The sequence below is a fragment of the Silurus meridionalis genome, chromosome 13 (genome assembly GCF_014805685.1).
Source record: "Silurus meridionalis isolate SWU-2019-XX chromosome 13, ASM1480568v1, whole genome shotgun sequence".
In the NCBI taxonomy this organism is placed as follows: domain Eukaryota; kingdom Metazoa; phylum Chordata; class Actinopteri; order Siluriformes; family Siluridae; genus Silurus; species Silurus meridionalis.
In genome coordinates, this window is record NC_060896.1 from 13616795 (window position 1) to 13688883 (window position 72089).

The 72089-nt window shown below is 38.2% G+C and overlaps 4 protein-coding genes across 15 annotated transcripts in view; all 4 read right to left on the reverse strand.

Moving 5' to 3' along the window:
• Positions 1-33855: 33855 nt before the first annotated feature.
• Positions 33856-42780, reverse strand: kif23 (kinesin family member 23). Of its 6 annotated transcripts, none has more exons than XM_046865183.1 (24): positions 42658-42780; positions 42133-42199; positions 41903-42031; positions 39863-39968; positions 39620-39756; positions 39401-39513; positions 39142-39312; positions 38849-38893; positions 38455-38567; positions 38246-38367; positions 38032-38134; positions 37853-37932; positions 37646-37765; positions 37388-37547; positions 37145-37306; positions 36902-37068; positions 36639-36812; positions 36166-36354; positions 35676-35942; positions 35019-35252; positions 34857-34945; positions 34679-34751; positions 34510-34580; positions 33856-34426 (listed from the first exon to the last, which is right to left on the reverse strand). In XM_046865183.1, exons 1-24 carry the CDS (start codon positions 42672-42674, stop codon positions 34411-34413), a joined length of 2925 nt encoding a protein of 974 aa, XP_046721139.1. In that variant the 5' UTR covers positions 42675-42780; the 3' UTR covers positions 33856-34410. The 6 variants fall into 6 exon arrangements, with proteins under 6 accessions (XP_046721139.1, XP_046721138.1, XP_046721140.1 ...); XM_046865182.1 differs by having other exon boundaries at positions 34670-34751; XM_046865184.1 differs by lacking the exon at positions 38849-38893 and having other exon boundaries at positions 34670-34751.
• Positions 42781-45355: 2575 nt separating this feature from the next.
• On the reverse strand, positions 45356-50406 carry paqr5a (progestin and adipoQ receptor family member Va). Of its 4 annotated transcripts, none has more exons than XM_046863760.1 (9): positions 50283-50406; positions 48621-48818; positions 48247-48374; positions 47150-47352; positions 46844-46970; positions 46505-46549; positions 46333-46429; positions 46099-46243; positions 45356-45942 (listed from the first exon to the last, which is right to left on the reverse strand). In XM_046863760.1, exons 2-9 carry the CDS (start codon positions 48672-48674, stop codon positions 45680-45682), a joined length of 1062 nt encoding a protein of 353 aa, XP_046719716.1. In that variant the 5' UTR covers positions 48675-48818; positions 50283-50406; the 3' UTR covers positions 45356-45679. The 4 variants fall into 4 exon arrangements, with proteins under 4 accessions (XP_046719716.1, XP_046719715.1, XP_046719718.1 ...); XM_046863759.1 differs by having other exon boundaries at positions 50202-50350; XM_046863762.1 differs by lacking the exon at positions 50283-50406 and adding an exon at positions 49649-50148.
• An 862-nt stretch (positions 50407-51268) lies between these two features.
• On the reverse strand, positions 51269-62258 carry LOC124395740. 3 transcript variants are annotated; one of them, XM_046864536.1, is made up of 9 exons: positions 62111-62258; positions 61976-62017; positions 60352-60403; positions 56978-57053; positions 56717-56867; positions 56008-56238; positions 55576-55635; positions 55279-55309; positions 51272-52254 (listed from the first exon to the last, which is right to left on the reverse strand). In XM_046864536.1, exons 1-7 carry the CDS (start codon positions 62114-62116, stop codon positions 55579-55581), a joined length of 615 nt encoding a protein of 204 aa, XP_046720492.1. In that variant the 5' UTR covers positions 62117-62258; the 3' UTR covers positions 51272-52254; positions 55279-55309; positions 55576-55578. The 3 variants fall into 3 exon arrangements, with proteins under 3 accessions (XP_046720493.1, XP_046720492.1, XP_046720491.1); XM_046864537.1 differs by lacking the exon at positions 55279-55309 and having other exon boundaries at positions 51269-52254; XM_046864535.1 differs by lacking the exon at positions 51272-52254 and having other exon boundaries at positions 55197-55309.
• Positions 62259-65375: 3117 nt separating this feature from the next.
• Positions 65376-72089, reverse strand: part of LOC124395741 (protein FAM180A) — a 14028-nt gene continuing 7314 nt past the window's right edge. For both annotated transcript variants that reach the window (XM_046864540.1, XM_046864539.1), the window contains exons 2-3: positions 67270-67352; positions 65376-66923 (exon numbers count right to left, since the gene is read on the reverse strand). In XM_046864540.1, coding sequence (XP_046720496.1) covers positions 66597-66923; positions 67270-67352 — 410 coding nt within the window. In that variant the 3' untranslated portion in view covers positions 65376-66596. The remainder of the gene's footprint in view (positions 66924-67269; positions 67353-72089) is intronic.

The following is a 72089-nucleotide window of genomic DNA, read 5'->3' on the forward strand; positions in this document are numbered from 1 at the left end:
AAAAGTCTAAAAACAGAGGCAGAGTTTACCACAGTGTTACATCACCTTTTTAAGGAGTTGGAAGCAGAATATACACAATTTTGAAATTTTATGAAAGTAGAGTTGTTTTTTTATACAAGACTTCAGCTGCTCAACAGTCCAACAGCAACAGTGGTTGCTGCAGTGCCTTTACCTTTCCTGTGCACCATACATTTTCAATAGGACATCTGTGTGAAGGCCAGGTATTCACACACACTCTGTGAATAGGAAGCCATGCTGGATCTGAAATGGCATTGTCTTACAGAATCAATTATGGACTTCCCAGACAAAACCATCGTCTTAATGGCAGGGTATGCCTCTTTAAAATCCATACCCATACCTTGGGCACTGATAACGCACTGATGCAACCCTAGTCCTTGACAGATGTTGGCTTTTGAATGTTTTACTGCTGAGAGCAGTATAAGGGGTTCGTTTTGTGCAAGTTGCAGACACCAATAATACCAATGAGTAAATATAAGTAACTGCGTGTTTGTTTTGTTACTCACAAAAAAAGGCATTACAGTGTCTTCCATATAGGCTGCTTGGTATTACATCAAAAATCCTGGCAGGTATTGATCAGAAAAAAAGGCCATATTTGAAGTAAGTTTGCTAAACCACACGGCACCAAGACAATTACATATTTTTGAAACCTTACTTATTTTTTATGATAATAATGAGTATGATATTCTTATAATATCAAGTTATATCAAGAATATCAAGAATATATTCTTAGCATAATTATGAACTGAATGTTATTTAATGACTATTAAATAATACAAACATTTCATATTCAAAAATTCTGTTTATAGTTTAGATCAAATCCTATTTTAAATGATTTGCACTGCACTTAAAACATTTCTGATCCCTAAAAAATATTTCCAAGCTCCTTTTCTACAGACAAAAAGAGGACAGACCTTGTGTTCTGTAAAATCAAATAAAAAAGTCTGTGCCGGTGTTAGAACACATCATAGTCATCCTCCCACTTTCTTGAATTGCCAGGCTGCCTCTCGGTGCGGCTGTGACATTTCTCATGGCCATCAAAGCAGAGTGCCAGAGAAGGCCACCAGTCAGAAATAAAATAACAGGACGATTTTTCTTCCAATCCCATTCGTATTCTTCAGATTTATCACTTTCCAACCTTGACAAGTCATGTCTGAATCGTTCAAATGGCAGAGAACCATTGAGCAGGCAAATGCTTTTCGTGTTTTCTCAATCCCTCTCAGGTCCTTTGATACTTCTGAGTAAGGCAATATCTTTTATGTTAGTAAATTAGATTCGAAGGTCACAGCGCTTCATGTCGCTGTCAAAAAAATTATGTGGAATGTTGTGAACCTTTTCTTTCCATCATTCATTCTCTACCCTGTCTTTTTCCTCTGTCACCTTGCCCTCTCTAGACTCTCTGATTTTTGTATGTGCCTCAGGCAAGCGTATGTATTAACACATGAGGATGAATGTAAAGTCTTTGTAAATGCAAATATTGTGACTGTAGCTCATATAAACCTATAATAACTTACCTACTTTTTCAATAGACAATAGATTTCAATATTATGAAAGTTCAGAGTGGACTGATCTTATGGTCTTCTCTTTCGAGCGCTTTGTGTAACGATTTTAATTTTATTGGATTATTCCAAATATTTTAATAATTTCACCAGCTTTTTTCACATTAAAATTTTTTGTTGTAATGTCTGTCCTTTACAATTCTAGTCAGAAAGATAACTTGAGCTATTTATTAATTGACCCAATATGATAAAAGATAACATTTAGAAATAGTTCATGGAACCGTGAAAGACTCTCCAGAGAGTCTGAATTATAGACAGATTTGCAATGAAAGCTGCAATTTGTGCTACTGTTGCTCATTTGTGGGATCTAACAAGGCAGACTAACCTCTGCTTCTCACATACATCAATAAATCTTGGGCACTCAAGACTCAAGCCGGTTCACCAAAGGTCCTTCCGGTTCCTTTTGGTAGGTACCAACTACTGCATACTGAGAATATTCCAAAAAACTCACAAGACAAGATCCAAATGCACTGACCCAATTTTCCAGAAATTTGGCCCTTATGAAAGTTGCTCAGGTCCTTAAGCTTGTCCATTTTTCCTGCTCCCAATACAACAACTTCAATATGTTCCATTTTTGCAATAAAAGCAAATCTAAAAATAAGAATTGTTTTTGCTGATATTTCTTTATTATCTTTATTATTTTATTTACATTATAATCTCTTCTATTGGTGTTTAATATATATATACACATAAATGCTTACAATACAAGATCATGACAATATATATACAATAAATTACATCAAATGTCTAAAATATTTAGATATTATGTTTGATATTCATATAATTATTATTATTCGTATAATATTCAGAGAGGGCAAAAGTACACAATTCAATTCAATTCAATTCATTTTTATTTGTATAGCGCTTTTAACAATGAACATTGTCTCAAAGCAGCTTTACACAGATAATGTGGTGATTAAACGTAAATATGTTCTTTGTAAGTATGTTTGTCCCTGATGAGCAACTGTGGCAAGGAAAAACTCCCCGAGATGCCATAAGGAAGAAACCTTAAAGAGGAACCAGACTCAAGAGGGAACCCATCCTCATCTGGGTTGCACCAAATGTCCATTTGAAGCAGATATACAATGTTGCGGGGTACAGTGATGATAATCAGAAGCAAACTGTATTCCTGAGTCAGTGTAGCAGACTGTTGACATTAACTACAGTCCAATCCATCCTCAAAGCACCCGTTCTTACTCCGGAATTACATGGAACCACCCAAGGTGTTGATGAGAGATCGTCCCAAGCTGCACAGAAGTGTGAAGATCCACGGAGGGGAGAGGGGCAGGAACAGTGGTCACTGGAGCCTCAGGAGCATGTTTAACTCGACCGAGAGAGAGAGAGAGAGAGAGAGAGAGAGAGAGAGAGAGAGAGAGAAGAGGGTGACAGGAAGAGAAGGATATGGATTATTAAGTGTCCCTATTGGTGTATGAAAGTTAATGTCACTGTGCAGTTTGGACTCCGGCAAGACTCGCTATGGCAGCATAACTAAAAGGGAGAACCAGAAGGTAACACAGACATGAGGGATCTCTGGGATGAGGCGACCCACCACACCACCATCAACAAACCCGGTGAGCGTGTGAATGTGAGGGGCGACAGCATACAAATATACCAGTTCACCAAACACTCTATATCCATGCTCCTCAGATCTGAGCCTTTACCTAAGAAAAATCTACTGATAAAAGGCTTGACTAAATAAATAAGTTTTCAACCTCGACTTGAACACTGAGACTGTGTCTGAGTCCCGAACACTGGTTGGAAGGCTGTTCCATAACTGTGGGGCTTTATAAGAGAAAGATCTGCCCCCTGCTGTAGTCTTCATTATTTGAGGAACCAACAGATAGCCAGCACCTTTTGATCTAAGTAGGCGTGGAGGATTATACTGGTACAGGAGTTCACTCAGATACTGCGGTGCGAGACCGTTAAGTGCTTTATCGTCAGTAGTAGTATTTTATAATCAATGCAAGATTTAATTGGGAGCCAGTGTAGACTGATTAAAACAGGGGTGATGTGGTCATATTTCCTAGATCTAGTGAGGACTCTTGCTGATGCATTCTGAACTAACTGAAGCTTATTTATGCACTTACTCGCACACCCAGACAGTAAAGCGTTACAGTAGTCTAATCTAGAAGTAACAAAAGCATGAACTAGTTTTTCTGCATCCTGTAACGACATCATATTTCTAATTTTAGCAATATTTTTAAGGTGAAAGAAGGCGATCCTGGTGATATTATTCACGTGAGACTCAAAGGAAAGACTCGGGTCAATAATCACACCAAGGTCTTTGACAGCCGTACACGCTGAAACAGAAACACCATCCAGAGATGCTACGTAATCGGAAAGTTTACTTCTAGCTGCATGTGGTCCTAGAAAAAGTACTTCCGTCTTATCTGAGTTGAGCAGAAGAAAGTTATTAAGCATCCACTGTCTAATGTACTTTACACACTTCTCAACATTGTTAAGCTGATCTCGCTCATCTGGCTTTGCTGAAATATACAGCTGTGTGTCATCAGCATAGCAATGGAAGCGAATCCCATGTTTATGAATGATTTCACCAAGAGGCAGCATATATAAAGAGAAAAGCAGTGGGCCTAAGACAGATCCTTGAGGAACACCAAACTTTACCTCATAGAGTGTGGAGAACTCACCATTTACATCAACAAACTGATAGCGATCAGTCAAATAAGACCTGAGCCAAGACACACATTCTTTACTTAAGTAGAAGTACAGATACTTATGTTTTAAAATACTCTGGTAAAAGTTGAAGTACTGGCTATACTTTTTTACTCAAGTTAAAGTAAATAATCTTGGGCTCTGACATGTACTTAGGTAAAAAGTAGCCATCAGCTTCTACCTGTTTTAGTGTCACGCTGGAAACTGGACGTCACGTCATATTATTATTAAGGCTGTCAATGGTTTAAAATATTTAATCGCGATTAATGGCATGATTGTCATTAGTTAACTAACATTAAATGTAACTTACTCATACGTTCTTATCTGTTATAAATGTACCTTAAATTAATACTTTTCAAACGTTTTTAATACTCTAAACACCAAAGACATGGACAAATATTGATTCTTTATCCAAATGTATGTTTATTATAAGTGAAACCATACTCAATGTAGAACATAAAGACAAAATTTTCTTGCTAAATTTTGAAAGAAGTTATGGTGTTTTAAATTACGTAAATCATCAGGACACCAAGCGGAACCTTTGCTATGTTTCCACACAAACGGTTAAAGAGGTGATACCGGAACAACTGTACAACTTCTCACTATCATACGGATTACATAATCAAATCATTTGTTTATTTAAAAGTAGACATTTCAAGGTTTTTAATAATATATTTATTATGTCTGTAAGGCAAGTATTTACTGAGATTCAGGTTGTTTTATTTATGTGTGTGAAAAGAGATGACAGAGAAGAGAGTGCATCCTGCCTGTTTTCTTTATTTTACAAAAGCACAGAGTTTAGTTGTTATTATGAGTGTATACAAATAAAACTAGATGCTGTATTGTATCGAGTCGAATGATGTATTGCTCATATTTGTTCGATAAAAAAAGACAGAGTAATTTAAGTTAGTTTCGGCATTATGAGGAAAAAAATTCACAAAACTGTAAACAGTTAATTGTGTGCATCATGGCGGATTTGGGTGCTGATTTAAGACTTGGTGCATCATTAAAACAAATATTTACCGATTAAAAATTTATTTCGGTGGGGTTTATTTATTTATTTTTGTATATCTGAATAAAGAAAGGACGTCGTGAATAAACGTATATTTTATATAAATGTATATTTTTAATAAAAATGCTCAAACAGAAATGGGCTCATTAATAAAATGAATGCCGTTTAAATTAATTTATGTAAACGCATTAATTTTGACAGCCCTAATTAATATATTAATTCCAAACAAATTTCAAATGTTGTTATCTAATGAATGAATCCAGGCTGAACATCCACCACATAGAACACAAGCAGAGAAAAGATGATGATGATCAGGTGATCAGGAATGTCTCTGTCTCATCCACGTTACCCCCAGGCTTCTTGTTGCCTGTTCTGACTGCTCATTGTTAGCTTCGGAAACTAGTCTACATCTGTGGTGTGTGAGAACCAGAAAATGATACACCAGTGGTAGATTGAAAAAGCCATGCAATGACAAGAAACAGGTTGATTGGCTGAAAACGGCGTGCAGTGAGAAGAAGAAATAGTGACATTTCACCAAATAGATTCCAAAATTTATATTTGTGAGAATTCTCAAGAATTTCACTGTCAACATTCTCTGCTTACAAAACTCTGTGTGTGTGTGTGTGTGTGTGTGTGTGTGTGTGTGTGTGTGTGTGTGTGTGTGTGTGTGTTGTGTGTGTGGCTTTTGTTTTTTGTCAAAATATAGACTAAGACCAAGTCAAACTGATTAGATGCAGCACACCCTTGGAAAACCCGTTCTGTTTACAGAGGAAGTCATTGATTTACTTTAGCAGAGCCAATTCACTTGTAAAAGGCATTTTATTCGCCTCTTCTATGTTGGAGCAGGAACTCCACTTTGTAATTTTTACAGCGAATAAAGTGTAGCACAGAGAAACAAGACACAATCACACTTCATAACACACTCATGTGGATGCTAGAAATGGCCTAGCACACCAGAAGAATTATAAAAAGCTCCACCTCAGCAGAAAAACAGATTACATATTTTCTCAGAGTTTGAATATTTGAGTGGAGACACAGCCACCGAGTGAAGTGCTTATTATAATCCAGGCTATTATTGTTTGGAATGATGGAAAGTTTAAACTAGCTATGGCCAGCAGCTGTTTGACTGAAAACTTGAAAGTGAAAAATACGAGTGTCATGGTTTTTGTCAGCTTTGCAACCTGAACAACAGACAACAAATTGTGTGTGTGTCTGTGTGTGAAAGACACAGTGACAGAGGTAGAAAGAGAGGAGAAGAGTTAGCTATAGTGACAACACTGGATAGATTACCTAATATGGACTGAGCATGTGATTAGACTCCAGGGTCGCTGGCTAAGTCACTCCGAGTTCAGTGTCTGGCCTTTCAATTATTCATCAAGGTATTGCTTGGGATGTAACCTCATTTGGAGCGGGCTTTGGGGCCAGGCCATGTGTTGTTAACACTACGCTATGATCAGATTAACCACAGGGAGGACTGCCAAGGGGAAGCCACACTGTGATGCCTGGCACAGGGCTGGGAGCCACTGACTGGATTGCATTTAGCACAGCTACAACTGGCCTTCTGACGCCCATTTCATGCTGCGTTGGCCTGGGTAGAGTCGGTCTGGTTAACGCTTGTCACATTTCAGCTCCTGTCAACAGTCTGAGCTGAGCACTGAGATTTAAAAGAGAGACCAAAAGGAATGAAAGGACATGTGGCTGAGGAGCTTTGGAAGGAGAAAGTGCACCAGCTGAGCTCATTAATGAGTTTAGAAGAGAGAGAGAGAGAGAGAGAGAGAGAGCTTTCAGTTTGTACCTGTAATGTGCATGTTGGCCCTACTATCACACTTCTCTCATACCACTGAGATGATGGCAGGACACATCAGGTTAGTTTTCAGTGAACCACATCTAGAATCTGCACTGAACAGAATGCAGTGCAAGACAATGACATCTTAGTGATTGAATATATGGTAGCCTGAATATAGTCATATTTATGTCAAATTGATTTATGTAAATTTCCTATTATAACATTAAATATACCAAATATAAGATTTTTAAGTTTATTATATGCAATTGATGCTCAATTTAAGCTTGTTCTATTCAAAAGCTTTTCTTTTATTTCTAAAGAAAAGCAAAGTATCTCCCAGTAGAATCGCTACAACACTACAAACATAAATTATTAAATATATTTAATCATTTCCAGAAATAGGTTTAATGATCATGTATTTGGTTTATCCGGTTGTATATTTGATTTATTTGCTTTAGTGTAAGATATTGTAAAATGATATTTTTGCCGCATGCAGCACATATTTTGTGCCACACACTAGATAGTAAATATTAAAGCATAGCCATTACAGCTTTTTCTTTTATCTGTGTCATATGCTGCTGGCAGACTGGCTTGGTATGCAAGTGGACTGATTAAAACTGAGTTATTCTAACTTGACACCAACAGAAGGTGCCTTGGCAGAAGGAACTGCCTCCAATGTGAACATTTGCTAAACCTGTTGTCTTATAAAAAAGGTTTCTTGCTGAACATGCACCAGTATCCATAACCCAAATACCTACCCCTTACCAAATCCTTAGAGAACCTTTTGCACAGAAACCAAAAAACAGATCTCAGGTTATTTCACTAAAACTGGATGGTGTCCAGACAAGATTAATGCTTCAGTCATAGTGTGAGGACACCATAGTGAGATACTGTAGAGCCAATTCGCTGCATGAAGGAAGTGTTCCAGATCCCCAACACAGGATGTTTACATTTCAGTTCCTCCTGCGTGTGTTTGTTTGTGTGTCTGTGTTAGAGTCTTCACGCTGTAATCTAATGAAATGCTAAAAACCCATCCTGCCTTGTTTTCATGGGCTCTGAATCATTTTCCTGCCATATGTGGACTAAACCAATATGGAGAGGCGTAACAAATGTCACCCTTATTTATCTACCTGCCCCTACACCTTCCTACAAGTTATGAAAAGCCATTTCTCTGACTCATACGCCGACTCTAGGGAATATGTCTTACAGATTCATTAGATGCTATTTAAATGTTCACACCCGTCTCTTCCCATCAGTCTGAAATGGTTTGTGCGATGAAACACAGGCGCTCTCTTGCGCAAATTACTTTCCCATCAACCTCTCTGTCATGCAGATTCAGGTAATGCTAATGAACGGCGCTGCCATGGTAATGTGTGATGAATGGCACTTCCACGCCGCTTTAGATCTGTGACTCGGCCGTGTCATTTCCTGTTGTCTGAGCCGCTCGGCCCTCAAAGCCTGACATTGATCTCCACCATCTGCTCCTAAACAGGGGGACAAATTGCACATAGAGCCGTTCAATTTCCCCCACTGCCATTAAACACAACTGATTCAATAGACAGAGAGAGCAGGAGAGCGATACACAGAGCAGACATGTGGGACCAATCTAAAAAGCACTACAGGAAAAGACTTCCCCCCGCCATATAATTGATATGTGCTAACTCTTCCCAGAGTGACCAAAGGTGCTGGTTTGAGATTTGAGTTATTTTCAACAATGTGTTCTTCCTGGTTGCCAATTACACATATTTAGGTCACACTGATCCTGGAATCAGCCCTCTCAACTCACGAATATGAGTCTCAATACAAAGATATGATGAGAGAGAATCCCACTGCTAAACAAGAGGTAAAACATACAAACGATTACCAGCCGTCACAGCATTGTATAGAACACTTTATCGTTCGCTCACCATATGGAACAGGAGATAAACATGTGAGCCTGATGACTAAAGCAGAAGTCCTTCTGAGCTCCGGTAGAGGCTCAATATTACACCCAGGAGTCCTACACAGATGTCTTGAAGAAGTGTAAGCAGATCCAGAGATCACATCCTGAAAAGGTCCTTAGACAGGAAGCATAAGCAGATGGAGCATCCTGTGTCATAAATAGTAGCCATGTTGTGAGCACACTGAAAGGACATTTTGCTTTATTGACAGTGATAGTTGATTTGTGAGATGTTTGTATATCACTCTGGATCATTTACAAACATTTTGTTTGTTTGTAGAAATTGTGTTTATGACCGAAATTGCCAAAGAAATGCTTGAAATGAGCGGGACAGACAGAAACAAGTAACAGATTCTTTCCTGCGACACCAAGAGCAGCACAACATAAGTAGCGCACGTAATAAATAGGGAAAGTTGAGTGTTGTTAAAAAAATGGTATGTGTAGGCCATGTTATATTTTTGCATGCATTACTTTACTTTTGGTTATGTGCTCGGCTCCAGTGCACATTTAGCCCAATGCTTTTCATTGTTAATCTCAAAGAGAATTAAGTGTGGTTTATCAGTTTGGCAGAGCCATGTGCTATGCGCTGGTTAGCTCAGAGGCTTTTCCAAACAAAACCAATTCAGCGCACGCTCGGTCAGCTGTATTTTATACAGTATATTATACATTATTAATATTGAAACCAACTTTTCTCTCCATCTGCACCATCATCATCATCATCTTCATCCAGACCCAATGATTTTTAATTGTTTAACATTTGCCTATATCTTTTGCATTAATCTATCACTGGGTTTTGTATGTGTAGACAGTTTATTAAATTTATTTTACTATGTATACATGACGATTTTATTTTGATCTTTGTTAGATAAAACCAGTGTTTCAGTGGAGTGTCACTGTCTTGTTTATGACTATTTGCATTGTCAAAGTCATCAGCTGGTTTGATTGGATGAGGTTTAGGCAAAATGAGCCAAGACCTTCCTCTGATTTTTAAGTTACAAATGAAATGGTTTCTGACTCAAATATTAAAATCTGAAATCTTTCGCCTGCCAGTTTCCACTGATACACCATGCCATTGCATGTCAGTGTGAAAAGCCTGTAAACACTGTGTCCAGCATCCTTCCTTTCTTTAAAATTCACACTGACAATCTAATTTGCAGACGATATATAATTACACTTGACATCTTAATGATAAATTTGAATCAAAATCAAATTAAATCAAAACTCTTTTACTACATTTGTAAAAGTATATAACACATCTTGATCACCTGAGACTATCTGGCTCAAGACATCATATTTTTAAAAGACAATAAACAACAATATAAAATTGATGCAATTCTATGCAAAGTCTAACACATAGGCTACAACTGGACATGCTTTCCTACACTGTACAACAAAAGCCTTACAAAACCCAAAAGTGAGAAATCACAAAGTGGATCTTGTTATTGTCAATGTTAGAACATAATTTCCCTTGCGCATCGCAATAACTTTCTCCCTCATCATCATGACCTCAGCTCTTCATATTGCGTACATATGGATTGGCATTTTATTTTACCTTAGCACTGCTCTCCTGCCCTTTCATTCTCTGTAGCTTTAAAATAGAATGTAATATCAGCTTTATTGAGTGTGCAGTGCCTTTGTTCCGGGATATGAAGGTAAACTGGGCCTTTTCGGGTGATGAATCACTCCAGAGGCCCGTTTGGGTGCCTGGCTTGTGTTAACGGCTTGTTCAGCGGGATACTCCTGGGTGGCTTGGCTCTTTTCAATTGCTACTCGGCACAATAAAGTGGTGAGAGCGCTATAATAACCTGGCAGGGGTTAGAGATGTGACAGCGCTGCCAATGATGCACAGAGCAGAGAGCAGTGACCCGGCCAGGATTATCTATGGCGGTGGGGTGGCAGACACTTGGAGATGGGGACTTTTATTATGGAGTGTTTTATTGCTCATGGGGGTAGGGGCTGACTGGCAGGGGAGGAGATGCAATAAAACAGGGTAGTAAAATATTGCACCCAAGCTTCCAGTTGTCTAGTAACGGTGACAGAATTACTGTGAAGGGGAGGCGGGTGGCTAAGTGTGCACGGGTATGTGTCATATCTGTAAGTGTAGGGTGCATATATAAACAAGTGGCAGAGAGAGAGAGAGAGAGAGAGAGTATGTGGTGTTGTATGTATGTGTAATATATATATATATATATATATATATATATATATGTGTGTGTGTGTGTGTGTGTGTGTGTGTGTGTGTGTGTGTGTGTGTGCGCGCGTGCGTGCGTGTGCATGCGTGTGCCAGAAAAAAAGGGGAGGTTGAAGTCAAGTGGCTGAAATAAAACACTCAGCTGAACTATATATCTGTTCTGCTGACTAACACCTAATCTCCATTTACACACACACAAACACACACACACACACATTTGCACAAATTTACATGCACAGCAAAGGCTACAATTAGAATTACTTACCATAAAGCTATGTCACCTATTTTTGGGACTCAATGTGATTTCACTATAATTACTGACCCAAATATTTCATCATGCATTCAGAATATCTTTGCCATTAAATGAGTAAGAGTCTTAAAAAATATATATTCACATGTGTGTGTATCATGTTCTTTCATTTATATGAATCCACAGTGAGTGAATACATTTTATCATATATAATAGCATCTTTTTGTGCATGTGGGTCAACCCAAAATCCATCACTGCAGTCTCCATTTTTCAAGCGTGTGTATGAGTGTGCGTGTGGGTGGGTGGGTGTAAAAGATTAGACTGAACAGAATGCTGACACACACACACCCTGCCAAGGCCAATCCCATCTCCTAGTCGGTCTCGGAACAAAAACCCACACACAACACAACACATCATGTAACACACTGAATCGACTTCACACTTCAGGAAATTATGCTTTTTCTTTCCAGATGAAGACATGGCACTTAACAAGGCTGTTATGGTTGGAAAATAGTGTGTCCACACTTACGTGTGTGTTTTATTGTATATTGCTATTGAATGTGCATACAATATGTGTGTGTGTGTGTGTGTGTGTGTGTGTGTGTGTGTGTGTTCTTTCCATTTTCTCTTTCTCCATTTTCCTGCATCTCTTATTACAGTTGCTTTGGCAGGCTGGCTGTGGGTAATGGACGCCAAGCTGTCAGGGAAATTTGTAGCTGTCTGCTATACAGGAGTTCTCCATTCCAATCAGTAGCTGTCAGCCCAGGTCAGGGCGGATATTAATGGCGGCCGCTAACCACCTCGCAAATTCTCCACACTATTTGGGAGCAGTTATGACGTAAAGGGGGCACTGTTCATAGTGTACACTCCTTGACTGACGGTGAGCGGGATCAGGTATCTTTCAACAATAGAGGCAAGCTCTATGCCACCATGCATAGCTTCCTTTCTAAACCAGGATTAGCACCAGAGCAATGGTGTTTACAGGTGAATTGTCATAATTTTACACAGAATGCCTATAACAGGGGAATAGAATCATAAATAAAGCATCCCTGGCTGGAAAAGAGTAGGCTGAGCTAATAGAAATGTTTCCCCAGAGCCAGAAATGTGCCTCTGACAGAAAGAGCATGTGTGGGCTAGCTAGGGAGCACTGACATGTTTGACCAATAAATCCTCCAGGTCATGGATGGATAGGAAGGATGGAGATATCATTGTTTTACTCACGACTGGGACTATTGCCTTCTGATTGGTCTGCAGTTCTCCCACACCTCATTTCTTATATACATTTTGTACAAGATCTGCAACCATTTGGGAAGAGAGTGTTGTATTATAGATCAGTCAGAACTAATTACAGGCTCACCTACTTAAGCCCCCTCCTGAAACCAATAAATCAAAATTAGAGTTTGGTATAATGTGTAATTCTTCTCTATTTTTTTTTTTTCACCTTGACAAGCCTTTTGCCGCTGGCTGATCTGCTGTGCTGCTCCCGTACTTTACTTTTTGTTCCACTTTATCTTTTATCTCTCATCATTCAGTCATCACTTTTCCCCCACCACCTCCCAGCCTTACAATACAATTAAGAGCACTGCCAGCAGACATCCCACATTCCTGACCCGAGCAGGCACTTATTATGCTCTTAAGAGGTGTAACAAGCCCTTGTCTGCAGATTTATTCCCTTAACTGGCTCTGGGAGGCCGCCAGGAAAGATGCCTGTCACTTTCACTCTGCCAGTCAGAATTCACTGTGGGCTAGTTCTCTAAAACAACCCAAATTGGCTTTAAACCAGTAATTGCTCTGGTTATGCTCAGAGGCGCTACTCATACAAGCTTAATCAAAACTAATCCTTCCTGACGCTGAAACACAAAAGCGTGTATACTGTTATGCTATAAAAAGGGTGGAACTTTTAATCTCGTTGATGAAAACTTCAATGTTACATGTGTGTTAAATGTGTAGATCTGCTTCCCGGCACATACCTAACCACAGAGTACAACAAGACATGATGGCGCCTGTTGTTATTTGCATGTCTTGTGATAATAGCTGAGGACTATTGTCATTGCTTTGTGATGGGGGAGAGACAGAAGCTAAAGTGGCATTTATGAGAAACCCTGGTATGCGGTAAGGCAAGTTAGATGTAAAGTGTTCTCACAGGGGCATAAGTGCAAGGTAGAGAAGTAGAGCCACCTAGCCTGCAGGCATCCAACGCCCTGTCACACACCCAAATACGTGTGCAGCAACACACTTGTACCTTCAGCTAAAACACACACACACACACACACACACACACACACACACACACACACATACATACACATCAGATGCCAAAAATGTGTGTCTGGTTGGCTCTATTTTAAAAACAGCCGAATCACAGCAGTGTAAAACAAGTCAGTATGATAACAAAGAGTATGACTTTTCAAAAGAGAGGACTTTGTGACTGATGTATGTCAGTGTGGTGTATAACAGCGATTTGGCTTCAGCTTCAAGTGGGCTCTTTTGCTTCTCTGTCTGAGCTGCCTCGTTCAGACCGAGCCTACTCCTAGGACTACGGACACACACATTTAACAACACCTGGAGATGCCTGTGTTCCAGGAAGTAGAGTGGGAGCTCATTGGTGTCTGTATAAAGTCACAAACTCCTGATAGCTTTGTTTGACTCAATCGCAAGTGTAACAGTGCCAGAACTAGTCAAGCACTCCTGTTAGCTTTAGACAATGAGAATAGTATTTCTCATTAAAAAAGGTAAAGATATTTTGTTGAGTCCTCTCTGTTCTCGTAACTTACTCTTACTCTCGTAACAAAAATCATAACATGAATGAGTAGTATAATAAGCAGTTATTTAATCTATACCATGCCAAGGGCATCAGTCTGTTTTTTTTCCTTGACTTGTGCTTGTGTTTGTGTTTGTGTTGTGTGTCTGTGTGTGTGTGTGTGTGTGTGTGTGTGTGTGTGTGTGTGTGTGTGTGTGTGTGTGTGTGTGTGTGTGTGTGTGTGTGTGTGTTATACATGACAGAACAGAGCACAATGATGGGCCCAGTTATGCCACCACATCATTAAAGAAGTATGTAATCTCAGATTTCATCACAGAAACTATCACTCTAACCTTAGGTGAGCTACTCACACCTGTTTCTCAACCTACAAAGACACACACACACACACACACACACACACGCACACACACACACACACACACACACACACACAAGTCTCTGTAAATCACCTCTTCAAAGCCTTCATTTGTTCATGGCATTAAGTGTTGACAGTTGCCTCGGGTGTAAGCAGTCAGCTGTCATAATAAGGTCAATAAACACTCGCTTTAGCATGACTACTATTTGTGGGTTCAAAAGCGAACATGATTGTTAGGTGGGAAAGCCACACCCATGTTTCTTTTATTTAGGGACTTCTTGTGTATAGCTGATAGAGCTCTGATTCAGACTTATCCTCATTTCAAACCTGGCCCTTTTGTAACGAGGAAGCGAACAAAACTATTATAGTTCCTGTTTGTTTAGCATAATAAATGGCCTTTGTATGGCTCTCATTACCCATTAATATTTCCTGTACCACAGCTTTGGTTTGCTACTAAACCACAAGAATTCTAATACCTACTGGGGAATGATAAATGTATCACATACTTTTTAATGGGAAGTTCTCTATGGCTGAGAATCCCCCACACACAAACGCAAAACACAATATTTTCATTTGCCATCATACTGACTATATTAAAGAAACAGATATTGCTTTATTTCATACAGCCACTGTCAAGATAGACATTAAGCATGGATTGTATCTACTGCGACACAAGTAGCATAAAAAATTATTTACCAACTATATTTTCTCTAAATATTCAATTTAAGAAAGGGCAGGGAAAGGAAATGTTAAAAGATATGGGCCAATTTCAGAAGCAATATGAAAATCACCTCCTCCAGCCCATGCATGATTAACAAGGAGTAATATCACGCTTCAAGGTCTAGCCACCTTCTGACAATTACACCTTTTCCCTAGTGCTCTCGTTTGAAAGAAATCAATTTGGGCATGCCTTCATGAACTCCTGTTTCATATTTCATATCACATTTTTATGCACATTACTGGGTAGATTTGTGAAATAGAATTTTTTCTGGCAAAACAATTAACCTGTGGCCAATATCAGTACTGCAGTATGCAGTAGATTAAAAACTTAATTGAAAAACTGCTTCATTGTACAAGAGTTCATTGTACAAGAGAATGTCCATGGTGTATTGTTTTAAATCTCATAATCATACATTTTTGCTAAAATGTAAAACTGTAGGCAGTGTTGCAGCATTCTGTTTCAGTGCTTACATATGGTACATGATATCACTGAGTAAGCTATGGCCCAAACAGGACCAGTTGACAAACAGCATACAGGCATTTTCCTGCTGAGATCTGTGGGCAAATCTGATCACACTCATCAAGCACTGAACACCTCTATAGGACATTGGAGGGTCAAGCAGTGGGTGTTGAAGTATGTGTTGAAAGCTGCGAGTCCTCCAAAGAATTCGAACTCTAAGGGTTAGTTTGACAGCAGCAAGGAAGTGGAACGGATTCAGCTCCCTTGGCTCGTGTTCAGCACGTGGAATGCCGCCTGTGTAAATCCAGCCCTGTTTTTCTCTTTCCTCAGCTTTGAAGAGAGAAAGAGGCCTATAATTCTTCGGGTTTGGCCTACCACACACTTTGCCAACCCCACATCCTGTGTGTGAGACCTGCTCTGTTGGTCAAATCGGTTTACTTTACTCACTATAGCCTCTTTAAACTTAAATTACAGCGCAGAATGTTATTGCAATGTCATTATTCGTCGCAATAATTTGTCCGTTGAGTTGCTGTGTGTAAGCACTCAGTTAATTTGTTATTCAGATGCTTTAACAGCTGTTTGGGAGGCTGTTATTTTTGGTGTGTCGCCATGCTAGTGAATGAGTTTAGAGCATAAAAGGACCTTTCACCTGTTACTGAGACTGGGCTGTTATGGTCTCACAGCTAAAACACTTAAAGATTTAAAAAGGGACTGCATGAGTCATTTTATGGAAGCTAGAAAACATTATTCTTCCACAGAATTATTATTATACTGTGTACAGATTTAAATCTCTGTCATCTGGACGACATATAAAAATTGGTGCTTTTAATCAACTTGATTTAGATGAATGGGTAAATAAAATAAAATCAATCCTCAACATGTGAGGATTTAACATCAGTGTTCACACCATTTGCAAATTTTCACATTGTTTAGCCAATCAAAACTTAACTAAGCAAAAAAATAATAATAACTTCTGTGCTTTTAAATGTTCTTTTAGCTATCTGTATAAAATATAGATACAAAATCCAACAAAATCTGGACCCATCATTGAAATAACAACAATAAATTATCTTTTTAAAGATTTGTTGTCATTGCCTACCCATGTCCATGCATATGTTTAACTTTACCTGGCTTAGATGTTTATTTTATACTGTATGTTTTATTCAGCTCTCACCTTTAGCAACAGGTATCACCAAATAGTTTCACAGTATTTCAACCTGCTACATAAATTTGTCCCTTATCTATTAAGTGTCCAAGGTTATTGGTGTGTATGTAAAGTTCACAATTAGTGAAAGTGAGCTATGACTCTATATAGCACAGCGCTGCTGAATTTGTAAAAGTTGTTGAACAACTATATATAATTCTGTCTGTATCACTGATGCACTCTTTCCAATACATATTGCTACTGTAATTGTAATAATTTATAATAATCTATGGCTAATAATAAATGGTTTTTTTTGTCATTTTATCATGAATATAAAAATAATATGATCAAAAGTCCTGTAGGTAGACATTTATTTAACATTTATGAACTATAATTCAGCAACAGTCAGCAATAAGAACTTTTTTTTGCCTATGTGTGTTTATGTACTTGCAAACAGGAAGTATAATGTGGAAAATAATCTTTAGGAGTGTGGTATCACACCACCCTGTCCTTGATGATTTTCCTATAACAGCATGCCCCAACATGTTTCATTGGTTATTTAAAGCTTGGGTACACAATCCAATTCTTTATGCTCTGTGACCTAGCTGCGGTCATGCAGAGACAGAGGTGTTTCTTTGTTTAAACAGCACAGTCATAAAAAAAAATGTTCCTACCACCCTAACCCCAGGGCCAAGTTAACTCAAATACTGTATTCTTAACAGTATAATAATTCTTTCCAATTAAATAACCACATTTGGGGCTATGCTGCTAGCATCTTACATAGTTAGCAGCACTAGAGATTGTGGAAATAGATGACTGTGATAGCTGGTGAAGCATCCCTGGATCAGATCATGGAGAGGGAGAGGGAACAATACAGCACATTAGAGAGGCAGCCAGCTAACACAAAGTGGAAGGGGAAAATGAAAGAGTTCTAATTAGCATTCATTAACAGCAAGGAGGAAAGAGTGATTATGGTGTTTAAGGAGTGCATTAGTTAATGCTCCCTTTTTTCACGTCAGCAGATCGGAATTGGAGCATTGCTTTTCCACATCAAAAGGTGTTTGTGTTGTGCTGACACTGTTGGCTTGGGGGTATAGTGGGAGGATGTTTTCATTGGTAATCAAAAAAGATGTTTGCTCTTCTGTTATTTTGTTGTTTAAATATAGCACAAACCTGTTAGCTTGATGCGGGAGGTTTGAGCCTGACGCTCACCTCAGATGTTAAGCTTACTGATTCATATCAGAAACCTGAGCCACACACAAAAGCAGGAAAAGGCAAGAGAGAACAATGGCCGTCAGTGATGCTAACGACTCTCGTGCAAGTTTGTTTTGAAATTTGAACTAGCATTGTATATTCTAATGATATGGTTCAAATTCAGTATATTTTCATATAGACAGGACCATTGTTAAAATTACCCACTAAGATAAGTTCATCAACACAAATTGTTCACGGATGCCCTGAAGCAAGAAAAAATATTTTCTTTTACTGGCATGTTGACAGCGTCCCAGGGCTTTGAGGAAATTGCGACAGGGGTATATAATACTGAGTGAACTCTGGTTCCAGACAGTCAATATTAGTCTGTTTGTTTGCCAGGAAGGCCTATAGATTAAAAAGAACAGGTTAGCAAGCCTCGTCTAAACAGTCTGCTACTGTCATCAAGTAGTCAATCTTTGTCCTTTATTCACATTCTGTAATGAGATGTAAGTCAAACATTAGTCACCCTTCTGTTGTTATTAAGGTACTCAAGCCACACAATGGCTTCTATGGAGCATTATGATTCACACTAAAAGCCTTCAGTGTTTGCAGGGGGTCACGTGACGCCATGCTGATACTCTCAAATCAACTGTTTGTACAGCTTTCTGTATATAAAGCAGCCGTGATTGGGGAGTGGATGTGCTGATATGAATGTGCAGGTGGGGTTGGGTGTGGGACCATGAATTATTCGCTGCTCCAAAGGCAGAGGGAAAAAGTCCTTGGGTCACCAGACTGTTGCCTCTTATACAACCCTGGGAAAATATAGACTTGATAATCCCAGGGATTGTCATGAATAAACATTTCACTTTAAGGCAGGTAATCACTGATATTTCCAAGAAAATGTGCAAGTGTAAAGGATCTCGCTATAGCTTGACATGATTACAGCTGCTTGTTGCCAAGGATTTTGGAGACACTTTAAGAGAACTCCTTTTTTCGCTTACACACACGCACGAGCACACACACACACACACACACACACACACACACACACACACACACACACATATACCACTCTCTTCCCCCACCATCCCCCTATCCTAACCCCAGTCTGTGTACTCTGCTAATATTGACTCTCCTGGCTAACACTGCCGCTATTGAGCCAAGCCTTTCACACTAACGTTTGACTAGCATTAGTACATCATTGAGATAACAGGTTGAGGCGAGCAGCAGGCTATATTGAAGCCTCAAAACAACTCAAGGCCAAGTTGTCAGCTAATGACGAGACCTGCAGGGAAATGGAAGCACCTATAAGTTTTACCCTTACAATCCCAGCCACAACCCCACCATCACCCCGCCATATTTTCCATATTATAGTGCTTGTGTTTTCTTCCCCATGCTTCAATGCTTCCTTTCAGCTGTGGATTTTGGCAGCGAAATATGACGTGCAGACTTAGCTGTGTTCTGACAAGAAAATAGGCCATTTTGTGGGGCATTTACCTCCAGCCATCAAGCATGCACAGGGCCTTGCAGTATGGCTCAGTGAGCTGCTCACTTCCAACAGCAAAAGGGGAAAAGAGGTGAGAAACCGCACGTGGCAGATTACCAAGGAGAAACAAAAAAAGACAGAGAGAAGTGCTGCCATCTGCTGGTCATCAACTGGTCTTGTACTAAAACAAGCCTATTTTTTAACCCCTACAGGATTGCTCATCTTTGTGGACTAAACCACAGGTTCTCTGATCATGTCTGCAGTGGCATGGTGGTGCAGTGGGTACTATTGTAACCTTATAGCATCAGGTTCCCCGGTTTGATCGTGTACTTGGGTTACTGCCTTTGTGGAGTTTTGTCTAAAAGACCGGTTCAATGGCTATGCTAACTTGCCACTGTTGTAAATGTGTGTGCATGATGCCCTGTGATAGACAGTAATTGTCTAGCTATATATGTAATCTAAACAAGATATCAGTAAGGAGTCAGTTTTGAGATTGTATTTTGATCCAACCTTTAAGGTCTTGCCTAATGATAATTGAATTGAATAATTACTGTAGTAATTACAATGCTGAACAAAAATATTTACATGCACATTCAATAAATATGGCCGACACCCTTATTAGCTGGAACAAATTACCGTCTTTTATTGTTTTTGAGGCATGTTCCTTTTGTTAATATGTAACAAGCTAGGTGGAAGGAACACCATTTCATACTTTAACATCTTGCAATTCCATCTGGACTGCAGCTAATTGGAACAGTCTGAGCTCTGTAAATATTATATAGAGAACAAAGAATCGGCTGAAGAGTTATCTATCAAGGAATGGCCGACTCAGTCAATGGACCTAAACTTATTTAAACTAACTGTTCATGAGGATTTTTTTATTAAAATTATATATACAGAGATGACAAAAGTACACACATCCTTCACTCAAGTAGAAGTACAGATACGTTTTATATGTATGTATATGTATATTTTATATGTTTTAAAAGACTTTGAGTTATGACTTTCAAATGTTGTTACTTAATGAATGTATCGAGGCTGAACATCCACCATATAGAACACAAGCAGAGAAAAGCTTGTTGCCCTCTGCCTTGCTCGTTGTTAGCTTTATAGACTAGCTTACATCTGTGGTGCATGAGATCCAGAAAATAATACACCAATAGTAGGATAAAAGAGCAGTGCAATGACAAGATATAGGTTGATGGGCTGAAAACGTCACGCAATGAGAAGAAAATAAAAAGTATCATGTCACCAAATAGATTGAAACTAAAATCAATGAGCATGTATTTATATATATATACAAATTTTAAATACATGAGTCTGTCTTATGTCCTAAGAGATATTTTCTTGCTTTTTAACTCCTCTTGTGCATTATCATGACAAACTAGTATCACTGCACCCTTCTAAGAATCTCCCTGTCACATCAGCAAACACAAAAGCTTCAGAGCTCTGACCAAACAAGCTCAATCAGAAGGAGACTTCTCTGAGCAATGTTAGCTGAGCAAATCCAGCCCAAATACACAATACACAGACACACAAGGCTTCAAAGAATGAGTTTACCTCTTCCTAACCTCTGATGCATTGTGTATTGATCTTATATAAAGACGGGGCACACCTTGACATACTCATATGGATTAGTAAGGCCTAGACCTGAAGCGGACACTTATATGTCATCATAAATCCTCTCCTTTTCTGTAACGCTGATTTCTGTTTTTTTTTTTTCTTCTTAATAAATATTAATCCTACTCCTAAATACAATTCAGTAAATAATGTGAAACTAACAGGAAAGATATAGTTTGTGTGAAATGCTAAATATTATTTAATATTTTTTCCAGTAACAGTAATTGTCAATATAATTTACCAGTTTTTCCATAAACAAAATGACACTTTTTTCTAACCTGGTACATAGAAATGGTGCAAATGTACTGTCACTGAGCAATATATCCTGACCTGCGGATAACCTTTACCTGTAATTAACAGATCTAATCAAATTGTGCATTTTAAAGAAGGCTTCCTGAGAAATGCTCTAATTAAAAATGCTAACTTTGTTTCTAAGCAACAACACACAATATTGCATAAACATCAAGAGACTAATAATTGCTCACCAGATGTGCTGGATAGCTTATACAGAAGTGATATACCTGTGGTTAGATAATTGACTCAGTTCTTGCATTTTCTCCCTCTTAATGTTGGATACATCTTTGTTGGTGAGAAAGGTCAGAGTTTTAAGCTGCCAAGGTTAATACAATATAAGATTTCAGTTAAAATAACTGAAATAATCACTCTTTACAACCATATTAATCAGAAAAGCATCTTGTAACTGAAATAATCACTCTTTACAACCATATTAATCAGAAAAGCATCTTGTAAAACACAATACAATTAAACCTTGAGCAGAACCAGAAATCAACAAAAGCAAAGGTTCCACTCACTCTAGTCATAAACACCAACCTCAACAATGATGTATTATAATAAATGGACATTCTGTGTCATTCAGATGAGAATGGGTTATGTTTGGAATCTGGTTCTTTTTCAAGTTTCTTCCTCACACCATCTAAGAGAGTTTTTTCCTTGCCACTGTCACCACTGCCTGCTCACCAGAGATAACTTATTGGGACTGCTTTATGATGTTTAAAATGTATATTTGTACTCTATTTATTACTGAAAAGCTGCTTTTGGGATCATGTCCATTGTTAAAAGTGCTATACAGATTAAACCGAATTGTATTTAATTGAAATTGAATCCGATGCTCAAGAGTTAAAGATAGGAAAGAGCCCAGATGATGTTCAACTGTCCAGTGTTGGTAAACCTGTGCTTAGTGTAACCTAAGATTACTGTTCTTGGCTGACTGTTTTCTGCTGCTGTAGTAAAAGCCTCATAGTTTGAATTGTTTTGCATTCTGAGATGCTTTTAAAAATTCCAGGAGATCAGCAGTTTCTGAAATATTTAAATCAGTCTGTCTGGCACCAATAACCATCCCATTTTCAAAGTCACCTAAATCACATTTCTATCCATTTTAATATTTAATGTGAAATGAACCTCTTGACCTGTATTTGAATAATTGTATGCATTGCACTGCTGACACATTATTGGCTGACTGGTTAATTGTATGAATAAACAGGTGTGCCGGTGTTCTTTTTAAAATGGCCGTGGGATTTATATTTTTTTAGAGGTATTATGACTTTTGTATTATAGTATTCACATAGTCCACTGCAACAGTAACACAGTAAAAGCAAAAGCTTTTAGTAAATATTGGGAACACATAAGTACATACTCATGGATGTTTCACAGACAGTAAGCCAGTCCTGACAGTTTGTCAACACTCTTGTGGTCGTTCCACAGACAGTAACCCAGTCCTGACAGTTTGTCACCACTCTGAGGTCACCTCTTGTTAATGTGTGGTCATGACATTTCCTGGGCTTCCAGAAACACTGGACAGCTAGATATGCTTAGAGTCTGACTAAGACAAATGCCCAGGCAGGGAAGAAAAAGTGATTCCAGAAAAACAGTCCATTTCCCTGATTCTGAATCACACATTGTTTCAGAATCAAGTGTGGTTTTATGCATGATTACATCACATCATTTTCCAGAAGATGTGCATGTAATTGCGCATTGAGTTATGGCACAAAAACAGCTTTGTGTCATCTAACTTTAATCATTACATGAACACCCTCAAGTTAACAAGCTGTGAGCAGTCAGTCATTAACTATTATATGTCTATTTGTATTTATGTGATAATAAATCTGTCCATATTTTGTTGGTTTAGGGGAAAAGAGCTGAATGTGGTGTTGGTATGCATGAGCAGCGAGAGACCCGCAGACAAGTGTGGCAGTGGGAAACAGCAAGATGAGGGACCCCAGGGATCAGGCGGCATGAGATGCCCCGAATGACAACAGGACCGGCCTGTCAACATTCATCTGCATTTTAACCTCCCTTTGGAATGACACGCTCACTGGCAGCACGCCTGATATATTGAGATGTAGTGCGAGAAACCCTGCTCTGGGCCTTCATTATCCAAGTACTGGGCTCTTGCACTATTTACCGAGTGGCCTGCTAATTGAGTTTTAATGTCAGAGAGTTCTCTCCAGGAAGCAAAGCACAGCTAGGTAGATGAGACTTTAAAGGGCAGCTATGGCCCACTAGACTGCTGTGAACCACAATGATGTGTGCCCGCCCAGAGGCGATAAAGGATAAAACACACACACAGACACATGCACACATTCCCAGTCTAGAACAACTTAAAAATGGAAAAAACAACATACACTATTGAAGTCTCATGGTCCCAGTGCATAAATAAGTAAAAGAGTAACTCAGCATAGGCTGTTAAAACATGTACACTCGAACAGCATACAGTAATCTACTCTCCAAAGATATGCATAAATCATATGATCATAAAAACGTACAAACAGCAACAAACTTGCACACTAGAGATTTGTGCACTGACCTGAAAGATGCTAAAGCTTAAAGATGCCGTGTTTGCAAACTAATTTTACTTTTCATCAAAAACCAAGCCAGCTTCAAATATTTTTTTTGCAGTCATCAAATTGGAATGTGTGAAATGATTAGAGGCAAATTGAATATTGAATTAAATGCGTTAATAGGAAAAAAACAGACTAAGAGTGTGTGCTCTGATTGCCCTATAAGCCAAATAAACATGAAATTTGCATCTCAAATGATTTCAACATTCAGAGATAAAATACTTGGAAGCTCATTAGAACCCACTTTACTCCAAATTATTTTGCTAGTCTGTCCCCTTCTGCACATAAAGACAGACAGCCAGAGAAAACATTATTTTATTCATGAAATAGCAGATAAACCCATGGCAATCATTTATTTCACAAAAAGCCAGGTTGGTTAATTAACAGTGTGAATTCAAGCAGGAAGTTGTTATTCCATCCAACACAATTGCATTGATATGTATTGCACAGATTATAACCTCAGACAAAATTACATATTTCTGGAATATAAATTTCCTTTGTTTTTGTTTTTTTTTGTTAAATAATTACAAAATTCATTGAAATAGCTCCCTCCTGTGCTATGATTTAATTTTGCATAATCAGAAAATATTTATTCTGAATAGAGGTTGTAGAACATCTGCACTATGTCCATGTTTTTGTTGTTGTTGTTTTAGGTGCTAATCAATTTGTAGAATGAACATCATCCAACATGGATATACAAAAATGCACTGCCTTTCTTTATAACTCCAAATATATCCATTTATGTCACTATTTTTTATCTGTGTTCAGATTTAATCCTGACATGGATTGAAACCAGAACATTTTGGTTTGTTAATTGTAATAATTATTTAAAACATAAATAAAAACTATTCTGTCTCTCTGCTTATAGGCCATGAGTGGGGCATTCCCTTAACTTCAACAACATGTTTATTAAGAAACATAATATAAACAATGGTGGAATAAAAACTGTTCTATGGTCAACCAACACAAGCAAGGTGACACATCAGTCAGTAATCGACTATTTACCACTTTAACCAGCATTGTCGTGCCCCAGTTTGTTTTGTGTAGGTCCGTGTTTCATGTTACTTTTCTTGTTTATTTATTTTGTCTTGTGTAGCACCTTGGTCCTGCGGGAATGTTGTTTCATTTTACTGTGTACTGTACTGTATATGGTTGGAATGTCAATAAAATCCTAATTAAAATGACTCGACTAAAGCTAAATCCTGACTAATAATATTTATGAATGTTATTCATATGTAGATATGAGCACAACTGCAGTGCTACAACCTTTTCTAGAATCTTGGAGATAGAGAGGGTTTGATAATTGGGCTTGTGTAGTTGGACAGCTGACAAGGGTTGAGGTCAGGCTTTATAATTAAAGGTTTCAAAACTGCCAGCTTAAAAGACTTAGGTACAGAACCCTAAGACATAAGGAAAACATTAGTACACAAGTTGATGGTTTTAATGAAGAAATAAGTCAAATTATTTTACAAGTAACCCTGTAGACAGCAGTGTAATTATAGCAGACAATCAACTACAAAGCTTCACTCCTATTCATGAGAATGACTTAATTTCATTAATCTCCTCATCAAAATCATCAACCTGCATTCTCGATCCCTTGCCTACAAGTTTCTTTAAACAGATAGCTCCAGAGGTAATTGAACCTTTTTTAAAAATAATTAACTCTTCCATTAGCACTGGTTATGTACCTAAATCCTTCAAACTGGCAGTTATCCACCCCCTTATTAAGAAACCTGACCTTGACCCATGTCAGTTGTCCAACTACAGACCAATATCAAATCTCCCCTTTATATCCAAAATTTTAGAAAAGGTTGTAGCACAGCAGTTATGCTCACACCTACTTATGAATAACATTTTTTAAATGTATCAGTCAGGATTTCGGCCTCATCATAGCACAGAGACGGCGCTAGTTAAGGTGGTAAATGACCTGTTATTGGCCTCTGATCAGGGTTTTGTCTCCTTACTTGTTTTGCTCGACCTTAGTGCAGCTTTTGACACCATTGATCACACTATACTGCTTGCTAGACTTGAGAACGTTGTTGGAATAAAGGAACAGCTCTCTTGGCTCAGGTCTTATTTGACTGATCGCTATCAGTTTGTTGATGTAAATGGTGAGTTCTCCACACTCTATGAGGTAAAGTTTGGTGTTCCTCAAGGATCTGTCTTAGGCCCACTGCTTTTCTCTTTATATATGCTGCCTCTTGGTGAAATCATTCATAAACATGGGATTCGCTTCCATTGCTATGCTGATGACACACAGCTGTATATTTCAGCAAAGCCAGATGAGCGAGATCAGCTTAACAATGTTGAGAAGTGTGTAAAGGACATTAGACAGTGGATGCTTAATAACTTTCTTCTGCTCAACTCAGATAAGACGGAAGTACTTTTTCTAGGACCACATGCAGCTAGAAGTAAACTTTCCGATTACGTAGCAACTCTGGATGGTGTTTCTGTTTCAGCGTGTACGGCTGTCAAAGACCTTGGTGTGATTATTGACCCGAGTCTTTCCTTTGAGTCTCACGTGAATAATATCACCAGGATCGCCTTCTTTCACCTTAGAAATATTGCTAAAATTAGAAATATGATGTCGTTACAGGATGCAGAAAAACTAGTTCATGCTTTTGTTACTTCTAGATTAGACTACTGTAACGCTTTACTGTCTGGGTGTGCGGTAAGTGCATAAATAAGCTTCAGTTAGTTCAGAATGCAGCAGCAAGAGTCCTCACTAGATCTAGGAAATATGACCACATCACCCCTGTTTTAATCAATCTACACTGGCTCCCAATCAAATCTCGCATTGATTATAAAATATTACTACTGACGTATAAAGCACTTAACGGTCTCGCACCGCAGTATCTGAGTGAACTTCTGTACCAGTATGATCCTCCACGCCTACTTAGATCAAAAGGTGCTGGCTATCTGTTGGTTCCTCAAATAATGAAGATTACAGCAGGGGGCAGATCTTTCTCTTATAAAGCCCCACAGTTATGGAACAGCCTTCCAACCAGTGTTCGGGTTGAAAACTTATTTATTTAGTCAAGCCTTTTATCAGTAGGTTTTTCTTAGGTAAAGGCTCAGATCTGGAGGGAACATGGATATAGAGTGTTTGGTGAACTGGTATATTTGTATGCTGTCGTCCCCTCACATTCACACGTTTACTCGGGTTTGCTGACGGTGGTGTGGTGTGTCGTCTCTTATCCCAGAGATCCCTCATGTCTTTGTTACCTTCTGGTTCTCCCTTTCAGTTATGCTGCCATAGCGAGTCTTGCGAGTCCAAACTGCACAGTGACATTAACTTTCATACACCAATAGGGACACTTAATAATCCATATCCTTCTCTTCCCGTCACCCTCTCTCTCTCTCTCTCTCTCTCTCTCTCTCTCTCTCTCTCTCTCGGTCGAGTTAAACATGCTCCTGAGGCTCCAGTGACCACTGTTCCTGCCCCTCTCCCCTCCGTGGATCTTCACACTTCTGTGCAGCTTGGGACGGTCTCTCATCAACACCTTGGGTGGTTCCATGTAATTCCGGAGTAGAACGGGTGCTTTGAGGATGGATTGGACTGTAGTTGGTGTCGGCGGTCTGCTGCACTGACTCGGGAGTGCAGTTTGCTTCTGATCGCCATCACTGTACCCCGCAGCATTGTATATCTGCTTCAAATGGACATTTGGTGCAACCCAGATGAGGATGGGTTCCCTCTTGGGTCTGGTTCCTCTCAAGGTTTCTTCCTTATGCCATCTCGGGGAGTTTTTCCTTGCCACAGTTGCTCATCAGGGACAAACATACTTACAAAGAACATATTTACGTTTAATCACCACATTATCTGTGTAAAGCTGCTTTGAGACGATGTTCATTGTTAAAAGCGCTATACAAATAAAAAAATAATGAATTGAATTGTTTACTTACATCTCTACCATAAAATGTTTAGCAGAAGACAATGCACAAATACATTATACATACATTATATGTAACAATTATAGTTGCATATACTTCAAAGATGCAATGTTTGTGGATACTGTTGGAAGCTGTACATTTCCAATTGGGATGAATAAAGTATCTATCTATCTATCTATCTATCTATCTGTCTGTCTGTCTGTCTGTCTGTCTGTCTGTCTGTCTAACCGTCTGTCTTAATGTTGTTGAATGATTATCACTGTAGAGTGGCTAATCACAGTGCCATAAAAGTGCACAAAGTGTGAGTCCTTAAACTCTTTCTCTCAGGTTAGTCACTGTCCTGCAAGCTTAAGTTGAATCTAATCCAGAGATATACAGTATTGTTCAAAATAATAGCAGTACAATGTGACTAACCAGAATAATCCAGGTTTTTAGTATATGTTTTATTGCTATGTGGCAAACAAGTTACCAGTAGGTGCAGTAGATTCTCAGAAAACAAACAAGACCCAGCATTCATGATATGCATGCTCGTAAGGCTGTGCAATTGGGCAATTAGTTGAAAGGGGTGTGTTCAATCACTGGCTTGAATGCCAGTGTGACATTCAATCACTGAGGTCATCAATTCTGTGAAAAAACAAGTGTGAATCAGGTGGCCCCTATTTAAGGATGAAGCCAGCACTTGTTGAACATGCATTTAAAAGCCTGAGGAAAATGGGTCATTCAAGAACTGTCAAGAACAGCATACTTTGATTAAAAAGTTGATTGGAGAGGGGAAAACCTATAAAGAGGTGCAAAAAATTCTAGGCTGTTCAGCTAAAATGATCTCTAATGCCTTAAAATGGAGAGCAAAACCAGAGAGACGTGGAAGAAAACGGAAGACAACCATCAAAATGGATCAAAGAATAACCAGAATGGCAAAGGCTCAGCCAATGATCAGCTCCAGGATGATCAAAGACAGTCTGGAGTTACCTGTAAGTACTGTGACAGTTAGAAGACGTCTGTGTGAAGCTAATCTATTTTCAAGAATCCCCCGCAAAGTCCCTCTGTTAAAAAAAGGCATGTGCAGAAGAGGTTACAATTTGCCAAAGAACACATCAACTGGCCTAAAGAGAAATGGAGGAACATTTTGTGGACTGATGAGAGTAAAATTGTTCTTTTTGGGTCCAAGGGCCCCAGACAGTTTGTGAGACGACCCCCAAACTCTGAATTCAAGCCACAGTACACAGTGAAGACAGTGAAGCATGGTGGTGCAAGCATCATGATATGGGCATGTTTCTCCTACTATGGTGTTGGGCCTATTTATCGCATACCAGGGATCATGGATCAGTTTGCATATGTCAAAATACTTGAAGAGGTCATGTTGCCTTATGCTGAAGAGGACATGCCCTTGAAATGGTTGTTTTAACAAGACAATGACCCCAAACACACTAGTAAACGAGCAAAGTTTTGGTTCCAAACCAACAAAATTAATGTTATGGAGTGGCCAGCCCAATCCCCGGACCTTAATCCAATCGAGAACTTGTGGGGTGATATCAAAAATGCTGTTTCTGAAGCAAAACCAAGAAATGTAAATGAATTGTGGAATGTTGTTAAAGAATCATGGAGTGGAATAACAGCTGAGAGGTGCCACAAGTTGGTTGATTCCATGCCACACAGATGTGAAGCAGTTTTAAAAAACTGTGGTCATACAACTAAATATTAGTTTAGTGATTCACAGGATTGCTTATTCCTAGAAACAAAAATGTTTGTACAAAATAGTTTTGAGTTTGTACAGTCAACGGCATACACTGCTATTTTTTTAACACACCCCTTTCAACTAATTGCCCAATTGCACAGCCTTACGAGCGTGCATATCATGAATGCTGGGTCTTGTTTGTTTTCTGAGAATCTACTGCACCAACTGGTAACTTGTTTGCCACGTAGCAATAAAAAATTTACTAAAAACCTGGATTATTCTGGTTAGTCACATTGTACTGCTATTATTTTGAACAATACTGTAGCAGTAAATTAGACATCCAATTTATCTGAGTTGGTGACAGAACATCAGGGATACTGAGTTGTTCTCAGGGCTTTTGAGGGAATGTTAAATAGTACATACAGTTCATACTAACTAAAATATTGGGTTTATGCTGTATTTGTATTGGAGTTGTACAACAAGGGCAAATTCAAACATATGTTGCTCTGTTACAATACAGATGCATATTGCATCACACTCTTCATGTCTGCGAAGGACAGAATTCAGAATAATTTAAATTAAAACATCTTGCAGATTAAATACCAGATATTGCTATAAGCTGCAAAAGTGTTTATTTTAAAAGTACAAGGCAGTGTAATAGGTAACTAGCCAAGCACGAGGACAGCACAGATTATTTCTACACTTTAATGGACTTTAGGCAAAGAAGGAAAAGTATTTTTCATATCATTTGTTCTGAAATTGCTTTTTCATATACAACACACTCAGCTGATGACCTGTATACAAATCTGAAGCATTTACAATTACAATTACAATACGATTACCTCATGATGTTGGTACCTGGAGGGTGTTCTTGTAGTGAAGTGATACTAAAGTCTCAGAATTAACCATTTCTGCAGTTAAGAGTAAAAACCTATGATAGTCAAAGGTTCTACCGATTATTTTGCTTAAGGGATTATAGGAAATCAGTTACATAAAGCATATAGCAGAATAAAGTAATGTGCAATGAATTTAAAAACTCTTTAAAAAAAAAAAAAAGAAATCTGTTAACATGTCATGAGCAACAGGTTTTTATGTACATAAATGACAAATAAAATCACAACAAAATAAAAAGTTGCATAAGTGTGCACACTATTATACTGTTTTTCTGAAAGAATCTATTAGTGATATCTTCACTTGGCTCTCCTATGCACAAAATGCTTCAGGTTAGCCATCAGATTTTAGTCTGGCTTTCAAAAACTGATCTTTTGGTTCAGCCATTCCATTGTTGATCTGGATGTATTGAGTTGGTTTATTGTCATGCTGAAAGGTGACGTTTCTTTTTCATGTTCATCTTACTAATAGACACCTGAATGTTTAGGACAAGAAAACTAATATAATCTACAGTTATTCATGATCCCCTCCACTTTGAGCAAAAATCCTCAGTTCTAGCTGAAGAAAAGCAGCCACCCCAATGCTGCAGTGTTGGTACAGTATAGTGTTCATGTAGTAATGGACTTTTATGAGAACCAAACATCTTTTAGAAGTGATCCAAACAGATTAATAACCACTCTAGCCCTAGTCCAGGTAAATGAGAAGTATGAGATTTTTTTGTCATCTGAGTAATCAGTACTTTTTTCAGATATTCCAGCAGCTCGCTAAATGTTGCTGTAGGCCTCTTAGCAGTCTTCTAGGTACATTTGCACCTTTTCTACATTTTGAAGGGTGCGTTTCTTGCTGAATTCACTGCTCTGATGCCATGTCTCCTTGTTGATGATATTTTTTCAAAGTGTTCAGTAAAAGATCTAACCCTTATACAATCTTTTTAATACCCCTTCTCTGATCTATAACTTTCAACAAGTGATACACCATGCATTCTTTGTAAGCTGTTTGTGCACCATGGCTTCAGCAGACATACAAATCTAAGATCTGATAGAAATCCTAAAGAAACAGCTGATCTTTATTTGGGGTTCATTGTAATACTTGACAGCATGTGACAGATCTTAGGAGATCATGGGCCCAGACCTATTAAAAGTGTCCAGCTTGGTGATTTTTTGCCCATGATAACTCAAATTCATGTTCTTGGCTGACAGGAGTGGAGTTTGATGTGGTCTTCTTCAAGGTTTGATATGCATGCTGAGGTACTTCTCTGTTCACAACAGATCTGCTTTTTATAATTACTTCAGTCTTCTTGGCAGCTCAGACTTTCAGACCAGTCTTTTTTATTTCATTTCTTTCCAGGTCTTGCTCACCAACAAGGTTTTTCATCTTGCAGTCCTTTTTTTTTTTTTTTTTGGGTTTGTTTTGCATTGTTCTGTTTAAACCATAGAACAAAATCAGCAGTTTTTGAAAAACCTATAATTCCAAACTTAACGCTAAACCCAACAATCATACCACATTTGGAGTTAGACATCATGCGTATATTACGGGTTCATAAAGTCACTGTTTGAAATGGATGAATGGTTGTTAGTGTAATTTAAAAGTCTTGGCTTTGCAATGTTTATAATCCAGAGAACATTTTCTCGGTCACGACTTGATTCACAGCTTCTGTTTACAGTGATCAACTTCTTGAAGGCGCAGAAGCTCATAAACAACTGCTAAACATTGAAAATTGAATGAACGTGACTGACGTTTTAAAGCCTTGAAGCTTCACAAAAAGCACTTGAGTGCATCAAGTGGCCAATAAGTGGAACAGCTGTCACTCGAGGTTTGGTTATTTGCCATTTCATCACAAATGCCAATTGTTTATAGAATTACAGCATATTTAAAACACATTTCAGGACATTTCCCACTCTATAGGCTTTAAATTATGTTTAAAGGACCGGTGGGATAATGCAGTGATTTGGTAAAAAAATCAACCAAAATGGGATGTTCAGGGTGTATTTTACAAATGTTTGACATTCAAACCAATTACAAATATAATTTCAATGGCATTGCATTTGCAATTATACAATATGCTGTACCAAGTCTTGAAACAAAAATAAATGATATCTCCTTTATATTAGCTTATACATGCTACAAAATATATATAAACACACCCTGTGAAGTGCAGCTACACAAGCAGGAAAGGTGTGTTGTCCTTAAAACTGATATGGTTTGCAGTCTCCTGAATAATTTTTCATTTTACTTTTTTTTTTTTTTAATAGGCTGATGTTAAATTAGGGGGTAACATCTAAATAATGAACATTAAAAAAAAGAACAAATAAAACAAATCTGCTTTTAACATTATTACCTTTTGTTGGATTAATTTTTTGTAGGGTGACAAAGAATTTAATTTAAGTGAGGATCCAGAATTTCCTACTGCTTTAATCAGATTATCAACTCATCAGCTCATTCATGAATAAAAGAAACTAAGGAAAATATAATTCCTGTAATTAAAGATAACACATACAAACAAAGCAATCTTTATCTTTAGTGCTTTTGTTGCAGGTAAAAATGACTGTGTTTATCATTTCTCCCAGAGTGACAGGACTGTTCTCACAGCACACTCCAGTGTTAACACAAACGGAAATACTTTTCACAAAATCATATCAGTGTCATTGTACATGTTTCTTGGGGAAAAAGCATTACCTGCATCAGATTCCGAAAAAGCAATGAACTCAATTGAACTAGTGGTTGTTAAGCAACTTCACTCACTGCTGTTTCTTTAAATGAAAGAAAAATCTGGGTTTTAGGAATAAAGTTAACAATACCATGATGTAACCTCTAACTAGAACATCTTTAAGTCAGTTTTCTCCCACAGAAGAAGCCCCATCAGTATAGATTTCAGTGTGTTTCTGTGGACTTGCTGCTGCAATCATAAACATCAACATGAACCAGTTTTAGAAGAAGCCACACAAACCCTGACCATGCCACTACATTTGTCAATGAATTTGTATGTTTTGAGAACATTTTGGCCTTTTTTTTTTACGTTATTTCTGTTTCCAGATTCTTTTTTGTAGCTCTTTTCAATATTTCTTTGCAAATTCCGGTCTGACCCACGGAGTCTTATTGGTAATAAGGATTCTTTGCGATGACCTCTTTACTTCAGCTCTGGATTATAAAACCTTTGCTCTGTGGTAGGTGTTTGGGTTTTTCTTTACAGGTCTCACACTAGCACAAGCAACAAATACAATCAAAATCGCAAAATTCACTGCAGATTATCTGCACTTCAACCTTTTGACCACCAGACTGCACTATTATACATAACCACAGCTCCTCTTGCAGACTAATGTACTGCAGCCCTCTTCCACTGGTACAAAGAAAGAAAAATGAAACCAGGACAAGTACACAAGGATTAAATTTATGTGAAAATAACATACAAAAAAAAAAGACTCATAAGCCGTTTAACAGTTCATGAGTAGTGTGAATGCCACGGTGTTCAGATTTGTTCTGACAAGCTGTATTTATATCATACAAGTGAGAAAACTGTCTTTACTACAATCAGCATTGCAATTAATAATGAGGTTCTACTTAGAAAACAAAATCCAGACTAGCATATGCTTAGATTACCCTACTTCAGCAACAGCCCATTTCAAAAGAGGAAAAAGGATTATAGAAAACCTTCACACATTTGAGGGTCAGTAGGGGATTTTACACACCCCATACCTTAGTTATAAGCCTTGATTAAATTGGGCCCAAATATGTGATCGTAACACAAAAGTTGAAAACACATTACATTACAAAACCCCTTTGGTGAATTTATATACAGGCCTATGTATAAAAGTGTTTTATATAAAAGTATTTTAAAAAGTTAAATAGTAGAAAGTATTGCACAGTGATGAGAGGTTTCAAGAAGGAAGAACTCTTGACTGTGATAGCAAAAGGAAAGGCTTTGGGTGCTTAAGGCTTTCTGCGTCTGCAAGACAAAATATTGGATTAAAGTCAATAATATTTAGTTCAGTAGTAGGATTAAATGCAAATATTTAGAAAAGAACTTACTTTGGATATCCATGGTGTTGATAACCAGGTCCCAGGTTTGAGCCAGCTCTCATCTCCACTGCCACAGCACACTAAATAGCGCAGAGACAAAGAGAGGGTTAAGCAGTCATTTGTAGAAAATATTACAGATTGTACTCAGTATTGAACAACAACAACCTACATCCCGTACCCTAGTCTCTACATCTGTCCAGTCCCCATCCGTACGTTCATCCTGTTTATTCTCCGACGACCTCCTTTTACGGCTGCACCAGAACAAAGTCAAAGAATAGATTTATAAACAATGCACAGCAAAATAACTCAGTCTCTTGTAGAAAGCATACAGTACATGCAGATTTTTTTTTATGTACCTTGGGCCTGCTGCATTTTCTTGTTTTAATGTTTCAATATCAGTGAACTGAACTGCTTGTCCCCCACCTCTAGTTTTGAAAACCTCACCCTGAAAAACAAATTTCATTAGTCAAGGACAAGACATGTATGCCAAATAGGATGGACTAAACCTTGAAAAGCACCTTAATGAGCTTGGTCTGGATCTCGCCATCAGAAGCCACTTCTTGGTGTGTCAGCATGTACTTGTCGCACTTGGACAGGGCTTTCTCACTGGGAGCGTTCACCTTGATCGAGTTAGGAACCATGGGCTGCATCACGGTGTCCAGCTCCACATTGGTGTTGGGTTTGTGGTCTACCCATCTCTCACCACCAGCTGACTGTGAGCGCCTGTGCATTGGCCGAACCGTTGGCCCAGTCTACACAACCAAAGCACACATAAATCAGGACATGGCCCAGACATATTACATTCGACTGTTAGTCAGTTAGATGAGCTAAATTCTATCAGAGCATAGATTAATCATGCTACAATGGCAAACATTACATAAAAGTCCGATACACATTTTTAGAGAACAAATCTGTTCACGTGAAGAAAGAAAAAAGGTTTACTGGCCAGCTATAATGCACAAAGATGCTGTTATTCAATGATCACAATTTTTCAGATAGAGATGAATTTATTTGTTTAAGTGTAAAACATGACCAAATCATGGTAGTTTAGTAGTCATCAGCATAATTTGTACCGAATTTCTCTACAAATGTGCATCCACCAGGCAATGCATTTAAAAACAATTGTTAGTATCAAGGCAGCGCTACCTACAACTACAACATGATACGTCACTGACCCTGTAACAAATTTCCTCTAGGTCTACATCTGCTGGCTGAACTGGCATCTCACAGTCTTTGGACCAGCCCCTGCCTCTTCTTCTGCTAAGGCTTCCGGGGACAACCTGAGCTCTGTATCTACCATGGGGTGGTGAGGGGCTGCCCTGCCTGTTGGCCTGTGGCGTTCGCTGCTCCCACTCGGAGATGCAGGAGGCCACAGACACACTGCTATTGCTAGGGGAAAGGGGGGCTGGCCTGACAACTTTGGGAAGGGTATATTCTGAGGCCTGACAGAAAAAGGGAGCAGTACAGTTAGACGGAACAGAGATTTCAGTTAGTGCACAGTTAAAAAACAAACTGGTATGAAAACACAAGATCACCTATTAAAAAATGTCACGGATTATACAAATATTACAGAAAATGATCACGCAAGTAAAACAAACAAAAATATTGGAGCACAAATATCTGATTATAGACTGGTTAATAAATAAATAATAAATATAAACTTACAGGCATTGGCGAAGGTGAGGCTGATCTTTTTGGAGGCACTCTGTCCTTTTCTCTGGAAGGTCGCTGTGGTTTATCTGGTCGAGTGTCTGCCTTGCTCTCCGTTACTATAGCCTTGAGCTGTTTCAGCTTTTCATCTTTTACCCAAAGCTTGTTCTGCATTTCTAGTTCCTTGGCATTTACCCGCCTTTCCTGAAAAATAACACAAAGCGTCCAGTCAAAAACTGTGCAGAATCTAACTCGGCATACTTGAAAGTGTAAAACAATCTGGGCTGAAACCGGTCACCGAAAACGGATCACTGAAAACCTATTTTCCCAATCTCTTTTTTGGTGTTTTAGCCAAAGTAGGTTCATGTAGTTAATTTAACAAAAAATTAATTGTATTGACAAACTAGGATCGAAAAGCAGATACCTCTGAGAAGTATAAATTGTTAATCAAAAATCATAATATATTCAAATATAGCAAGGCTACTTACACACTCCTTTTGCCACCTGAGCTTTTCATCAGAGACAAAGCCTTGCATGCGTGCCTCCATTCGCTTCTTTTCTGACAGCTCCCGCTGCAACAACTGGCCTCTGCTCTCCAGCTCCTGCTGTAATGCACGCTTATCCTCCTCATAGATGTTTGTGGTTTTCTGCAGAATGTCAATCTGGACACAAAGAAAGCAGCATTAATCTCCACACCGCACATAACAGTAGTAATGATTACACAGCTGTGGATTTGAATCTTCAGAATTACCTTGTACTCCAGCATCTTGGATTTCTTCTCTAGACGATCAATCTCGCTTTTCTGATTCTGGATCATTTTGTCTTTCTCACCCAGCTTGCCCCGTTGCTCATGGATGAAATTCTCTTTAGAGATTAGGTTGCCATCCAGTTCTTGAAGCATGGACTTCAGCATTTTGGCTATTAAGAAATGTAAATTATTAGTACTGGCATTCTCAGAAGACTTCTAAATTGAAAACCACTAAAAGAAACATACCCGCTTTGTTGTACTCTTCAGTCATCATATGGCGAATCTTATGTCGTTTCTCCAAAGCCTCAATAAATCTAGGTAGCGTATGGTCATCGGCAGGGTCAGAGATTTCACAAGGAGGCAAGGGGGGCAGATTTTGCAACAAATGGCTCAGGGCTGTGGAAGGTTCTGGACAGAAAGTCTCAAGCATTAGACACATATCTTCCACCTGGATTTGAGATTCTGTTCTGTACAAGAGGATTATAATACCTCCATTTACTGGGCCGCCACGTTCCTCTAGCCGGCGAGACAGCTCGTCTTTGAAGGCTTGATTCCTCTGTCGGCGTCCTGCAGCAAAGCCACAAATGGGCCGATCAACAGGCCGAGCCACTTCTACTTCCTGAGTCATCTCAGCAAACCTCATCACCAGCTGTCAAACACACACACCCCCCCACCAGTTACAGGACTGAATATTTACAACACTGAATATCAGAATTCGCAACACAAACAAGAACAAAATCAACTTACCATAGTTTCTTCATAATCATCTGCCTTAGGGTTCACACAGACCACCATTCTGACTTTCCCCTCTCCATCAAAATAATTTTTAAATAGATGGGTCACTTTAGAGTCTCTGTATGGGACCATCTGAGAGGAAACCAAGTGCCATTACATCATAACACTGTGTGATAAATAAAAAACTAAATAAAATAAAGATAAAAAATAAATAAATACCTTGTTTGTTCCACACATCTGATTCTCCCTGAGAACTTCAATGCAAGTTCGAAGAGTCATTAGAGACTGATTGATGTTGCCTGGAGAATTAATATTTTTTAATAAATATTGCATTCCATGTAAAACACAGTTTAGAATGTTGAGAAAAAGCTGTCTCCCCTTCACTAGAGAACACTAACCTGCTTCTCGAAGGCGGTTGCCCTCTGCACGGGTTCGGCTTGTGCGTTCACTTCCAGCCAGGTCCACCAGACACACTTGACTCACATTCACCTGGTTCTTGTCCTGTAAGGAAATGTAAAAACTTTAATGCTGACCTAAAAATGAAAAAAAAAAAAAAGTGCCACCTTGAAACGTTCCCTCAGCCAAATCTTGGTGATATTTTTGAAAGTTCACCTGAAGGACATTGTCTCCATCCGCGTCCAACGGGGCTTGCGCCAGTTTAATGATGAAGACGCTGTGTGATCTGCTCGACTCCCGGTTTAGCTGAGTATTTGCTATCCTGCGCTTCTTTTGACCTGGAAGTAAATTTTTAGTGGCAAGTTATAATTAAAGCTGTGGTCAACATTGGGTATGAAAATGGCAGCTACATTTTTTCAACTCACCCCTCCAAAAGACTTCAAATGCTTCCTCTGTTGATTTTACTTCAACTTCTGTGCATCCGGCCACATACATGTTGTGATTTTGATCTTCACGTAAAATCTTGGACTGGGGTGGTCTTAAAAACAGCAGCAAAAAAAACAAATACAAGTTAGCACACTCATCTTATATCTTCCGACAAGCAAGCACAAAAATAGCTTTCCAGCCATGCTGCTATAAGTGATATGCTTCTGCTGTGAGCCAGGTTAGGACAAAAGCTGCAAGATATTCTATACAAGCCAAAACACAGAAGGAAAACAAAGCTCAGACAACAGTAGTGCACACCACAGCTACACACAAAGACAGGAAATTTTGCGCAAGTATCTGACTATCTACAGGCGTTATCCACTGGTCACGTACATGAACTCAGTGTTGTGCCGAAGAGGTGTCCCTGTACCATTCCACCTAGCAAAGGAACACAAACATTTACTGCAAGCTAAAGAGTAAATACTTAATCTTGTCTCTCTTTACATTTTTTTTTTTTTTTTAATTTCCTTTTTTTTTTTTTATATTAAGAAAAGTAGGGCCATGTTCTCAAGCAGTACAACCAGAGCCTCAAATCAAGATATGCGTAAATAAAAATTATTCTCTGTGCTCTCCGCCACAATGATTCTGAACAAAGCAAACAAAATATACAGCAATTCTGAGCTTACTTTGGCCTTATTGGGTCATATGGAGCCTCCTCCAGGAGATCATAGATGTAGTTATTATATATCTCAATGTAGGAGACAAACACACTGTAGCTACTGTCCTCATCCACCCCTCCAGCCTTGGAAGCCTCTTCTGGAGTGATCATGTCAGCAAACTCTGGATCAACTCTTTGCCTGCACAACGAAATAAGATGAAACAGTCAATTTGATAAAAAATAAAATATGGTGTCAACACACCTTATTAAACTGAACTGTTATGTACCTTGAGGATGGAGTCTTTGGTACAGATGACTGACTTTCTTGTTTCTGTCGTTCCAAAAGAGCATCCACCTGGTTTTGTATTTCCATGCCATTCTTATCATCTGGCTTGAAGACCTTCATATAGATATAAAAAAACAGAATATTTTAACAAAACAAACAAAGAAAAAACAATAGAATGTCAAATTTATCAATGAAACAAAAAGTACTAAATGTTGCATACAAATCTTTTGGCCTGGTAAGGACCAATGCTGTTGAAGATCATGTCCAGTGAGCGGGGCAGGAGCCCACCTTGGCCTGGGGAACCAGTCATTGTGTAGGTTTTTCCACTGCCAGTAACACCATAGGTGAAGAGAAGACCTACAGAAACATTGAAAAATGTAAAAGTCATGGACGCGTCAATCAATGTAGAAAATTGTACCTTTTTTTTTAATTATTATTAAGTGTGCAGTGAATTGTTCTATACCATTTTTGCCATGAATAAGATCTTCCACAAGAGGTTTTGCGACATCCTCAAACAATTCCATCTGTGTGGTTTTAATTCCAAACACCTTCTTGAAGGAATACTGAGTCTGCAAAGCAAGAACAATTGCTACAAATCAACACAATTCTGTGTTATGTAAGGAATAACGCACAAACTAACGCAACAAAAAGGATGCCAGGGGGCAAGGCGGATTAGATTTGCATTATAACAGAATAATCTAGAGCGTGTTATTCCACAGCTGTACTATGTTGATATATAGTGCACCCATTGCATCAGTCATTTAATTCAGAATAAATACCTCCCATGTTTTTTTTTATCATTTAGCTAAAACAAGTTATCATATTCAAAATATTCGAAGAGCATTACAATCAAAACTGTACAACCAAACATTACATGGTCTCAAATAATAATAAAATCTGTGTCTAGTATGGCTTTTGTGTATTTATTACATTAGTAATGATGTTGAACTTGAATTAAATTTATTAAGTTTTTTGTTAAAGCACATATTGACCCATTAGTGTTAAACTGTATTGCTGAGGTTGTAACTTATAATTCATAAACATCTATGTGGGAAATCTGAAGAAAAAAAAAAAAAAAAAAAAAAAAAAGGAATCCCACCAACTAAAGATTCCTCCCCATGAACTTAAGGAAGACAACTACCAGTTCAGGGAGTAACAATGGATGAATGCAGCATGAGAAGGAATCGGAGTAGCACATCTTGTGTCTCAGTTTGAGAGAAATCAACACACTTGTACAAACACTCGCTTAACGTTTACTATACAGATCACTGGAAACAGAATAGAAGTATCTCGTACATCATTCTTAGTATGCCAGCTTGCTGCAAAAATAAAAAAACAGCCTGAATAAACGAGTGCATCCATGAAACTATTAAGGAAATTGTCATTTTATGCCGACCAATTTTTTTTCAAATGTAAACACATTTTTACTATGGGTGTGTTTGTTATCAAGCCTCTATCTTGCTTCTGGTTCAAATCAAATATACTCTAAACCAATCCCAGCATTTTGTGAGGCAATAAAAATCTAAATACCTTAAACAGTGGACTTTATTTTCAGTCTGACTAGTCAGAACTGGAAAGATCACGGCTTAAACGCTGGCAATAGTCTCTTTGGGGAGGTGGTAACTTGATGGTTAAGGCTCTGGTTTACTGATCAGAAGGTCGGGGGTTCAAGCCCGGCTATCGCCACGCTGACACTCTTGGAGCTCTTGAGGAAGACCCTTAACACCTATAACATGGTTGACACTTCGCTTTGACCCTAGCTTCCTAACACCACTGGGATATGCTATCAACTTTATTTTGCTGTACAGTACATAGGTACATTAAGCACCACTCTTTCATCAGCCATAACCTTTTAGGGATTAGCTTTTGCTCACACTGCTGCAAAGTAGAGCTCACAGAGTAAGGTGGCCTTATGCTGGTTGGATTGTCACATGCCATGACAGACTGATAAATAAAGCTTAGTTACGACTATGTGTATTGATGTATTGTCACTATTCCGCACAAACTCTAGATACTTGTGTGAAATTCACAGTTCAGTAGTTTTTGAAATACCAGCCTATCTGATACATGCCATCCACACATAGATCGCCCACATCGTGCTGCTGCGACATACCAAGCTGATTTATCTTCAGCTGCATGTGAACATACGGTCTTTCTAACACAGAGACCACGCTGCAATTATCGAGTCCAAAAATACAGATTTTATCCAAGTGAACTTCAATGTGTTGTATTATTTCAGAAAGAATTCGATAAGCACTTGTAAATCCAACATGTAATACAAAAAAATGTAAAAAAATAAATAAATAATAATTGTTCTTTCATGCAAATTATCCATCTTGTATGTTTTCACTGAAGTTATTGTTTTACTTTGTACCAGTGTTTAATGTTGTTTAAATTGGAGTCTTTTTCACAGATTGTAATTCTGTATTGTTCTAAGGCATAAAGTTGGGAGCTAGGCAGGCAGAAACATCTCACAATTACAAAACTTTCAATCTTCACTTACTTCTTTGAACTCCCCATTCCGATTGGCTTTAAGGCCATCAGGGGCATGAAGCTGGATAGTGGTACTACTGATCACCTCAATACAGCATTCTTCATCCTCTGCTCCTAGTGGTCGCACACGACAGTACACCTGCTCGCGCACACACACACACACACACACACAGTCCAGTTCAAAGCCACCAATGACCATTAACAGAAGTGTCGTGTGATAAAATACACAAATGTACTCACTCCGACTGGATCCTTTAGGTTGCTTGCTGGCTTTTTAGGGGCAGGTCGCCGCGGGGTCTTGCCTTTACTGTCATAAAAAAATAAACAAGTACAATAATCGCCGACAGTAATTTTTTTTCCCGCAAGACAAAATTTAAAAAGTATCTTGGCAGGTAATAAGTTCCAGGTTGAGTTCGTGAGTGGGTTATGGTCAGTTACTCTCAGTGTTTAAAGTTACCCAGGTTAGTTAGCTTGTTTATTCATTAATTTATATGTTATATACACTATATAGTTTATTCAACACACAGTAAAACTGACATATGTCCAATAAACTAGCTAATAAAGTAGCTAATTAGCTACCGACACTAAGGTATAGTTCCGAGCCTTCAGCACAGCCTGCTCTTGAATGTCGCCATGACGGCCAGCTTGGTCATATATGCTGCTATTATTTCAATGTTCATTATTAGAAAACAAGAGTAAAAAAAAACTCACGTCTGTTACGCTTAGGAAAAAAAACTAGTGACCGAATTATAACCAAATACTCACGTAGGCCTGATCATCATGTTCTTTTTGTGTAAATCAGCGACTCCGGAATCTCTCGCTGCTCCCCTCACACAAATTCGAATTTCGTTCCCTCCGTCTATCGACAAACAAGTTTTTCAAATCGGACCAATCAGAGCGCAGGAAAAGGTCACGAGCCCGCAAGACGCTCCGCCCTTAAAGACGTCATATCCGCTTTGATGATTCTTCCTACACTGAGCAGACTGTTCTTCCGCCTTAATTCGTTACAGCTCAACTACAGATTTTATATGTACACACATAAACACACACACACAGTGTGTATATATATATATATATATATATATATATATATATATATATATATATATATATATATATATATATACACACAGTACAGACCAAAAGTTTGGACATACCTTCTCATTCAAAGAGTTTTCTTTATTCATGACTATGAAAATAGTAGATTCACACTGAAGGCATCAAAACTATGAATTAACACGTGGAATTATATATGGAATTATATAAATAACAAAAAGGTGTAAAACAACTGAAAAATGTCATATTCTAGGTTCTTCAAAGTAGCCACCTTTTGCTTTGATTACTGCTTTGCACACTCTTGGCATTCTCTTGATGAGCTTCAAGAGGTAGTCACCTGAAATGGTCTTCCAACAGTCTTGAAGGAGTTCCCCGAGAGATGCTTGGCACTTGTTGGCCCTTTAGCCTTCACTCTGCGGTCCAGCTCACCCCTAAACCATCTCGATTGGGTTCAGGTCCGGTGACTGTGGAGGCCAGGTTATCTGGCGCAGCACCCCATCACTCTCCTTCTTGGTCAAATAGCCCTTGATGCCTTCAGTGTGACTCTACAATTTTCATAGTCATAAAAATAAAGAAAACTCTTTGAAGGAGAAGGTGTGTCCAAACTTTTGGTCTGTACTGTATGTTGTTCAAGAAGGTTCTGATAAACATTTGCATTCACTATTCTTGAAATCACAGATTTGGAACGACCAACTTGTCTTGCTATGGCTGAAAGGGTCATGCCTTTGGCCTTCATCTGGACAACCTGCTGCCGGAGGCTTTCAGTCACTTTAGAATGGCCCACCATCTTGCAGAGTCAGTAAAACTGGAAGTTAGGCTGCCAGTTAAATAGGGGTTGACAGATAATCAAGGAAATTAGCACCAGGTACCAGATTAACACCAATAACTGGGAGGTATCTGAAAGTGTTCTCTAATTTTGATCAGTGTGTTTTCTGCAAAATAATTGTTTTTTTTTAAATGCCTTAGTAATTTTGTGGAAAAGGTTCTTCATAATGACATTACGGAGCGGCTGGGTGTAAGACACACCCAAAAGAAAGACAACTCACTTCCATAACTCTCTCACCAAAAACAGTGAAGAATCCCACAACCAACAGAAATGGCAGACTATCGTTGAACAAGACAACACACATGTAAATATATTTACAACTGGTTTAATACAGTGAGTATTTACAATCAGCTAGGCAAACTTCAAAGCCGGACAGGGTAAACTAGTCATCAGGACAGCATAGGTCAATAACAGGTTATCACAAGACACGAAATGCATTAACAAAAAGAATGAAGCGATCGTCAGCCATGCGAGCCCCCAGCTTCCGACCCGACTTGGTGATGACATCTACAGGATGTGGTTGCAACTCTAGTTAACTGGAGTGCAGGGAAGGCCTGGACTGGAATCTTGAAATGGCACCTGTGCACACACAAACCATAGACCTCATACGATGCAATACAACCCACAAATAACTGGATTCCAACATGCAACGCAGTACATGTTGGAATCCACATTTCCCTCAATGAACCACAGCTCCCCAGTACCAGAACCACTCATGCAGACCCAGACCATTATGCTACTCACCAGGGTGTCCAGCATGTGTACACCAACTGACCATCAACACAACCATCTGAGCCAAACAAGTTTATCTTAGTCTCATCAAACCACAGAACATGGTTTCAGTAATTCATGCTCTTGGACAGGTTGTCTACAGCAAACTGTTTGCAGGCTTTCTTGTGAGCCAGCTTCAGAAGAATCTTCCTTCTGGGAACACAGCCATGCAAACCGACTTGTTGCAGTGTGTGGTCTGAGCACTGACAAGTGGACCTTCTGCTTTTGCAACCTCAAAAGCAATAGCTGCTATCACTTAGGGGTGTACTTACTCTTGTGAGATACTGTACATACATACAGACACACACACACACACATTATATATATATATATATATATATATATATATATATATATATATATATATATATATATATATATATATATATATAGTGTGTGTGTTTCATATATTTGTATTTGTTTCTGGATTGCCACCAAATGTGTCATGCTCTTAGTATCAACATTTCTGGAAATCTACTTCTGATAGCTTATCCCATTCATCCTTTGCTCTCAAAAATAATTAGGTGTACTTTACAGGGCATGTAATGTAAATGTATAATTTATGATGTTTATTTAGTTTTGAAAATCCATTTTCTCTCCTACAATCCTGATGCTGTTTTGAGACTACTTTGACCCAGTAAAACAGAAATTCAGTATTAAAAATCATGATACTATTTAGTGTCGCTGGGCTGTAAAATGTTAAATGAATAAAATGACTAATGTGTGGTTTGGAATGCTCTTTCTAGCATTCATTTATATTGTATTAGTTCCATATTTTATAAAAATCATAATTGAAAGCAAAACTATTAATTGATATATAAAACAGTTTATTGATAAAATAGATAATTATTACAAATAAAAACACTTAATTCAAACGTACAGATTTTTTGTTTAAATATTTAGTGTACACGTGGGAATCATGTACTGAGTATCATAATTGTAAACACAACTCAGTGAAAGGCACAGTTTGCAGCACATGTGGCTATTTTATAACAAAACCTTATTACCAGATCTCGAACAGGACACGTCAAATAAGTAAGATAACACAGCAATTTGTAGAATATGATTTAGTACTTAAATCATCACCTTTTTTTTTCCCGTCTCAAGATAAAACATGATTTTGCATGATGCGAGTCAGAAACTGCAGGAAAATGTGACCTTTTCAAAATCACCGTCTTTACAAATCCTTGTGCAGAAAAGTGCCTTACTGAAGACATAGATTATACATAGACTGACGGTTGCGCTAAGCAGCGCTGCACCCACTGTGTTGGTGAAGGTAATTGGTTGTGAATGTGTCAGAAGCCATTGCTTCCGTAAGGTCATGTCTTGCTCAATGGCAGAGAGCTGGAAGTAGGTGCCAGTGATTGCAAACACATGAAAGAGCTGGTGACTGTGTCCTGGAGGAAAAAAATATTTTAAAAAAAGCACATTAAAACAAACAGTCAAGTTGATAAGCTAATAACATAACTTGCATGAATGGTGTTATATGGTGATATATTATTTTATATATAAAATCACACAGTAAATGTGTTTAACTGAATGGTAAAGAACACCTATATAGTCAAAACTTCCAGGTGCCAGGCGTTCAGGTAGATGCGAAGCAAAGAGGAATCCTGTAATTAGTGCCAGTGCAGTGTGCTGGAAGTGAACAAAAGTGGCTTCATTGACTGCGCAATCCTCTCCAACACACAAAAAAATCTGCAAAAGCATAAAATGATTGACAATTGGATAAAAAAAACCCACAATGATCAAAACAGTTCGAATGACAAGGTCTGGAAAGTACTTACCCGATAGGATAAAGGAATATTGTCAAAGAGATACGGATATGCAAAGGACACAATCCGCAGAATTTTCCCTAGTTTCATGCTTGTTTTCTCAACCAACCTAGAAATTGTTTTTGATGAAAATTTTGAAAATACATTTCCATCGTTCCAGACATTTCAGTATGAAGTTATTTACCTGTTATTTACAGGGTAGTTGTACTCAATAAAAGGCAATCCAAGCCTAAAAGAAAAATAATATAAAGATAGGAATGTTATGGAAATTAATGAGGTTTCAAGCTTTAGAATTTCATGACAATAAAATGTTTTCAACTAGTAGGCAGGGAAGAGGAGACATTAACATTGTTTGGAAGAAAATAATTACCCTACTGTAGGAGGTGAAGCAACATGGGACTCAACATGGAAAAATTTCACTAAATTAAAGAAGGTTCAGTATCAAGTATGTTTATTTTTATTCAAACTAGCAATGACATGACATTTTTCAAGGCAGTGCATTATTCAGAATTTTCCATCTCACCTTGAGTAACAGGCCAGTCCAGTGGAGAGGATAGAGTTGAGAATGGCGGTGGGAATGTAATATTTATGGAAGACGCTGTTAACCCATTTCTCAGGAAATATATAGGAAGAATATGTGATGGCAGAACCTGTTGCCACACAAACAAAACAAAAAACACAATCACTTTAATTAAGGGCAACCACACAGACATTTTAAGTAAACTTCTCCTTTGTTCTGTAACAATTTATCGATCTCTGGCAAATACATGGTTGATTAATTTTAATAATTATTGCTCATGAAAAACATGTTAAATTCCAGCCTCCCGACCTAAGCTGTAGAAGCTCAGGGCTGCATAGTCGAAAAAGAAGCAGATGTGTCTGGCACGTTCAGACATAGTACTGAAGGTGTGTGCACAGCTAGAAGCCAGTGGGTACAAGCAGCAAGACAACAGGAAGATCAGAAGAGGCCAGCAGTAGGAGTCCTGCCAGTCTTCCTTTATAAGCACCATAAGGAACTTCCACAAGAAGAACCTAGCAAAAGAATACAATTACTCAAATTAGATGACTTCTATTAGAAAAACTATACTTTATAAACGGTCATTTCTTTTTTAAATCATGAGTTCCTGTTACTGTCCATTGTGAATCCATGCTTCTCCAGAGTCCTCAAGTTTCCTCAAACCTCCCAAAATCATGCATTGCAATTATTGGTTATATTTACATACACATTTCCTCCTGGTGTACATAAAATGTGCCCAAATGTGAACAATGTTTATGTGCACAGCACCAACTAATAAGCTGGTGTCTTATTTACTTGTGTAATTCGCTCTGGATAAGAGCATCTGCCAAATGCCATAAAAGCAAATAGTGTATTCCCACCTTTCACAGAGTGATTCCTGGATAGGCTCCAGATTCAATAATTGAAATGATGAAATAGTTTGTGCAAGTAACGAACACAGTATTTGGCTGTAATATACCATGTACCATTAACAACCATTTATCAGTCAACATGGTCATATTTCCATTTAGCTCAGATAGCAGATTCAGCTGCAAGCTGTTTGTAAAAGTGCTTGTCCAAATATACTAAAGTTTTTATAGTGTCAGTGTACATGGTGATATGTATGGTGGGGGTCTACAAAAATTTAATTTGTGTGTAATTGTTGGAGTTTTTGGCAAAAGCAACAATTAGATATGCCATCATACTTTGTTTCATGGATATTAAGCACAACTATAAGAAATAAAGTGTATGGTTTTAATTTATTTATTAATGAATGATTAAAAAATCTAAAAAAAAAAAAAAAAAAAAAAGGGAAATCAACCAGGACATGTTGTTATTGGAAAATCATTACACTTCTTTGGTTTTGATTATTTGCCTGTAACAGTACACCTGTTATGATTTTTTTTCCTCGAATTACATTGTGTTTATACCATGTAGGAAGAAAGTGGGTCCAAATGTTGAGGGTTTCATTTGTTAGCTGAAAGATACTGAGAATACAGTCTTTTGCTGAGCTGTAGGGATATCGATACCCAGATATGATTCCATCTTCATGGAACACCTGCAGTGTTAAAAAAAAAAAAAAAAAAAAAAGTTAATTAGCATTATACAGTATAAATGACTTCTATTTCTGGCCAAGGTAAACAACTAGGCATAAAATAATAATACCGGCTTCCCAACTTACACATTGTTAACAGACATTTACTAATAAGATGAAACCTCTTAAAGCAAATATAAATTTTTAGAAGAAAAGCTGCTTTAGCATTACTATTAGGAGTTTGCTGTTCACAAAATCAGATGAACTTACATTTGGAACTTGGTTGATGGTTAGGAGTCGAGGTAGTTTGATAAGGCTTAGCATGATCCAATAATTCACTAGCAGTCCAATCCAACACTGAAAGTTGAGAGAATCTGGGATGAACTGTGCTTTGTCGTCTTTACTTGCCCTGCCCTTTTACTGGATCACCCAGTGTGTTTATCCCCTAAGCATATAAACCTGGTAGGACTGAATCGAAAAGAAGAAAATCCAAATAAAACTCAGAGAAAAAGGAAAGACAGACTCAAACAGAAAAGAAATTAAAGTGAAAAAGGAAGGCGATAAAACTTGTTTGAAACTGCCTTAATGATACACAGAACTGAAACTTTCACTTGTGTGGACACACCTTCAGAAATCAATGGAGGATGTTAATATTAAACCAAAGCTTACTACCTGTGCCTTGTATTTAAAGTAAATATGTTTTACACACCTGATATGACACAGGCAGGTCAAATGTTTATGCATGAAACAGGTCTTACGTAAACCCTTTTTCAATTTTCTTTAAAAGTGTGCTGTTCAAACTTTTTGGTTTGAAACTAAATTTTTGTAACTGCAGTTTTAGTGGCGTTTTCATGTTTCCTATTTAAATAGGATTCTTAGTGTCTTTAAAAGAGGGGAACCACTGTCCGAAAAAAAATCCTGTCATTCAGATTTGTAGATTTAAGCACACTATATACACTGTAACAAATATATAAATTATATAAGAAAATATATGTCATGGAGATTTGTGCTCATTTCACCACAAGGGCATTACCAAAGTCAGATACTGATGAAAGCCGAGGAGGCTTGGGGTGCAGTCAGTGTCCCAACTCATACAAAATGAATTCAGTTGGGTCAGGGTTAGAAATAAGATTAAGGTCAGATCTCTTTAGCAAGCCACTCAAGATGTTCCACTCCAACCCATGTAAACCATATCTTAATGCACTGCCTGTTAGTTTGCCTTCAAATTTTCACCAGGTAAGCAACACACATGCACCCTGCTGTTTACATTATGTAAAATAAACCATGATTCATCAGACCAGGGGACTTTCTTCCATGGCTTTCTGCGGTGGTCATGGGGCAACATGGGCATTCTGTCTGCTCTGTCGACGCATACGGTTTGAAGATGCTCTGATCCAGTTGTCCTGCCAACACAATCTGTCTCTTGTCAAAGTTGCTTACACGTGGCCAGTTTTTTCTGCTTCCATCACCTTTAGACAGGTGCCATTGTAAGGTGTTAATCAGTGTTACTCACTTCACCTGCTAGTGGTCTTAATGATATGGCCTATCGGTGTATGAGCAAAAGAGGAACAATTCATGGCCACAGTTTTGAAAAAAAGTAACTGGTATTCAAACACTTTTACCAGTAGTAATTAGGTGAAGCTGTGTTTAAATAAATGCATGTTTTGGTTAACTATATACCTGCCGATAGTAAACCACACCAGCACGAGCAAATCACATATTTCGTTCACAGTATCGTCTCAACGCACTGACGCAGTTGACAATGTTCAGCCAGCGTTCCTCAACATCAGCAATAAAAACTCGGCACGTGACTGCTGCAACTTCATAACAAATATCGAGATTTCAACTTACAGTGTAAAGTTGAGTCAAAAAATGTTTCCCGTGTAGTGTTAAGTGGTGGGAATTTCCTCCATCTTTCGTCTTGGCAATTACCTGGTATGAGAAGCTTTGAAGGGGAAAAACATGCCTTTCTTTGTTTTTCGTTGTCAGCTGTGACTCCCAGAGACGATCCGATTGGCTGAGGCGCTTCTCCGCGCGCCGCCGTTTCTAAGCTCGCGTGCATGCGCACTGTCTGTACAAAACGTGTTTCAGCTCCAATCTTTTGAATCATTCACTCACAGAGTAACGTGGGCTGTGCAAAGATCTGTGCTTTTATAGATTTTCCTTTATGTATAAATACAGTTAGTCGATATTTATGGTCTTTAGATAGTACATTCAAGCAGAGACTACTGGGAAAAAATCAGTGGAAACCCTGATAGATTTTTTCAGTTTTAATGGGAATTGTAACATTTATAATGGGAACCGTTATGGATCTTGTGGGCCTCTACTGATAATTTGATGTCTAGTGGATAAGATTAAAGACCAATATAACACATTCGGTAATTTATAAAGGACACTAGGCAGTAGATGACATTATCTACTTGGCACAATAAGGATCATTATGACATCATTAATGATAGGAATTATTAGTTAATGGTGTGAACAGTTAGCATGTGATGGTTTTCGTTATAGAATTTTGATGGAAAGAAAAGAAAGAAAAAAGAAAGCCAGGATCAAAGAGCACTGTTTATTTATTTATTATTCATTTATAATTAGTTTTTTTGGTTATTTTGTTAAAAAAAAAAAATCCTAATGCAATCACTATCTTACAACATGCTCATATTAACATCTGGTCCTCACACAAAGTGTATGGTGGTGTGCAGCACAGGGAAATAAAATTTCACCAGTAAGAAAAGGAGCTGAGAAGTATTTAGGAAAAGGGAATTTATTTAACTTTTAGTAATAAGCACATTTTATTTATATCATTCAATTATGTGTTTTATTTTTTTCATAAACATATTTTAATGTAATTAAAACACTATTCATGCATACAGTAAATTTAAATAAGTATTTGGACCCTTTTGTTGTTTTTATTGTTATTTAATATACATTTTCAGTGCATGTACATAAGAAATTTATGCAAATACAGCTTTACCATTTCTCTGGTAATAAGTAATTAGGTTGGCTTAAATTTTTGGCCTATTCATGCAAAAAAATTGAATTCCTAAAGGTTATGAAAATCCCGCATTATAGATTCACTCGTTTAAAATCCTCTGGAAATCTTCAAAACGATTTAAGTCAGTCAGTTTTCTAAAATGTCTATCATTACCGAAATAATATGTCCAATTACACTGCTTCATTCATCTTTCATTTTAATTACATGTTCCAGTTCCATTTGCAGAAAAGAAGCTTCATATTATATTTCAGTCTCACCTCCATACTTCACTGTGGGTATATTATATATTTGGGTATATACAGTATGATAATACGGTATACTGTCTCACTGTTTAATGCCTAGTGTACTTTTAAATTAAAGCATAGAACAAATTAAAAACTGGACATTAAAAGAAACCATTTGTTTAACAAAATGTTGTCCAACATTTAATGCACGTAATCCAAGTTTGAATCTAAGTAGCCACATTTTTCAGATATAACAGCCAAACACACTTGTGGCATTCTTTCAACAACAAAAATTAAATATTGTTCAGAAATGATTTCTCCCAACACTGTTGCAGATGTTTCCACAAATGTAAAGCACTCTTTGCTTTGCTTCTAGCCTTCTGTCCAGTCTATTCTAACCAAGCTTGATAGACTTTAATTCTTTGAGCTGGCAAATTGCATGATGTGATTCATACCATCTTGTCCTTTTTTTCTAAGTTAATTCTGACACAGCCTCTAGATAAGTTTTCGGTCATTATCTTGATGTAGGATGAACCCCTGTGGTAATAGTTTTGGTTCAGGGTGTCACTCAATCTGTGCAAGTCGTCGAACCTAGATCCAACCAGAGTCCCAGACCAACATATGTCTTCCTCTATGTTTGGCAGTTGGTGTCTTACACGCAGAGGAACCATCCTTTCAGGGACACCTGTAGGAAATTGATAACATCAACTCTCAAGGCTCAATTTACTTCCATTACTGCAAAATGGCTGTATGTTGTTAAGGCAGTACTTGCGCTTTGAAAAAGGGCTTTTTATATTACTTTAAAATGTAAAGTAGTTCTCAGGGTTTTTTTTATTTATTTTTTTTTACCTCTGACAGTTTACAACTTATCTGTGTATCATTTCAGGTTATTCACTGCACTTTAAAACTGTCATTAAAAGCCTGAAAAAATGGGGGTGTTCTAAACATTTTGACTGATAGTATATAAACTCAATTTCCAAAAGGTTGGTAGATTGTGGAAAGTGTGAATAAAAACAGAATGCAATGATTTGCAAATATCCTAAATTTATATTTTATTCACAATACAGCACTAAAAAAATATAGCATGTTTAAACTGAGGAAATAAAAAAAACCCACACATTTTAAGAATACGAAAATGGTATTTGAAAATGGCTCGGTTTGATTGAGATTTGGAAAAAAGGCCAAGTCAACACTTCAAACTCGTTGTGCTCCTCAAACCATTCCTGAACCATTTTTGCTTTTGTGACAGGGAACATTATCTTTCTAAAGGAGGCCACAGCCATCAGGGAAAAACGTTTTTTATGAAAGGGTGTATATGTTCTGCAACGATGACATACCTGATGGTCGGACCACAAATTTCCCAGCAGAACATTGCCCAAAGCCATTGGCCCCTGACTGGGCTGTGGCTACGCAGCCCAGTACGCAAAAAACTGCGATGCACTGTTTATTCCGGCACCTTTCTATTAGAACAGCATAAACTTCTTCAGCAATTTCAGCTATAGTAGCTCGTCTGTTGGACCAGACCACACGGGCCAGCCTTCTCTCCCCATGTGCATCAATGGGCTTTGGCTGCCCATGACCCTGTCACTGGTTCACCACTTTTCATACCGTAAACCACTTTTGATAAATACTGACCACTGCAGACCAGGAACATCCGACAAGAGCTAAAGTTTTGTCGATGCTTTGACCCAGTCATCTAGCCATCACAATTTGTCCCTTGTCAAACTCGCTCAAATCCTTACGGTTGCCCATTTTTCCTGCTTCTAACCAGTGGTGTAAAAGTAGAGATACAGTAGGTAAAATATTACTCCCGTAAAAGTACAAAAGTATTTGCCTTCAAATGTACTTAAGTATCAAAGTACAGTGGAACCTCGGGTTACGAACGCCCCGGCATACGTATAATTCAGGTTACGAATCGCAGTTCATCAAAATTTTTGCCCCTGGTTACGAACAATATATCGGGATACGAACGTCGCTCACCAAAAAATCGCAGGCAAGTTGGTTGTTTTTGCTCTATCCACGCAGCTCGTCACATTAGTTAGCGTCCTGTGTCCCTAGCGAGAGCATCGTGTTACTTATCCGCTTGAACTTTTCCCGGCGGCAGCGTAACAACTCGTTAGTTGATGCTCGTGGAATGATGAGATGGACAACATTAGCCGATGCATAACCACTTTACTTGTTTTTATGAAGATAGATTAGCAGGGTTACAGTCTTTTCCAGTACAATACCCATAATGAATTTCACTCTGGACTTCAATACCAACTGATAGTAGCCTTAAAGAAACAGCTCTCATTTTCCTCTAATGCAACAATTGTCTCAGCGTTCGTGTTAATAACACTGTCTTTAATATTCTATAATATAATATATAATAATATATAATAATATAATATAATAAGATTCTCCTTCAAACAATAACTCTCCCTCCTCCCCTTCTCTGACGTCGTCTCCTGCAGCGAGTCTTCTCAAAGGAAAGTACCCGGTAAAGATCTTTTCCTCTTTTGTATGTTTTTATGTGGTATGATTTTAATATAACATGTTAAAAGTAAATAATATTAGTGAATACTGGCTTTATTTTTATTTAAGTAATATTTTTGGTTGTCCAGAACGAATTACCGAAGTTTCTGTTCATTATTATGGGGAAATTTGTATCGGGATACGAACTTTTCAGGTTACGAATAAAGTACCGGAACGAATTAAATTCGTAACCCGAGGTTCCACTGTACTATGATGTATATTATAAGTATATTATAGTTAAACTGGTTAATATCTAATAAATTATCATGAGCCCAAAACCTTCTTTTCAACGACTTAAAACTAAAAGAATCACGCAAATAAGGCCACGGGTGTAGTTTCTTCTATCATTTATAACTCTCAAAATACCACCAACCTGCAATGGCGGTTCCAGCTTGAATAACGCCCTGGTGAACCATGCCACGACCCAACGTCTCCCTCATTGATTAGCTGTCTTACATGTCTTGTAAAATAAAGCCGTTTAAGCTGCACTGGAGATTTCACTTACTGAACCCGGTTCAGGACCTTTATGACATCACCTCAATACAAGGCAACCAAGTCAATAAGTGCTAGTTAAACTACAATCCAACTGGACTAATTAGGTTGTAATTGTTTTGTTACACACATTATGCTAAACTACATACTATAAATTAAATGTTAATTTATCCTACACTATCATCATAACGAGAAGAATGATAGAGCTGCATACACACCTTTATCTTCTGCACGTTTCCTCCCTACTTCTTTCCTTTTTTATTCTAAATTGGGTTCCTGAGTGTTTAGAGCTTTTTTTTTCATCCATAATTGTAATTTGGATTCAGCGCTCCATACTGACGTGACGTCACTCCAGGTCTCGTTAGTTCTCACATTGGAAACTCTGAAGGTTGAGGTGGCATCACCCAAACCCCGCCTTTTCTTTCTGAGTGTATGAGTGAGGAAACTTCTCAGGGGGGTGGGTGAACACTGAGTTTCGACCAGGTTAATTCACCGTGACAATAATTGATCAACCGAGCAAAAACGCTAATTGGCTTACAATCATCTTATACAATGGCAGAACCCAACATAACTGTTTAACTAACTTAATGCTTGCACACACCTGAATAAAACACACAAAGGTTGGCTGAACCAAAAACATTTTATCTAAACACTTGCTTTACAACCTCCTCTCCGAGATCACCGCAAACTTTCTTGGACTCACCGCCAAGGATGGATGTGGTGTTATCGATAACCTGGTGTAAAATAGAGAAAGAGAAAGCACAGCTCTGAACTCAGCTAGATTACTCTATGATGTGCTCTGTAAAATATATTTACATCCTAAATCCAGGAATAAGTTGTAATAAAAACACAAGCTTTTCAATGGTATGGTAAGATGCTGTTGATTAGTGGGTTGTATATATTCAGCACTAGCAATGGGCTGGAATATGATGTTATAAAAGATTATACTGACTGTTTAGAAACCCCTCTAGTCAAGTTGGCATCTATTTTTAAGAAATACCTTTTAAGCTGTCCCGTGGATCTGTCTGTAGAGTGTAACATTGAAGTGCGCAGTTCGGAACTGTTGAGAAGAGACATAAACGAAAGAAAAATGACAATTATTATGTTATTATGACTACAATTTCATATAAAAGAGACACTAGACACAAGGGATAGATCATTTTAAGTATAAAAGTTTAATTATCACAATTGAGATCATTAAGTCTATCTTTAGGTAAACCAGACATGTACCTATAAGCACTTAAATAAACAATAATCACAAATGAAAGCAACTTGTTCTGTTTTCTCCTCTCCAAGAGAGTTTTAGTATTATAATGTAAATGTAGCTCTGGATAAGAAAGCCTGCCATATAAAAAAATGTAATGGATTCTGGAAAACATTGTAAGTACTATTGCATCTGCTATTTTGTGATTAGAGCAGAAAGTTATATTACCTTAGGACCGTAGACAGCCTGGTACTCTGTGCGCCGATATTTGTCCACAGTCAGAGTTTCAGGTGTAGTCTTAAAAGTTGAAGTCCAAACAGTTTTTTTTTGTTTTTGCTGGACAACTCGCTGAAAACCAAAGTTTTCTGTATAATTAGTCATCCACTTAGACTGACTTTTGCACTGGAAGTTACATGTGGCAGGATTTTCAGCCTTGAGTGGCAAACAATTTTGTTTTTTCTGTAAGGGAAGAGAACACAACAGGCATAAAATGGGTCATTTTTTATCAACACAAGGTAATGGGCTTTACCAGGACCGTTTCTTGCTATAAGCTGTATAACAATTTCCTTATGGATCCAATTTGATAAGAATAATCTTGCAAACAAGCACACTTTACTAATATTTGGCAAAAAGCAGTCATATGAAATCACTTTATATTGTGAAAAGAACAAAAAACGCAGTTTCAGATAAATAAATTGGATAATAAATGTAACTATATCAGAGTGTCACAAAGCAGTAGCAATCAGGAACTCTTATCTGTCTAGATCATACCTTAATAGTTACTTTTATAATACTTTCCATCCCTGATCTTTTTTTATAAACATGAGGTAAGTAGCTCTGGATAAGCAGGCCTGCCAAATATTAATAGAATAGAGCCTAAAAATCATTCTTTGTACTACTGTGTTCACCATGTTGTAATTAGCACAATGGTTTTTACCTTATGCCTGTAGTTGGCCTGGTACTCTTTACATCTTTCAGTAGTGTTTTGAAAGTTTGAATGCAAAGGGGGTTTCGTTGTCCTTATAGCACGAGGTAAATCTCCCGGAGGACCGAAGCTCTCCATATAACTTGTCATCCACTGAGATTTACTATAACAATGGAAGAGAGTAAGAGTTAGCCAAGCAAGAATTATTACAATTACCCAAGGGTGACTACAGATTAATGTATAATAACAACTTAAGGATAAGTTTATAGTTACCTTGGTGTACACATGCCAGGCTGATGAACCTTAAAGTTCTTTAACCCTTCCTGCCTGGCCGACCTCAACATACAACCTTCAAGAAACAACAAATCATCAAATGGACTGTACTAAGATCTCATCAAATTGTGATTAGACTCTCCAGTAGAAAAGCATGTGTATTGCCATATACAGTTATATGCAAAAGTTTAGAAACCACTGACAATGTCCATGATTTTTATTTATAAATATTATAAATATTTGATCTGTCAAAAAACTTAAGGAAACATTAATATTTGAGTAGTGAAATCAGGTTTATTGGATTAACAGAAAAGGAGCAATATGCATCAAAACGAAATTAGACAAGTGCATAAATGTGGGCACCCCAACAGAAAAATCACATCAATATTTAGTAGAGCCTCCTTTAGCAAAAATAACAGCCTCTAGAAGCTTCCTATAGCCTGTAATGAGTGTCTGGATTCTGGATGAACATATTTTGGACCATTTCCCCTTACAAAACATATCCAGTTCAGTTAGGTTTGATGGTTGCCGAGCATGGACAGCCCGCTTCAAATCACCCCACAGATGTTCAATGACATTCAGGTCTGGGGACTGGGATAGCCATTCCAGAACATTGTACTTGTTCCTCTGCATAAATGCCTGAGTCGATTTTAAGCAGTGTTATGGGTCGTTGTCTTGTTGAAATATCCAGCCCTTGCGTAACTTCACCTTTGTGACTGATTCCTCAACGTTATTCTCAAGAATCTGCTGATATTGAGTGGAATCCATGTGACCCTCAACTTCAACCAGATTCCCAGTACCAGCACTGGCCACACAGCCCCACAGCATAATGGAACCTCGCCCCAAACTTTACTGTGGGTAGCAAGTGTTTTTGCATAGGAACTCTGTGTTCTTTTGCCACCATGCATAACGCCCCTTGTTATGACCAAATAACTCAATCTTTGTTTCATCAGTCCACAGCACCTTCTTCACGCTATTCCAAAATGAAGCTGGCTTGTCCAAAAGTGCGTTTGCATACCTCAAGCGACTCCGTTTGTGGCGTGTGTGCAGAAAAGGCTTCTTTCGCATCACTCTCCCATATAGCTTGTCCTTGTGCAAAGTGCGCTGAATTGTTGAACGATGCACAGTGACACCATCTGCTGCAAGTTGATGTTGTAGGTCTTTGGAGGTAGTCTGTGGGCTGTTTTTGACTGTTCTTACCATCCTTCGCCTTTGCCTCTCCAATTTTTTATGGCCTGCCACTTCTGCCGTTAACAAGAACTGTGCCTGTGGTCTTCCATTTCCTCACTATGTTCCTCACAGTGGACACTGACAGCTTATATCTCTGCGATAACTTTTTGTAGCCTTCCCCTAAACCATAATGTTAAACAATCTTTGTTTTCAGGTCATTTGAGAGTTGTTTTGAGACCCCCATGTTGCCACTCTTCAGAGGAGAGTCAAAGAGAACAACAACTTGCAATTGGCCACCTCAAATACCTTTTCTCATGATGGGATGCACCTGTCTATGAAGTTCAAGGCTTAATGAGCTCACCAAACCAATTGTGTGTTCCAATTAATCAGTGCTAAGTAGTTACAGGTATTCAAATTAACAAAATGACAAGTGTGCCCAAATTTATGCACCTGTCTAATTTCGTTTTGATGCATATTGCGCATTTTCTGTTAATCCAATAAACCTCTTTTCACTACTGAAATATTACTGTGTCCTTCAGTTATTTGATAGATCAAAATGAAATTGCTGATCCAAACACCCAAATATTTATAAATGAAAATCATGGACATTGTCAGGGGTTCCTAAACTTTTGCATATAACTGTATCTACACATTTAATATCTTGCCAGCTGGCAGACAGATTAGGTACATGTGAAATACCAGACACTACCTCTCTATCAGTGGTTAACCCAGAGTATGTTTTATATTTTTCAATTCTTCAAAGTAGCCACCCTTTTGTGACAGATTTGAGACCTCTCTTGGCATTCTCTTGGCATGAGTTAGTCACCTGAAATTACTTTCTAATAATCTTGAAGAGTTTATAGAAGTGTTGAGTACTTGTTAGCTGCTTTTTCTTCTCCAGTCCAACCTATCCCAAACCATCTGAACTGGATTTAGACCATGGCGATTGCAGAGAGGCCAGGTCATCTGATGTAGAATTCCATCAGTCTCCTTCTTGAATAAATAGATCTTATAACCTAGTTGTGTATTTGGGGTCGTTGTCCTGTTGGAAAACAAATGCAGGTACCAGTAAATGAAAACCAGGTGGGATGACATGTTGCTTTAAAATGATGAGGCAGCCATGTGTCAAATTTGGACTCATCACACCGAAGGACAGTTTTCCACTGATCTAATGTCCATTGCTTGTGTTTCTTGGCCCAAGCAAGTCTCTTCTTTCTGTTGTTCTTCTGAAGCAATGGTTTATTTGCCGTAATTCGACCACTAAGGCCTGACTCAAAACAGTGGATGTTGAGAATGTCTGCCACTTGAACTCTATGATACATTTATGTCAATCTGGATTTTCTGAGGCTGGTAATTCTAATTTAAGTAAATTCTAAATGTTTCCTATGTAGTAGAGGTAGCCCTTGGTCTTCCTTTCCTGGGATGGTCCTGATGAGAGCCTGTTTCATTATAGCTTTTGATGGTTTTGGAGACTGCATTTAAGAATAAATTTGAAGTTCTTCTGATTTTTCAGATTAACTGACGTTCATTTCGTAAACAAAAGATGGATTGTCTTTTCTCCTTTCTAGTAGTGTTTCTTGCCATAAAATGGATTCTTTCAGTAGTTGCAGTAGCACTAATCAGGTTAATGACTTCCTCGACACAAGATGGTATAAAGTACATTAAGATTGCAATCAAATGTCACAAATTAACATTGTGTGAATTGAAAATAAAAAGAGAATGCCATGAGTTGCCAAGCTGTCAAGGATAAATCTAGTTACCTTGGACAGTCTAAAATATAAAACATATTCTGGGATATTTAACACTTTTTGTTTACTACATAATTCTATATATGTTTTTTCATAGTTTGGATGTCTTTAGTGTTAATGTACAATGTTGATTAAAAAAAAAAATGTTAAAAATACTGAAGAAGGTGTCCCCAAAATTTTGTCTTGCCTTTCATGTGATTTTTTTGTATTTTCTATTTGTATCACGTGAACATCTTTGCATAATATAGTTCTACAACCAAGTGTGAAAATGGATTTAACTGGGATTATATGTAATGAATATATAATTAAGTTTATATGTAAGTGTGCAGAACTGGAGGGAGGAGCAAAACGTGTATTGTTTTAGTTGTTTTCTTTTTTTAAGGATGCTAACTGCAATTGTTTAGTATGTCTCCTAAACAATTAAGTGTTTAAAATAAGCAATGGTGTGAGAGGTACCATTTCTGGAGACAGGTGGAGCAGGAGGCTGGGGCACATCGATGTGTGTCATCTTTACAATCACGAAAGCCGGAAGTAATGAAAGACAGCAAGAAGAGCATTCAGAACAATAATATACAACTAATATATATATATATATATATATATATATATATATATATATATATATATATATATATATATATATATATATATATATATATATATATATATATATATATATATATATATATATATATACACACAAAAAGTGGGTACACCCCTCACATTTCAGCAACCATTTTAGTATATTTTCTGGTTTGCATTGTTAAACGACATACATTGTTATATGACATACATTCATTAAGGGTGTACTCACTTTTGTTGCCAGTTATTTGTTAATTGACTACTCTAAAATATATCCAAGTTTCATGTCTATAGTAATGTCCCTTGAGAACATATAATAAAACAATTGCCGAAATTTGAGGGGTGTACTCACTTTTGCGAGATACTGTATATATTTACATACATTTCTAAATATTTATATGTATACAAAGACTTAATAATAATCAGTAATCATATTATTTTTTGTAGAACTTTTCTAATAGTAGTGGACATGGCAAGAATTGAGGAATAAGTAAGAAGATAAGAGCTCCAAGAGCTTGAAGCATCTTCAAATCAGCTTTCATCACCAAAATAAGTATAACTTTAGAGGAAATGGATTACCGTATTTTCCAGACTATAAGACGCTACTTTTTCCCACGCTTTGAACCCCGCAGCTTAAACAATGAAGGGGCTAATTTATGGATTTTTCCTGGGTTTTTCCCGGTTTCACAAGCTTCAAGCCAAAAAACCGAGCCCTCATAACATTAGACCAATAAAATTTCTGAACGGGTTCAGGTGAACCAATGAAACTCTTTATATGAAATCAGATGCGCTCCCACTGAATCGGGCCGCACCACATCATAAATATGGATGAGGTTTCTCTGACGTTTGACCTGCCGTTCACTCGGACTGTCTACAGGAAAAGCGAATCATTCGTCACGCTGAAAACAACCGGGCATGAAAAGACGCACTTCACCTGTGTTCTGAGCTGCACGGCTTCGGGAGAAAAGCTTCACCGATGGTGATTTTTAAACACACGCCGATGCCACAAGAAAAACTCTCAAGAGAAATAGTTGTGAAAGGAAGGAGGAAGACAGTGAACAATGACTTTTTTTGGTAGGCTCCTGTTTAGATACAAGCCGTGTAACAGACACTGTCTTTCGTTAAAGCTTGTGTAAAGTTCATAAGTTTCAATGTAGATTTCTAGACAGGCTTATAGACAGGTGCGGCTTATTTATGTTAAAAAAAAAATCTGAGTCCAATTCAGTGGGTGCGGCTTATATTTGGGTGCGCTTAATAGTCCGGAAATTACGGTATGTATATTTTTTTCAGGATGAGGAACTAATTAAGCTGTGTTATAAAGACTATTATAGAGTTAGCAAACTCGTCAGCACACTTGGCTATTATTTAGCCTGTTCTCTTTTTTCATAATTAGCCTGATTATGTTATGGTGTTTTTTTTCTACCAGATCAACAGCACAGTTTGAGTCGTATTGATTTTGATGTACAGATATACCGTGCAATCACATTAAGACCTGTACCTCTCTGATGTGTAGAGAAACATGGAGCATATCGCGGCGTTCCTAAATCAGGAACAGATACGGACATAAACTTTGTCAGATTATGGAACATTAACTTAATATTGTCATATTTAATATAATTTACATTTGTTTTACTTTCATTGTCTTCAGATGACAACTTGCCGCGTTAGGGGAGAGCCCAAAACACGTCTGCTCTCATTGAAGACTCTGCCGACTGCCGAACGAGAGGATTTACACATTTCCAATAGCAACGTGTGCGGTGACGTCACAGATCCCGCAAGTATCTGCGGCCAAAAGCCGTTAGTGACAAACTTCATTCTAAATGTCTTTTAACACAGTAGTCCCCAGCCTTTTGCGCCTCGGACCGGTTTAATGTCGGACAATATTTTCACGGACCGGTTTAGTGTCGGACAATATTTTCACGGACCAGCCTTTAAGATGTGGTGGATAAATGAAACAAAATAAAATGACACGACCGGCATAGAAACTGGTATTTTCTTAATATATTAATAAATGTGAATTCACATTGTTGTTTTGTATAGTAGTTTCAGGTATAGTACTTCGCTAAATTTAAACGCACATGCTTTACTAATAAATTAAAAAAAAATAATGCAATGGCAAAAAAAATCGCGCCCCGGAAACTACTGCGCGTGCGCGGCGCTCAACCTACCGGTTCAGAAGTTCTGACTCGTCGCGCATCAGGTAGATACAAAACGCCGGAATGGTGCAGAAAAAATCAGGATGTCAAACGGGAAAGAAAAACCTTTAAAAAAACGAGATAGCAGCACGGGGAAGTTAGCTAATCACCCATTTAAAAAAATAATAATTCTGTTGTGTGATTTATGATGCATTTTTCAGTACGACGCCCGTATGAAGCGGTTGTAATAAACATAAAATAGAAATTGTTGTAGTTACTCAACCCGATGTTTATCCACTAAGTTGAAACAGTATTTTAAAGTGTGAGAGGGCAGAATGGCGCCTCCCTGCGTTTTGGCGCTGTATTGCACAACAGGTGGTTAATTCGATGTCTTCATTTCTGTCATGTTGTTAATCACCTTATTGCCAGTTGTATTTTTTTATTTCTGTTAAATATGTTTTAAAATACTCGGGTAAAAGTTGAAGTACTGATTATACCTTTTTACTCAAGGTAAAGAAAATAAGTTTGACCTCTGACATGTACTTAAGTAAAAAGTAGCCATTACTTCTTCCTGTTTTAGTGTTACGCTGAAATCCGGGCGTCACGTCAGATTAATATTGGGGCTGTCAATCGATGAAAATATTTAATCGCAACTTTTGTTTTTAGTACTCTAAGCAACATGAACCTGGAGAAATATGGATGCTTCATGCTAATGTATGTTTATTATTAGTGAAACCGAACTCAACATAGAGCATTAAGACAAAAAAATCTTGTAAATGTTTTAAAGCGATTATGGTGGTTAAAATTACGTAAATCATTAGGACACCAAACGGATCCTTTGCTATGTTTCCACACGGACGGTTAACGAGGTGATACCGGAGCAACTGTACCTCTTCTAACTTTCATACCGATTACATAATTAGAGAATATTTGTATTCAATGTGAATTGGTTTATGTAAAAGACATTTCGAGCTTTCTGGACATATATTTATTATTATGTCTTTGAGGCAAATATTCACTGAGATTCAGGTTGTTGTTTTTATGTTTGTGAAGAGTGATGGCAGAGAGCGCCCCCTGTCTCTTAAAAAGGAATTTGCGTTTGAATTTTGACAGCCCTAATCATCCTCTTCTTCTTCTTCTTCTTCTTCTTCTTCTTCTTCTTCTTCCTCTTTCGGCTTCTCCCATTAGGGGTCAACACAGCGGATCATCCGTCTCCACACAACCCTGTCTTCTACATCTGCCTCTTTCAAACGAAATAAATTTATATATATATATATATATATATATATATATATATATATATATATATATATATATAAAAGAAAATATGATCAGGTGATCAGGAATGTCTCTAGGAATGTCTTAGTCATGTTGAATTCCCACCTCTGGTCTCTGGCTTGCGTTTGGTTAAAATAGACCCTCTTTAACTGATTTTATTTTATTTTGATATGATGTATTTTCCTGTATATCAAGTCATGACCAAAGTGTGTATGTAGGTACATTTGCTATGAACAACTTGTCTGGACAATTAATGCGTTTTATTTTCAAGTTTTGGTATTTTTGTGTCAATGTTGACATGTCTGCATTGGTTCTGTTTATTTCAAATGAAATAAGAAAAATTATAATAATTGTGGTAATCTGGAAGTCATGTCTGTGGCTTGTCATTGTGACAACAAAATTGTGCCCTCACATTAAGTGGGTTCCTGGACCCTAATAACAGGGTGGTGTAGTTATGCATTACATCTAACCTGCTAGAATATTATTAACACCCCTACATTCTGGCATAGTTAGGCATAATTTATAATGAACTAGTATATTAAATTACCGACCCCTACACAATACACAAACAGCTGTACAATAATCTAGCTTTTGCATTGCAAATCAAGCAAAAGTAATGGAACAGCAAATATGTGTAATGATGTATAAAGGTTTGGAAACCCTGGAAACTCGTTAATAAAACCAGTCTAAATAATTCACAACTGGAACTAATTTGGTTCTCAAGTTAAAGTCACTGATTCAATGGTCCTTTTGCTGTTTAATCTAATGTCTGCATTTCTTTCTAAAGCTGCTGTTGTGTGAAACTTATTATTCACTGTTATTTTATCACTCTGATTGACTATAATAATCCAGACAGTGTTTGTTGTCTGTGTGAGAGACCATACAATGGTGTCACTCGATTTACTTTATACACTATGAATAATTTCAGTTGATTTAATACTGTCCAAATTTAGTTTTTTGTCTTTTACTGAATACTCAGTAATTATTCTTATTTATATTGATAGTAACATGTAGCAAAAGATCAGATCATTGGGGGGATGGGGCCTTGGGGCCCAGAGTACAAATTAGCCAGGGGGCCCAGAAACCTTAGCAGTGCCCACTGAATCCCAGTGATGTGGACACAGCTGAAGGCAAAATGGCATCGAATTCTTAATAAACAAACCTTATCCAAATTTAGGTGACCAATTTGACTTCAAGTGCAAGAAGAGCAACAGCTTTGTTATGCAGTGTAATTTGTGCTTCCGAAGTTGACTAAACTAGCAGCTTAAACGTATTGTCATCAAACCTGCGCAAGCATGTTAAGGCGAGTTAATAAAACGTATATTTTTACATTATGTCAGAAAACTCACGGGACACGATGCGGAGCATGGTGCACGGCCAGATTGTTTTGTCAGAGGTATCACGATGTAAGGCCAGATTATTCTGTCAGGGATCTTGCGGGTGACTAGGTGAGTGAGGACCCAAATGCAGGATGCACACAGGGAGTAAGGAAAATACAGGCTTTAATGGGGCAAAGGCAAAAACAAAGTCCAAAAAACAGTCCAGGGTCTTAACACGGATGAACAGGGCAATGCAGGGAGAGAACCAAAACTAAAAACAGTCCAAGATTTAGAGAGCCGGCAAACAGAATCATGAAGGGCAGAGCAAAAACAAAAAACAAAAACCAGTCCAAAGTTCAAAACCAGAGGCAGGGCAGATCAGGGGTCAGGATCAGGAACCTAAATGGTTTTCAGTTTGTTTTATCTGTTGCCTGAATATGACTTGTTTTTTCTACCTAGTTTATAATGCTAAAGATGTCCCATTAAAATGACCATCTGTTTAAAGTAAGTCAGTATATGAGGTCATATACTGTTACATAAAATTTAATTGTGAATGTTAATGTGCTCGATTGATACACTGCCTATGCATAAATACCCCATACAAGCCCACTTCAAAACTTGCAAAAATATCACTTTAATTTGTAAAGGTGTTCCTTTAATTTTATCTCTTTTTATAGTCCTTTTTGAACTACACTACAAAACAAGCCAGTTAAACCTCATAACCATGATTAGAAATTTTATGCATACTTTGATTTAGGAAGACCTGTTTTTCTTTTGCATCTGGTAATTAAATTATTTACAGGTTTCTAAAATATTTGAACATATGTAAATTATAATTCATCTGTATTTTTATATGCATGTCACTGTGGCTACTCACTCCATACCAGAAATAAGATTTGTTTTGTGCATGCATGAAAACACTAAAGAATCCAATCCACATTTCTTTAATTGGGTTTATTTGTTTGGTTTTGGTCAAATTCTGTATCAGGTCTGTTTGTTGACCGCATGAACATTTTGCCTTTTCCCAAACTCTGAGACTGATTATCAATTTTTGTACCATTGCCACTGTGTTTATTACAAAGTATTTCTCAAATGATGATGTTTTAGGTCATATTTAGGTGGGTCTATAACAGGATTACTGATTGACTCTACCCCTTGGACTTTTATTTAAACTCCACCCTGGCAGGAGAAGTTGCTACAAGCTACTGTACAAGATACACAATCAACAACAGATAATTATTTAGAATTCATCTTATCATTGATATTTACTGACAGAAAGAAAACATACACAGATACGCCACTTTTCTCTTAACATTGACTATATTGTGTTTCATGCATATGTGACGGCTGAAGACCGAAGACTGTTCTCTTTATTGTATGGAATAATTCATGATCTGCGTAGCTGAACCAGAGTGACATTCGCCAGACGCCCAAGGACACTTGCCCATGCCTGCTGCTGATTTTCTTGCCTCTTGTCCTGGACCTGATAGGCTGAATAGATGATACCCAGGAGAAGCGTCTCAAAGTTACCCTGATTAAAGGACTGCTCCTCCTCTTCTAGCATGACCAGCAGTTCTTCCATTGCTAGCACAGTTTTAGGTATATCATCATTTATAAGGCTTAAGAAAACCCGCCCCTGCTTCATAGATGCCATTTCTTGGTCTCGTATTCCAACGTTGTTGTCTTCATCAATCACAAGTCCTCTCAATAAAAACTAGGATAAACAAAGTATTATAAATATAATAATGTTCTTATACATTCTTGTTTTGAATACAGTATAATCAACTTTTGTCTGTGTTTGGGGATATCATCATGACCATGCTCCAATACTTTATTAGCTATTAGTTAGATAACCCCTAAAAACCTAAGCAGTTGAGCAAAGATTTTTTTAAGTACCCATTTCTGCAAAAAAGACCTTTAAGGCTAGAAATCTAATGGATGCTTTAAAAAAGCATTAAAATGCAAAAAACTATTTTAACACATATGCAGCACAACGTCTAATCCTGAAAAATTGTCTTTCATTTTAATCATAACAATACTTAACTCTATTAATATCCTACCTCATAAATCAAGTTGGCATCACTGACAGTGGTGATTAAAGTTGAGCTTGTTGGACTTCTTACTTGTGAAACAGCCAATGCATCTGCACACAGGTTTTGTTGATAAATCTTTTTAGACCATTAAAGTTCCATGATGCTATCAATCAAGGAACTACAAATGTAATAAACATGAATAAGTATTTCATGCAAAAATAATAAAAGGTTGTTAAAATGGACACCTGCTATTTCTTTTATGCAGTGAAATGGGTTAACATTTTGGACAACAAAGTGGGACGGTAAGGTCAGTAAAAATACTATTTAGCAAAGTTGTAATAATTAGAAGACTGATAAAGTTTGAGTTAATTATCTAAACACTAAAACTGTTTACATTCCCTGTTGAATTACTATAGCATCACACATGGGCGGAGTCAGAGACATGCCTGGACAATTTTAGTCTACAGCAGGGGTCACCAACCTTTTTGAAACTGAGAGCTACTTCTTGGGTACCGATTAATGTAAAGGGCTACCAGTTTGATACACACTTCTAAAATAACAAATTTGCTCAATTTACCTTTAATTATATTATTAATAATTAATGATGTTTATCTTTATCTAGTAATCTATATTTTAAAAGTCATCTTTAAATTCACACCAATGACAAAAATTTTGTCAGGGAACCACCAGCTACGCCTCCCTCCAAGGCTCTAACTCTCACTCAGCCTCTCCCTGCTCTAATCACCTACACCTGTTCCCCATTACCCTTCCGCTTTATAAGCTCCCGATTCCACCTTGCGCATGAGAGATCTACCGGACTTCCTACCACTAGTATTCCACGTACTTCCATGCTTCTGGCTCCGCTTCGGAGGAAGCGCTCACGATAGGTTTTCCTTTAACGGATCACATTGGTGATCATCCCTGGACTACCCGCATTACGAATCCTACCCGCTCTCCGGTTTATACCCGCGTTACGGATTATACCCGCTCTCTGGTTCGTACTTCTCCTCAAGCCTCTGCCTTGTATATGTTCATACAAAATAAAGACAAGGTCTTTAACCATACTCCAGTTTCCGACTCTTGGTCAATCCATGACAGATTTAAAAAAGAATAGCAAAAATTAAATGCAGCTCACTGGTAAGTGGCGCTACTGTGAGCAATTTTTAAAAAAGGCCTACGGGTGACCCCTGGTCTACAGGAAGTTATGCGGTTGCAACGAGACCGTGATTTGTTTAGATGCGTGTGCATTCTTGAAAATGAAACCACACACACACCTATGTATAACAGATTGCTAGTGATAGTGGTTAAAATAAACCAATGCTTGAGAACACAAACTGTCGTGGACTTTTGCCTATCCACCTTCTGATCGAGGTTGAGGATTAGATGTTGGCAAGCCAGTGCATCTGCACACAGACATCTTAACAAATTGGTCCTTAGAGCCGGATTCAACATCTCATTGTCATGGTTATCTCAGAACTATCTTGGAGAACAGTAGCGTCTCTGTCTTAGCAGGATTCGAAGAATCCCTGTACATCTGAATGACTTTGTGCTTACTTCCCAACTACGGCAGCTCATTCCACCCCCAAATGCAGGAGGACTCGCAGCATATGTATGTTGGTGAAACTGTCTCCGCATGTATTGAGCTTCTACCCCTGATAGGCTATGGACTGAGCAGAACACTGAGAAGACAAGGTTACGTTGATTGGAGAGAGTATTTGGAATGTTCAAGAGCAAATCAGAGAACTACAAAGCACATTACAAATGTCTCGAGAGCAGAGCAAAGTTTCACCACGTATGTATCATGGCTTAAACTAATCCCATGCCGCAGGTGCTGGGCATCAGAAGTCAGTACCTCACTTAGGCAGGCGATAGCAGTCCATACAGCATCGTACTGCCAGCTTGCCGCTTCTTCAGACAGGAATCCCCGCTACCAGAGCCCTGACGCCGTTGGAAGTGCAAAGAACTTTTATATATTATATCTGCACACTTATCAACAACAGCCTTATCTCCGCCCCAAAGTCAGCATCCAGTCCAGAAGCCACCAAAGTTACTACTGCAAGCTCAACAACCCTTGTCTTGTCCAGCCTCTGTCACTGTTACTGGGCATCATATATCTGCTCTAGCAGGTATGATGCATCTAGCATATGTTGTTCAACGGCCTGGTGATCTTCAGCAGACATTTCAGCCACAAGTCCAGTCTTTTGTACAACAGCACATAAGTCTGACATCACCTATGTCCACAGTGTATGTAATAAAGATAATAAATAATAATTATAAACAGAAATAATGTAAGTTATGCGTTCTTTCTGTGCAGCCCAGTACCAATTGGCCCACGGACCGGTGCCAGTCCATGGCCCGGAGGTTGGGGACCACTGCTCTAAAGCACAGGTTTACACATTTGAGAGATATTCCTATTAAACCTTTCAAGGATGTACAGTCCATTCTACTTATCGGTTCTGATTACCCACATCTTATCACACCGACAGCATCAGTACTCCTTGGCCCATTATGCATTCCCATTGCAGTTAGTACAAGTTTAGGTTGGGTCATCTAGGTTCTAACTACATTTCTAAACCTGCCATTGGAGTCTACCTGTCTGAACATCTCACTGTTCCATTCTGACACACAAGATCTGTCTCATCTTGTTGAATGATTTTGGCAAGTAGACATCAGTGTTGTGCTAGTTACTAAGAAATAGTAACTAGTTACAAGTACTAGTTACTTCATTAAAAATGTTACTTTGTTAATTACTTACACCAAAAAGTAATGCGTTACTGTTAAAAGTAACTTTTTAGTTACTTTTTTAAAGAACGTTCTTTAATGTTCCCATTAATGCCCTTTTATGCGTTATGGTCTACAAACACAAAACTGACTTAAACACAAAGTAATTTTTAAACACTATTTTATTTATTATTCACAAACTGAATATATCACAAGGATTTCTGAAATAAATAACAAAACAAGCTGAATAATATATTCAGAATCAAAAACTAAAGTGGCTTCTGCATAATAAAAGCTGTTGTGTTGAGCCCTTAAAATTGTTCCTTTCACAGCTTAAGTATGAAAACTATCAACAATGTTCAACATGACACCAGGTTAGCTTCTAGCTTCATCAAGGCATGGAGTTTCTGGAGGAGCTTCGACAGATTGGAGATCGCAGTAGATACGACCTTCGAACCAGAAAGACACAGCTTACATTTGACTAAAAAGTTTTTGTCTTTATGCTCAACTAAAGTGAAATAATGAGCATATTTTAACTTTGAGAAACTCGTCTTGCTCTTGCCTTGACTCGCCATTACTGCTGCACATACTTGAATAAACAGAAACACGCCCCCAGTGCGTCTTCTTCGTGTTTACAGTGGTTCATCCACCAATCCTACAATGCGTCGCTGCTGTAAACAGGTTAGACTGTAGGCTACACTGCAGCCAAAATTAATTCATTTAAAAAAGTAACGGACAACGCACCATACGGTAACGGAGTTACTTTATTTAAAAAGTAATGCGTTACAGTATTAGTTACTGTCAAATGTAACTGCGTTACAGTAACGTGTTACTAGTAACGTGTTATTGCCCAACACTGGTAGACATACTTTACTTTTAGTCTGTGAAAGACATCACACTATCCAAGCAGGACAGAGATCCTCTTACAATGCTGGAGACAAAAACAGAGAGAGTGGAAGTAAATGGAGTCTCTTGCTATGCAACTCCTCTTCTTCACAAAGGGAATTCTGAAGTCTTGCATGCAGATCCAGAAAGAGTCATGGCTCTACTAAGGTGGCGGCGCGGCAGTAGCTCGCAGCGGCCTCTCCGGATCCAAAAATGGTGCTTTCACCATATTTAGCCCGACCTTCCACAATACATGGACACCAGAGTCAGCTGTGTTCATGTGTACGACCACCAGACACTGCTACAGTACAGGCATCATGCAACCAACAATCTGCATGATGATCTTATTAACAACCTTCGCGACCTCGGCTTGCTGCGACCTCGGCCACAAAGACCAGGCCCCCAGCCCTCGGTGTTACCTGATGCCGGTGGCCGGGAGAGGAGACGTCGAAAGCACTGTTCGAGGAAGCGGAAGCGCGGCAGCGGGCGGGTGTCCGTGCTAGGCTAAATGCTAACCCTAGCCGGCCAGCTCTCCCGTCCATTTTCTTTCAACGTCTGCTCCTGGATAATAAACTGGACTACATCCGACTCCAGCAAACCACACGGCGAGAGTTTAGAGACTGTTGCGTCTTTGTTTTCACGGAGACGTGGCTCAGCGACAGAGTTCCGGACGCCACCATCCAGCTAGACGGGCTAACCGTGTTTCGAGCCGACAGAAATGCAGCTCTGTGCGGTAAGACTTGCGGTGGTGGCGTGTGTGTTTATATCAACACGGAATGGTGTAAGAACTCTGTGCTTGTTTCAAGCTACTGCTCATCGCTAGTGGAGTTTGTGACTGTTAGATGCAGACCTTTTTATTTACCACGGGAATTCACCACTGTTTACATCGTCGGAGTGTACATTCCTCCCAGTGCTAATGCTAAGGAGGCACTGAGTGAACTCTACGGCGCTATTAGCGACCTGCAGAATGCTCACCCCGACGGATTGTTTATTATCGCCGGAGATTTCAACCATGTGAATCTCAAGACTGTGCTTCCTAAACTCCATCAGCATGTGGACTTTGCAACGAGAGGAGCGAACACGCTGGATCTTGTTTACACAAACATCCCCGGCGCGTATCGTGCGGAGCCCCGCCCCCATCTCGGATACTCAGACCACTGCTCTGTGTCTGTATGTTGATTCCAGCATACAGACCGCTCATCAGACGCTCTAAACCGGTTCTGAAACAGGTGAAAACCTGG

What these genes read in the sequence shown, in the direction of transcription:
- paqr5a (XM_046863760.1), bottom strand. Translation starts at nt 48,674, where the DNA reads ATGCTAAGCCTTATCAAACTACCTCGACTCCTAACCATCAACCAAGTT. An exon ending in CCTGAGCTTCTACAGCTTAG is followed by an intron (nt 46,971 to 47,149) that starts GTCGGGAGGCTG and finishes GTGTGGCAACAG; the next exon opens with GTTCTGCCATCACATATTCT. An exon ending in GGACTGGCCTGTTACTCAAG is followed by an intron (nt 46,550 to 46,843) that starts GTGAGATGGAAA and finishes TTTTTCTTTTAG; the next exon opens with GCTTGGATTGCCTTTTATTG.
- kif23 (XM_046865182.1), bottom strand. An exon ending in GGAATGGGGAGTTCAAAGAA is followed by an intron (nt 39,969 to 41,902) that starts GTAAGTGAAGAT and finishes CTTGCTTTGCAG; the next exon opens with ACTCAGTATTCCTTCAAGAA. An exon ending in TGGCGGCCCAGTAAATGGAG is followed by an intron (nt 37,307 to 37,387) that starts GTATTATAATCC and finishes CTTTCTGTCCAG; the next exon opens with AACCTTCCACAGCCCTGAGC.
- LOC124395740 (XM_046864537.1), bottom strand. An exon ending in CCTGGCATGTGTACACCAAG is followed by an intron (nt 56,868 to 56,977) that starts GTAACTATAAAC and finishes CCATTGTTATAG; the next exon opens with TAAATCTCAGTGGATGACAA. An exon ending in AGGCTGTCTACGGTCCTAAG is followed by an intron (nt 55,636 to 56,007) that starts GTAATATAACTT and finishes TCTTCTCAACAG; the next exon opens with TTCCGAACTGCGCACTTCAA.